Genomic DNA, 66,230 nt, shown 5'->3' on the forward strand with positions numbered 1-66,230 from the left:
ATCAAGAGAGGGTCTTTTAAAGATGGTAGAGACGCTGGTGCATTTGAAGGCAACAACTAGGAAATAATTAGCAGACATCAAAAGACTGAAGATTAGAGAGGAAGTGGAGATGATATTGGGGCCAATCCGCTGGAGAAGATAGTAGGGAATGGGGTCATGGCTGCATATAGGAGGCAAGGAGAAGGGCCACCTCTTTCTGTGAAACAAAAGTGAAGCTACAACTAAAGGATGTCAGCAGAGAAGGGGGAATTGTAGGGGGCGTCACAGAAGGTTTGAAGAGGAAAGAGAAGGTTTGAAACAGCAGCTGTGGAGAGAGAGTGAACTGATTAGGGCTGAATACATGGATCTGGGCCCGGTAGGCCTTGCTCAATCGATGCCTACTTGAGATGAGATAACATGAATTTATAGCGTACCCAGTCACTGTTTATCCGTAAAAAGAGAAAGAAGAACTAGTGATAAGTCAGGCTCCTTATACTTCTAAAATTAGGACCAGATGCTAGAAGGAAGCTTGTGACTCTTTCTTAAAGATCTTGACCCTGAAACTAACTAGGTCTGTGAACTCGAGCCAGTCCCTTGAGAGGCAATGTAGCATAGCGTTCAAAATCAGCAGGACCTGGTTTCTGATCCCACCATAGGCTGCTGACCTGGGATGGGGGGACCCTCAGTCTGTGTGGGGGGAATTTTCATGGCAGCACCCTCCTTGCTGCCTCCCAAGGTCAGTCCTGCCTTAGTCACTGAGACTTCCCCTTTTTCTGCTAAGTGATCAGCAGCATTCAGAGGTTTCCACACAGAAGGCGTGGGGATGTGCCTGGTCAAATACTTTGGTATGCCTGGCTTAGCAGGGCACTGAAGCTGCTCCAAAACCGTGGAACCTGCCATGATGAATGGAGCAGTCAGAATTAGTGTCTGGTGTCACGGAAAAAGTACCAGATTTGGAGTGAGAGGGCTTGCTTTTAAATGCCATCTCAATCATGGTGACCCTTCTGGGGTCTTTCCATTTGCCCTGACTGGAGCTGAACCTTTCTGTACCTGCCTTTTCTCCCCCACTTACTATGCAGTTAGCTTCTTGAAAGCAGGGACTGTCTCACTGTGTGTATCCCTACCTCTTAGCACTGGAATGCGAGATACACAGACCCCTTAGTATATGCCCTTAACTTAGTAAATGCTCATTCATTCATTCATTCATTTATACCTGGGTGAGCATGAGGAAATAACATGATCCTGTATGGCTTCTCTTTCTCCATCTGTGAAAAAAAGGAAGTTAAACTGGGTGATCTCTATGGTGCCCTCTAAACCCAACAAGGCCAAATCCAAGCAGTGGGCACTTGTCAATTAATCCATCAATATTTATTAGGCTACAACTCTGTGCCAGGTACTATAAGGCCCTGGAGACACAAAGGCAGAAATGAAGCCATTCCTACATTCGACTGGGGTAAATCTCCCCCTTTAACAATAATTAGATTACCTTAAGCTTAGTGAGACAACAGGGTTCCACATCATTCCCTCCTCTCTGGTTTTAAGGAGTTTTTATTTCAGATGGAAAAAGTAAATTTAATTTAGCTTTATTCTAGGTGAAAAGTTAAAAGTGATTGACACATAAAAAATGTAAACAGCATGAAATGGAAATTCATGGTTTTATATTGAATCTTCTTTTTATGTTGTGCTGTGTACATGATATTTTTTTCTTTTTGTATTTAAGTTCAAAATGAATACAAAATTTTAAAAAAAAGAATGATTGACACAGTCAGTTTCTCTGAGCTCCTTTCCTCCCTTAAATAGGGATATAAAAATAAATAAAAGGTAATTTTGTATGGGAAGACATGTAGAGGTGGAGGAAGTGAAGAAAGGCTTCATACAGAAGGCGATGCTTAAGGTGAGGTTTGAAGGAACCTAGGGATTCTAAGAAGCTTGAAGTGAGGAGGAAAGGCATTCCAGGCAAAAGGGACAGCCTGAGCAAAGGCACGGTGGGGGTAGAGAGTCAAGAACAGCAAAGGTAGTTTGGCTGGGTGGTAGTGTGACTGATTTTTCATTAGGTGAGTCAGAGCCAGGCTGTGAAAGGAGCATAAGATCATCACTTTAGACCAAGAAGGGACCTCAGACACTGAATCCCACCCTTCCCCCCACCCCAAACACACACACACAGGGGAACTAAGGCACTGAGAGGTTCAGTGATTTGCTTTGTGTCCCAGGTAAGATTTGAACCCTTGGCCTGACTCCAAGTCATGTCCTATCCATTGTGCCGCACAGCTTGGATTTTAAATGCCAAACTATGAAGCGCATATGTGGTGGTTGAGGTGACAGGAAGGGAAGCCCCACTGGAGCTTTTGTTGAGCATACCTGTGCTTTACGAAAATTAATTTTGCAGCTGGGTAGGGCATTAGAGAGGGGAGAAACTTGAGGCTGGGAGGCTAGTTAGGTTATTGCAGTAGACCGGGCTAGAAGCAATGAGGGCTGGAATTAGGCGCTGGTTGGGTGAATAGAGAGATGTGGAGATAGACTGGGCAAGATTTACAGACTGATTGAATATATGGGGTAAGGAAGAACGAGGGTCAGGAACAAGTGACATTTCAACCCCAGGTGACTGGAACAATGATAGTACCCTCAACAGAATTAGGGAACTTGAAAGAAGTGTGGGTTTAGGGGTGGGAGGACAATGTAGTGTAGGGGATAGAGTTTTGGACTTGGAGTCAGGAAGACTTGAGCTCAAATCCTGCCTTAGACAATGACTAATTTCAGTTTCCTAATCAATAAAAATTGGGATAATAATAGGATCAGCCTCAAGATCGCTTTGAGGATAAAATGAAACATTTGTAAAAGGCTTTGCAGTCCTTAAAGTTGTTGTTTTGGACATGTTGAGCTTGAGGTGCCAATAGGCAGGTGGTGATGTGGGACTGAAATTCAAGAGAATGGGGCCAGTTATTCAGATGGGAGAATCATCTTCATGGAGCTGCCATTGAAATCTATAAGTGAGAGCTGATGAGATCAACAAAAAAGAGAGTGTAGAGAAAAGAAAACCGTGGAGTAGCCCAAAGTTAGGGGACATGATATGGATAATGATCTAGGAAGGAGACTGAGGTAGTCACACTGTGGGAGGGGGAGAGAGAGAGGAGAGAAGGGAGAGAGGGGAGGGAGGGGGAGGGGAAGAGAGAGGAAGGGAGAGAGAGAGAGGAGAAGGTAGGAGAGAGAAGAGAAAGGAGATAGAGAGAGAGAAGAGAAATGGAGAGAAAGAGACAGAGGAGAGAGAGGATAGGAGAGAACGAAGGAAGAGAGAAAGAGAAAGAAGTGAGAAAGAAAGAGAGAGGCGAGAAAGAGAGGAAAGAGGAGAGGAAAGAGGTGGAAAGACAAAGAAGAGAGGAGAGTGGGAGAGAGGAGAGGAGAAAAAAGAGGGAGAGAGGGAGAGGCGGAGGGAGAGGGAGAGAGAGAAAGAGGTATCATAAAAACCTAGAGAGGAGAGAATGTCAAGGAGAGGCTAGTCAAGAAGGATGAGGGATTGAGGGGATTGAGAAAAGGCTGGTCAGATTTGGTCATTAAGAGTCATTTCTTACTTTGCAGAGAGCAGTTTTGGTTGAATGATGAGGTCTAGAAACCATTGGAGTTCGATAAATCAGGACCAGAGGTGTGGTCAAAGTATGTGAAACCTGCTACCCTTCATATTAAAAGGGAAGTAACAAGATTTAAATAGGTTGATGAATGAGTCTTTATTCTATCTGTCACTCATCTGAAGTTTTATTAATCCTAATGATAAAAAAAATCAGTGTCTGCTGTCAATCTGTCTCCTAAATATCTCCAGGCTCCTCAATTTTCGAGGATTCCGATTCCGATTTCATAAGACTATAACTTGACTGAAGGGCAAAACACAGATATTTTTCCAAAATCACACCTCTGAATTTTACTCATATACAGTGTCCCAAACCCATAAAATATAAGTTCCTTGAGGGCAGGGAATATTTTATTTTTATCTTGGTGTCCCCAGCACCTAACACATTAGGTCCTTACTAAATGCTTGCTAAATTGAATTGAGATGAATTCACAGAAGAAAGGTTAGAAAATGCCTGTCACAGATGTGCTTTTTTGGAATTGGGCAAGCTAGCGCTTGCTATGGATATCAGCTTCTTCCTCCATCAGAAAATAATAGAGCTGGACAGGATGGTCCATGGTATGCTTCCAGCTCTGATCTGTGATTCTACTAATTTAGAGCTGGAAAATGAGGCAGGCAGGGGGTAGGTGACTTGCAAAGGTCACGCAGTAAGTTTCTGTAGCAGGATTTGGACTCAGGACTTCCTGACTCTATGTCTCTCACTCTGTTAACTGTGCCATCTAGTTGCACACAAATGTGTGAGGATGGATGACTGGATGGATAGATAGAAAAAGTATTTATTAAACAGCTACAATATGTCAGGCATTGTGCTACAGTAGACTAGAGATAAAAATATACAAATGAGTCAGTTCTTGCTGTCAGGGAGCTTACACCCTAATGAGGAAGCCAGCATCTGTAGAGGAATGGCAGCCAGGGAGGGAGGTGTGATTTGGAGGATGAATGAGTGGAACCATAGGACAGTCCATCATCATCCCCTTTCCAGAAGCAACAGTAGTGTTGGTTTGTCTACTGTTCACAGAGCAAGAGGTGGAAAGGGGATGATGTACAGCAATGATCATTCAGGGCTGATTCAGGCGAATGGGTGGATGGGTGAGTGGGATGGGAAGCATGGTCTTTTAGTGGGCTAGATATAGTGAATCAGTTGAGTTTGCTCTCATTCACCGATCTTGATCAAAGTCTCAATCAATCAAACATTTATTAATTTAATTTAATAAATTAATTTTAATTTAATAAATTAATTTTAATTTAATAAATTAATTTATTAATTAGCATTTATTAAGCCCCTAATATATGCTCAGCACTATGTTAAGAACTGGGAGACACAAAGGAAAAAAGAAAAAAATAATCTCAGTCCTCAAGGAATTTACATCAAACTCCTCAAGGCAGAGTGCCAAGGTTGAGTAGATTAATTACAATCCCATGGACCAGATCACACCAGTGCTGTCCATGGAGTTTTCTTGGCAAAGATATTGGCGTGGTTTGCATTTCCTTCTCCACCTCATTTTCCAGGTGAAGAAACTGAGGCAAACAGCGTTAAATGACTTTCCCAGGGTCACACAGCTAGTAAGTGTCGGAGGCTAGATTCAAACTCAGGTCTTCCTGATTCCAGGCCAGTGTTCTAACCACTGAGTCACCAAGTTGCCTCTATTTATTTAATCTAGGAAGTTACTTTTGGGTATTTAGAAACTGCTAGGTGTTAGGTCCACTGCTGTATGTCCTGAGCACTGGACTCAGGGTCAGGAAGATCTGAGTGTGAATTCTGCCTAAGATACTTGCTAGTTTTTTAACTCTAGGCAAATCACTTACCCTCTGTCAGCCTCAGTTTTCTCATCTGTAAAAAAGGGAATAATAATAATAACACCTGGATGGGTAGGTGGCGAAGAGGATAGAGCACTGGCCCTGGAGTCAGGAAGACCTGAGTTCGAATCTGGCCTCAGACACTTGACACTTACTAGCTGTGTGACCCTAGGCAAGTCACTTAATCCCATTGACTAACCCCCCCCCCAAAAAAAAAAGAGCTGGAGAAGGAAACAGCAAACCACTTCAGTATCTTTGCCAAGAAAACCCCAAATGGGATCATGAAGAGTTAGACATGACTGAAAATGTCCAAACAAGAATAGAACTTATAACATTTAGAATTTGTTAGAAATCTCCACACATTCTTGCATTTAATCCTGATATCCCTGTAAGACAGATTCTACAGGTCACACAGGTCACAGACTTTGGGATGGAAAGGGCCTCAGAGGACATCTAGTCTAATTCCCTAATTTTGCAGATAAGAAGACCGAGGCCCACAGAATTTCAGTGACTCTCCCAGGGTCAGGAAGGAAATAAGAGCTGTAATTTGAACCTAGGTCCTCTGACTTCAAATCCACTTCACACTCCACTGTATTAGGTGTTATTATCTCTATTTTACTGATAAGGAAACTGAGGTACCAGAGGTGGAAAGACTTGTCCCTGGTTACATAACTAGTAGCTGTCACAGGCAGAATCTGAACCAGGTCTTCCTCACTGTAAGTCTAGAACTCTATCCACTTCACCAGGCAGCTTCCCCACTTAAACAAATAAAGGTCAAAATGACAATGTTTGGTGCATAGTATATGGATTCAGCAACCATTGTAGATAACTCAGATGCTTCCTCAGTTTCCTCATCTGTAAAACTGGGGTAATAATTGTACCTGCCTCCCAGGGTTGTTGTGAAACCAAATGAGATAATGTTTGTAAAGCACTTAGCACATTGCCTAGCACATAGTAGGAGATATTTAAATGCTTGTCTCCTTCCTTCTTTCCTTCCAAAAAAAAAAAAGTCCCTACTCCAAAGGAGTTTCCATTCTTATGGAGGAAGCATCATGTAAATCAGCAGGTACATACATGATACATATAGAGGACAGGGGAGGTCATGTAAGAAGGGAGGCGTGAACAGTTTGGGTGTAGCTCCAAGGCAGCTCTATCCATTAGCTCTTCTTTCCACCCTGAAATGTGCTGGCATCAGCAGTTCATGCCTCACCTCCATGCCCACTTTGGGGACTTCAGAACAATTTCATTATCCTAATTTGCTTCAAATTAGACTTCAAATTATCCTTTCTTAGCCCATTGCTGCCTGGTCCCATTGCTGGTTATAACCTTGATTTATTTGCAGCCTGGACCTTAGCCAAGAGTGACATGCTGCTTCCATAGGAAAGCATGGTTTACCTTATCCATCAAATAGGGATGGCTGTCAGTGACACCCAGTCCACCCTTTCATTTTCTAATGCCCAGTGGAGCCCATGATTGATGCTGACATGCTCCAGAGAGGACAACCTCTGGGCTGTAAGTATAAATCAGAGCGTATCACACCTGGAATCAACCTGGCTAGAAGACTGACCCCAGAGGCCACTCTGTGGGTCCAACTCAAACCTGAACAAGATCTCCTGTAAAACGAGGTAAAGAGAAAGGGGCCATACACCCTTGGCCTGAGGCCCTCTCCTAAGAAAGAGGGAACTGGGTGGTTCCCAAGGTAGTGTAAGCCAGCTCCGGTACTTAGGGAAGTTTCCCCTGACATCATGCCTCAGTTTGCCTTAATTTCCCCTCGTTGTTCCCAGTTCTCTGCCCTCTGGGATCATGGGGTTATAGAGTTTAGAGTCATCTAATTCAACCCCCTCATTTTACTGGTGAGGAAAGGGAAGCCCACAGAGATGGAGGGACTCGCCCTCTGTTACATAGATTGGAAATGGCACACATGAAGCCAGGTCTTCTGAACAGCTCTTCTTGATGGGGTGCTTGGGTGCTTGTGCTTGTACCTGGACCCCAATTTCTCCCTAGTCTCAGAAACACTGTCTCTGACAACCACTCCCCAGCCCAAGGACACTGTGCCTAGCAATTACTCATGCAGGGGCCCCAGCCTGACCCTTATCTCTCTCCCTGGTCCAGTTACACAAAGCTAGGTGAGAAAGTGCTGGACTGCTCAGGCCTCAGCCCTCAGCCCTCAGATCATGTCTCTGAAAGCCTCCCAATTCTTTAGTAAGTTCTTGTCTTGTGAGAAAGCTTTCCCTTGTTGCAGAGCATTCTCTCAACAAGACAAAGAAAGAGGGGTGCCTTGCCCACCCCAAGGAGTTTTGTCCTTGGCCAGCCCAAGGACTCTTCCTCCTGCCAGACTCCCAAGATCCATACCTCTGTCATCTCCCTCCTTGTCCAGTATACTCCCTGTACTTTCTCATCCACAGCTCCCAAAGACACCTGTACCTTTAGATTACCTCATCAGTGTCCCTGGCATTCCTTTCCCATTCCCTTTTCCATATAAACCTTAGCTCCATCCTCAGTCTCTTGCAGGTTCCTCAAGAATCCTTGCCTGCTGAAAAGTGTAACAATAAACTTTTTGCAACTTGACTTAAAGATTGCTTGAGTTTGTGAATTCATTCCAGATGGCCCTGTCTTGTACTTCGATCTTTGAGGGGTCTCACCCTCTCAGACCTCAACATTCTGAACAGCTCTTTGCACTCTGCCATAGACCCAAGCAGAACGTCTCCAGTAGCTTCATACATTTCAAAGATTTCCACATGTTACCTCTCTGATCCTCTCAACAACCCTGTAGTAGCTACTCCAGATTTCCTTCATTACCTTAATTTTACAGATGAGGAAACTGAGGCTCCAAACAGTCTTCCCGTGCAGGCTGCTAAAGGAGTAATTGGAGATGTAATAGAAGGATCTGGCATTGGGGTGGCTCAGCAGATAGAGCACTGGACTTAGAGTCAGGAAGACCTGAAGTCAAATCCACCCTCAAAACTTACTGGCTGTGGCATGCCACTAAACCTGTCTGCCTCAGTTTTCTCATAAGCAAAATGGGGAAAATAATAGCACCTCCCTTCCAGGGTTGGTGTGAGGATTAAATGAGATAATTTGCAAAGCATTCTGAAAACCTTAAAGTGCTACATAAATGCTAATTATGATTGTTAATTATTATTAGATCCAGACTGTGCTCTGCAGGACTTAAGGCTTTCAGCTCCGGAACTCTGTCCCCCTGAGCCCATGCTTCTCTGGTTAGTGAATGTCTTCCTTGTCCAACTGGGGCTAGGACGGCTCTGGCCATGCCCCTAATCAGTCCTTCCACGTGGGGCTTGTACTCCTCTCCAGCTGAAAAAAATGCATCAGCTTCCTTTATGGATAGATGGTAGGTAGAGTATTTGTTAAAAGCTTGTTGTGTGCTAGGCTCCTGAATGAAGGAATAAACTAATGAGTGAATGAAAAAAAGCATTTATTAAGTGCTTACTATGTGCAAAGCACTAAGTGTTGGGGATACAAAAAAAAAAAAAAGCCAGACAAGGAGCTCTCATTTTGATGGGAGAGACGACCATATGTAAGGTTTCAGCTTCACATCAGATGGAAAGGTTCCATTAGACCAGGCATGCAGCAGCAAAACAGATAGTGATGCCTTTTCTTTAATGTTATGTCCACTGATAAAACCAAGTCAGTTATGGTTCTACTCACCATTCGTGTGTCTTTCCAAATCCCAACGCCAAACCCTGACATAACTCCATTTTTGTATTATCTCCCCATTAGAATGTAAGCTTTGCCTTGGAGTCAGGAGGACCTGAGTTCAAATCCAGCCTCAGACACATAACACTCACTAGCTGTGTGACTCTGGGCAAGTCACTTAACCCCAACTGCCTCACCAAAAAAAGAAAAAAAAAAAAGAATGTAAGCTTCTTGAGGGCAGGGACTACGTCAATCCCCAGTACTTAGCATATTGCTTGGCACACAGTAAGCCTTTAATAATCTTTTTTTCTTTCATTCATTCTAAAGTTGGAAAAGGCCCTAAAGATTTTATCTGATCCAACCGTCTTCCTCTAAAGATGAGCCTGCATGGATTGATCACATTCCCTGACTCATCTAGTCCAAGTCTTACCCCCAAAGGATCCCCCCCACCACATATCAGAGAATCCCTGTGTTCAATATGGGTTGGACTCCATGGCCTGTGAGAGCCCTTATAATTCGGAGATTCTGGGCAGCTACTCCACCTATCCAGTCTTTTTGTTTATAAAACCAGGCCTTTAGTCTAGACCAGGGGTTCTTTTTTAAATTTATTTTGATTTATTAACAATCACTTCCATAAGCTTTTTTTATTAATTTATTTTGATTTATCAACAATCACTTCCATATGCTTTGGAGTTTAAAATATTTTTCCCCCTTCCTCCCCACCACCCTCCTCAAGACAGGGCACAATCTGATATAGGTTATACATATACATTCCTATTAAACATATTTTCACATTAGTGATGTTGTAAGTAAGAATTAGAACCAATAGGAGGAACCACCAGAAGGAGGAAACAAAACTCAACAGAAGAAAAAACAATAGCAAATAGTATGCTTCGATCTGCATTCAAATTCCATAGTTCTTTCTTTGGATGTGGATAGCATTTTCCATCATGAGGCCTTTGGAGATGTCTTAGATCCTTCTATTGCTGGGAAGGGTTAATTCTATCATAGTTAGTCATTGCACAACATGGCTGTTAGTGTGTACAACTTTCTCTTGGTTCTGGTCACTTCACTCAGCATCAGACCATACAAGTCTTTCCAGGTTTTTCTGAAGTCAGCCTGTTCATCATTTCTTATAGCACAATAGTATTTCATTACATTCATATACCACAACTTGCTCAGCCATTCCCCAACTGATAGGCATCCTTTCAATTTCCAATTCTTTGCTACCACAAAAAGAGCTGCTATGAATATTTTTGTACATGTGGGTTCTTTTCTCATTTGTATGATCTCTTTGGGATATAGCCCTAGAAGTGCTATTGCTGGGTCAAAGGGTATTCCATATGCTTTTGAGTTTTAAATTTTTCTCCTCCTCCCTTCCTACCTCCCTCCCCAAGACAGGCTAGCAATCTGATATAGGCTCTACAAATACATTCCTATTAAACATATTTTCACATTAGTGATGTTGTAAGAATTAGAACCAATAGGAGGAACCACCGAAAGAGGAAACAAAACACAACAGAAGAAAAAAAATAGCAAATAGTATGCTTTGATCTGCATTCAAACTCCATAGTTCTTTCTTTGGATGTGGATAGTATTTTCCATCATGTGGCCTTTGGAGATTAGACCAGGGGTTCTTACCCTGGAGCCCACCAACTATCAAGGGACCTAATGACAGGGGTGTCTGTGAACTTGGGTGGGAAAAATGCATCTTTATTTTCATTAACCTCTAAACAGAATTTAGCGTTTCCTTCAAATAAACACAAAAACATGATTCTGAGAAGGGCCTCATGGGCTTCACCAGGACCAAGGGGTCCAGGACACACAAGAAAACTAAAGATCTCTCTTCTTGGTGAACTCTGGACATCTCTCATTTTGTTTTGCCTTTCTTTGTATGGCCAGACTTAGTACATGGTAAAGCTTTAAAGTTTTTTTCACTCACTGATTTCAGGTCCTCAGATGCTGAGAGGTACCTGTAGGACTGGCTTCCCATCAGAGAAGAGACTAGAATTCCTGGTCCAGGAGCACTGCAGGGAGAGCTGGTGACTAGATCCAGAGATGGCAAGAATCTTAGGGGCCATCTAGCCCAACCTTCCTGTTTGACAGATAAGAAAACTGAGGCCCAGAAACATCCATTGACTTGCTCAGTCACACAGCTAGTGAAAAACAGAACAACGTCTTCATTTTCCAAATACGGCACATTTTTCCACTGCACCTGGTGTCCTCTGGTGACCCCAGATGGTGAAAATAACCGCTTCTCCCCCGCAGAAACCCAAATCTCCACGCATATTTGAAAATAATAATTCTTCGGCTGATCTGGCCGAGTTTGGGAAGGAAAAAGTTAGGCGTCCTCCTCCACCCCCTCACCATGGGAACCCCGGGGCCGCGTCCTGGTTACTAGGCGAGGAATAGCTCCTCCCCGTCCCCGCCACCCCTACCCCTTACAGAGGACCGCCGGACTGGCAGGGGCGTCCTCAGCCGGGGTTTCATTTCCCTTAGGCTTCCAAACACCCGCATCCTCCAGCCTTCCTTTCCAGCTGGGGAGGTGGGGCTGTCTCAGAATCCCCTCCTCCATCTGCGTGGAACCATTCGTCGGTATCACATCTCTCTAACCCCGGGACTCAGCCGGCCCGCCTTCCACTCCTGGTCAGTTGCCCGTTTAGTCAATTTAACTTTACTCCTCTCCCCCTAAGGTCCCACCCCTCCGGCCTGCCCTGATTGGTCACTCTTCAGACATCCCACTCCCCGCCCCCCCCAACTCGTGCTGTGTTGCAAGATTCTAAAGTCGGAGGAAGGAAGTTGTGTGTAATTGACTAGGAGGAAGGGGCTGTCACAAGTAGAGTCTGTCTCCGGGAAGCCCAGGTCCGTACGTAGGCCTGGGGAGCTCGGCGCACCGACAACTGGACAGCCATGGAAAAAAAGCCTTCTCCAGGGAAAGAGGAAGGAGAAGGAGGAGAGGAAGAGGAAGAAGAAGAGGAAGAGAGCGGTCCCGAAGGAGCCCTGGGGAAGAGCCCGTTCCAGCTGACAGCTGAGGATGTCTATGATATCTCCTACGTGGTGGGAAGGGACCTGATGGCCATCACAGGGGACTCCAGGGACGTGGCCACCAGGGTCACCCAGCTCCAGTTTAAAATCGTGCGGATCCTGGAGATGCTGGAGGCCCTGGTGAATGACTGCAATGTGACAGTGGAGGAGCTCAGGATGGAGAGGGACAGCCTTAGAAAAGAGGTGGAGGGGCTCAGGAGCGAGGGGCAGCCCCCAAACACGGAGGAGGTAGGTACATCCCACTGGATTCTCTTATTTATTGTTTGTTTATTTTGGGGAGGCAATCGGGGTTAAAGTGACTTGCCCAGGATCACACAGCTAGTAAGTGTCCGAGGCTGGATCTGAGCTCAGGTCTTCTTGACTCCAGGGCTGCTGCTCTATCCACTGTGCCACCTAGCTGCCCCTATATTATTGGCTTCAGCATGTACTGTGTTTGAGGCACAAGTAGGGCGACTGGCATGGTGATGGGAGACCAGATCAGACGATCTGTTAAAGAAGCTGAGCTGCTCAGCCTGGAGAAAACTTAGGATGGGCGAGTGGGCATAGGGCAGTCTATTAGCATCCGCTTTCCAGAAGCAACCCTAGTATTGATGTATCTACTGTTCATAGAGGGTAATGTACAGCAAGGATCGTGCTTCTTCTGAGACTTCTCAAGACACCCCCCCCCCCCAACACACACACACATTCCTTTCACTCCTCTTTGCTCAGCAGGGAGCATCTCCAGGACCCTGACCACGTTCAGTAGCCCCTACCTAAAATACAGTGTCCAGAACTGAGCTCAGCAACCCAGAGGTATTCTGATTGTATGTATGATCGTAGGTCTCATCAAGCCCTAGCCGGCTTCTGTCAAGAGACACCAAGGACTTTGAAGGGTATGCACATCTAAGCAGACTTCTAACTAGTCATTTTTATGTTCAGGGAGGGCAGGCCCAGACTTTCCTCCAACACTGCTAGGAAGGCCACGGAAGGGCTGGTAGGTAGGGAGCAAGTTCATGTAAGCTTTGGTGATTATTCTTTTATTAAAAAGTTTTATTAGGTCAAGGACTGTCTAACTTTTGTGTATGTATCCTCAATACCATGCATAGTGCCTGGCATATAGTGAACACTTAATAAATGCTTTTCCATTCATCCATTCATTGCTAATTAGGTGCTAAGCTCAGTTGTTTCCATGAGCTGAAGAACCTGCTATTAGCAGCCTCTTAATTTCAGAGCCCTGAGAGAAAGCCCTGATTGCCCCACCCTAGTTAAGTCTCTGTGGGGGAAGTCCTGAGATTGGGCAGTTTTTCTGGGTAGAGCTGTGTTAGCTATGTATCCAGCACAGTGATGGGACCTTAAATATCTACTTTCCCAGTTTCCTGTGTGGGCCAAGCTGAGCACCCCAATGATGCAGCAGATGAGATACATGTTCTATAATGTGCATCTGAGGCTGCCTGTCAGGCATCGGCAGGAAATTAGGGTCAGAGTGAGCAGCTCTGTTTATCTGAGCTTTCTGGTCAGCTCATTAAAGAGGCCCTCGGTCATCTTTGCCTAGAAGAGTCTTGAGGTGAAGCCTCTAGAGCCTGCATGGGCAGGCTTGTAATTCCTGAATGTACCTGAGCTAGACAGGTTAACCCAACGCCAGGCTGCTGGGCAGATTCCCAGAGCTCAGAGCTTGGCTCTTTAGTCCCCTGCCTCTCAAAGTTGAAAGACATTAGACTTATTTCTCAGACCCAAGGGGAAATGCTTTTCTTGGGGTTAGGGAAAAGGGTGTCAGGCTCTGCACTACGTCAGGATTTAGGGTCACAGACCCTCTTAGCTTCGGCAGATTTGTAAAACATACTACTAATTACATTTTTTACATGACACCTTGTTAAGGTACTGACTTGGAGAGGGTCCAAATCCCTCAGAGTTGGAAGGGACCTCAACAACCACCCATACCTGTTCCAGAATCCTCACTCAAACACACCTGACCAATGGTCATCTGCTTGAAGTCCCTTAAGGAAGGGGGACCCACTTCCTCCCCAACAGACAGCCTATTCCATTTTAGGGGAGCTCCAGTTCTTAGAAAGATTTTTCCTAGCATCAAACCTAAATTCACTATAGCACCTCTTTCTGCCCTCTGGAGCCAAGCAGAACACATCTAATCCATTTTACACAGGACAGACTTTCAGATACTTGAAGACAGCTATCCTGTCCCCCAGAATAACTCCAAATCTCCCCCATTAGAATATGAGCTCTTAGGATGCTTTCAGAAAAACCTGGAAAGACTTCCATGAGCTGATGCAAAGTGAAATGTACTGTGTTCAAAGTAACAGCAATATTGTAAGATGATCAACTGTGAATGACTTAGCTGTTCTCTATAATACAAAGATCCAAGACACCTCTGAAGAACTTAGGATGAAAAATGCTATCCACTCCCGGACAAAGAACTGATGGTGTCTGAATACAGATTGAAGCATGCTTTTTTTAAACTTTATTTTTATTGAGTTCTTTTGGTCTATGTTTTCTTTCACAACATGACTATAATGGAAATGTTTTGCATGACTGCATGTGTATAACCTATATCCAATTGCTCAATGGGGGTGGGTGGGGAGGGAGGAAGGGAGAGAATTTGGAACTCAAAGTTTTAAAAACGAATGTTAAAAATTGTTTTTACATGTAACTGGGGAAAAATAAAATACTAAATGAAAAAAAAGAATGTGAGCTCTTTGAAAATGGGGGCTGTCCAACTTTTCTATTTGTATCCCCAATAATTAGCACAGTGCTTTGCATACAGTAAGTGCTTAAGAAATTCTTCAATCATTCATTCCAAGTTAAACATGTTCAGTCTCTTCAACTGATCAATTTATGAGGATTTATTAAGTGTTTACTATGTTCTCTGCACCATGCTAGGTATTGTGAGTACTACATTGGTTCTTTCTCTGGATGTGGACAGCATTTTCCATCATGAGTCCTTTGGAATTGTCTTGGATGATTGTATTGCTGAGAGGAGCTAAGTCATTCATAGTTAATCATCACTCAATGTTGAAGTTATTGTGTACAATGTTCTCCTGGTTCTGCTTATTTCATTTAGCATGAGTTCCTATAAGTCCAGGTTTTTCTGAAATCTACCTGTTCATTTCTCTCTTTCTCTTTTTAACATTTTAATTTATTATTTATTTTTTAACATTCTTTTCTTTTTAAATTTTTAGTTCCAAATTATCTTCCTCCCTCCCAGATCCTCCCATAACTGCTAAGGAGACAAGCAAAAATGATATCTCATTATTTATTTTTTTATTTTAATTTTATTTTATTTTTAGACAATTGGGATTAAGTGACTTGCCCAGGGTCACACAGCTAGTAAGTGTGAAGTGTTTGGTCTGAGCTTGGATTTGAACTCAGGTCCTCCTGACTTCAGGGCCAGTGCCCTATCCACTGCCCCATCTAGCTGCCCCCTTTATTATTTCTTATAACACAATAGTATTCCATTACATTTACATACCACAGCTTATTCAGCTATTCCCCAATTGATGGGCATCTCCTCAATTTCCAATTCTTTGCCAGCACAAAAAGAGCGGCTATAAAGATTTTTGTGTATGTGGGGTAATAAGGCAGATTTTAATTGATCTTCTTATGGTGTAGACTTGAGGCCTTCACCATTCTGGTGGTCATCTTGTAGGTGGGTCTCCAGTGTCCTTGACTTTTGGAGCAGTGGGCAGAGAGATGGGCCTGGAGTCAGGAAGACACAAATTCAAATCCAGCCTCATACATTTACTAGCTGTGTGACCCTGGGCAAGTCACTTAACTCTGTTTGCCTCAGTTTTCTCAATTGTAAAATAAGGGATAAAAATATCAGTGACTTCACAGGGTTGTTGGGAGGAGCAAACGAGATAACTGTAAAGCACTTAGCACAAGTTCCTGGCATGCAGTAGGTGCTTAATAAATGCTCATTCCTGGGACAGCTAGGTGGTAAAGTGGATAGAGCTCTGGCCTTGGAGTCAGGAGGACCTGAGTTCAAATTCGGCCTCAGACACTTGACACTTACTAGCTGTGTGACCCTGGGCAAGTCACTTAACCCCAATTGCTCACCAAAAAAAAAGCAATAAATGAATGAATGAATGTTCCTTTCCCTTCATTCCTAACTCTAGTAAACTTAGGGTCTTGCCTAAGGTCCCATAAGTCAGGATTTGACTCAAGTCTGCTGAAGCCAAGTTCAGCTGTCTTGGCGCTATTCCATACTGCCTTCTTGCTTCCCTTGGAAGGGGAAGTTACATCTAAAAGAAAACATAATCGTTTAATCATAGCTAACATTTTCATAGCTCCTTAAGATTTCCAAAGTGTTTTACATGCTTGATCAGATTTGATCTTCCCAATAGCCTTGCTATGTAGCTTAGGATATTCTATCTTAATTTTTATTGATATTTCTGTTTTGATATCATTTACCTCTCCCAAGATCACCCTCTGCTAATAATGTGCTGGTAAATGTTTTACAATCAGCTTTTGTGGGAAAAAATGTATGCAGGACACACATTTAAATTTAATCTGTGGGGCAGCTAGGTGGCACGGTGGATAGAGCACCACCCTGGAAGTCAGGAGGACCTGAGTTCAAATCCAACTTCAGACACATCTTAGCTGTGTGACCTTGGCCCAGTCACTTAGCCCTGATTGCCTCCAAAAAGAAAAAAATTTAATCTCCTTTATTAACATTTTCTCCATCACCTTCTAATTCCAGATAATCCACAAAAACAATAAATCAAGCCCTGGTTTATAGCGTTTGCCATTTCTGAGGTATAAATGCTTACACTGAAAATTTAACAATCAGCATACCCTTTCCCTCCCAAAGAACCATCCCTTATAAAGTATCAAAAAGGGGGAAATTTTTCAGCAAAACTAATATATCAAAAATTTGTGACATTATGTTCTATGTTCTATATTCTTTGTCCTTCCACCTCAACAAAGAAGTAGGGAGGGGAGCCTTCTCAAGGCTCTTCTTTGGAGCCAAGCTTGTTCGTTGTAATTTTCCAGCATTCTGTGTCAATATTATCCCCATTTTATAGATGAGTAAACTGAGACTCCTAGATGTAAAATAACTTACCTGTCCAGAATGCATAGATAATATGTCTCATGACTCCAAGTCTAACAGTCTAGTCACTGTACTTTACTGCCTCTTTAGACCTTTCCTAGTTCTTAGAGAACATTTGTCCTGGGAGTTCATTGGACTTGTGGATTATTCAGGCTTTACTGACATGGACAAACATTTTTAGAATTAAGTTTTTTTGACAGATGAAGAAACTGAGGCAAACAAGGTGAAGTGGCTTGCCCAGGGTCTCACAACTAGTAAGCATCTGAGGCAAGATTTGAATTCAGGAAGATGACTTTTCCTGACTCCAGGCCCTGCACTCTGTGCACTATGGCGCCTCTTAGCAGTCCAGCAATTGTTATTAATCCCATTAGAATGTCATCTCCCTGAAGGCAGGAATTGTTTCGTTTCTGTGTTTATGTCCCCAGGGCCTAGCATCTTGGTGACTAATAAACGAGCTTACTAAATGCTTGTAGATTGGTCGATTCTACTCTATCAAATGCCGAGAATGTTTTGTTCTGGTATCAAAGCACAGCTAAAATAATGCTTTGAAGAGCTTTTGACTCTTCATTTCTATAAAGTTTGCAGATGTAGGGCTCCTAGGATCCCTCAAACCACAGAAAGAATGAAGATGTATTTCAGGCTTTCAAAAAAACGGGGTTCCTCCCTGCCTTCCCCTTCCTCCCCCTCTTCCCTTCTCCTTGCCCTCTCCCTCCTCCCCTTCGCCCCCCTTCTCCAGTAAGAGAAAGCCAGACCACCTGTTTCTTGTTTCACAGGTGAACCCAGGAACCAACAAAATTGTAGTGGATCTGACAGACCCCAACCGCCCCCGATTTACGATGCAGGAACTCCGGGACGTGCTGCATGAGAGGAACAAGCTAAAATCCCAGCTGCTGGTGGCTCAGGAAGAGCTCCAGTGCTACAAGAGGTAGGGGCAGCCCAGGGTGGGTGAGGTCAGGAGCCAAGGCTCAGCCTGTATCCAGGAATCCTTCCTCCTCCTGGAGTAGGAACTTCTCCCATACCCTTACACAGAGCTGGAACTAGGGTACTATAACTGGGGCTAAGCCTAAATTTAGAGGGGGTACTGATGGCAGCTTGAGTCTTTCAGCAGTATAGAAATAACTATAGCACCTAGTTAGCAAAAATTATTAGTTAAAATAGGAAACCGTGAGGTGCTAGCTCTGCCCCTGTCCCCTCCGTGCTCATCTCTAGCAGCTGTCTCTAAAGTGAGGGCCTCCCTGATTCTGCTCTTCTCTGACTCCACCCCAGAATGAATTGCAGGCACATTTAGTGCCACTAACCACAGACACAAGTATGTCTTAAAATATTTGAAGGGCTGTCATGTGGAAGGAAGAGGGATTCGATTTGATCTGCTCAGCTCCAGAACTCGTAACAAGCAGTTATTATAAGCATTTATTGAACCCTTACTGTGTGCCAGTCACTGTGCTAAGCATTGGAGATATAAATACAAGCAAAAAGGACGGTCCCTGCCCTCAAGGAGCTTACATTCTAGTAGAGGAAAACACCACACAAAAGGGGAGCTGAAAAGCTGGGGAGAAAAGGGGGAGAAGAAGGTCCCCATGGGAAAATATGGTATTGAAGTCCAGAAAGTCAGATGCCCGACTGGGAAGGGAGGCATGGGTGGCCAACCTGGGCCCTTCCCTAGGAAACAGTGAGTGGAAGTAAAGGAGAGGCAGATTCAGTGTCCGTGTCAGGAAAAACTTCCTAATGAAGTCAGGAAGGAGAACGTATGGCCTGGAGAGGTAATGAGTTTCCTGTTACTTGTTAGGGATGGAATGGAGGGGTTCCCTGTTTACGTACAGTATCCCTTCCATATTGAGACTTTCCCCATCGCTTTTTTCAGCGTATCACGGGTCAGCATAAGAAATTAAAAGGGAATTTTGGGGGGAGTTTTGTGGAAGCCAAAAATGGCATAAAGCCTATGGCCAAATACTTAACCCAAATTTGACAATAAGGTTCTGTAAACACCCCATAAAAGAAAAAGAAAAAAAATCAGACTTCTTCTCTTTTAAGAAGGGAGGGCCAAAAAATTTACACGGATTGTCCAAATCATGGTGGCACCATGCCCCCCAGCCTCCATGATGTGGAAGGGATAACTGTAATTTGGGCCAGATGACCGCTGAGGTGCCTTCCAACTCTCAGGTTCTGTGATTTCTTAAGGAACATTGAGGTAACAAGACCACAGTTCACAAATCTGGGGTTCATGTCATCAGAGAGAGAAGCCCGATTATTATTACAAGTCATGACAGAGAGAGGGCAGTTGATTGACAGCTGTTTTCCTCCGCCAGCTGAGCGAACCCTGAATACAAACACTCTCCTTTCAATAAATCTCATGTTGGAAACCAGAAAAATGGAGGGCAGTCAACTGAAGGGTCTTAGAGGTAGGGTGGGCGAGCAGAGCAAGGTGACTGTTTTAGGCAGGATGGGCATAGCGGGGAACTGTGTGGGCAGGACTGCCCATTTTCCACTAAATTAGCGGCTCATTTAAAGTCCCTGTGCATGGAGAGGAAAGATGCTGTACCCCTTCCCCTTTGCTTCCATAGCACCTAAAGGGTAGAGTGGGAGGGAAGGTGCATTTGTAGTCAGAGGGCATTGACTTGAATCCAAACTCTGCAGGAATTGGCTGTGTGACTTTGGACTAGTCAGTAACCTTTCTGCGTTTTCCTTATCTGTAAATGAAGGGGATCAGACTAGATGATCTTTAAAGTGCCTTCCAGCTTTACGTCTGTGACCGATGAGTCAATCAATTGTTTGTTCCGTCACTTTTCAGTTGTGTCCGACTCCAGTCGTGACCCCATTTGGGGTTGTCTTGGCAAAGATACTGGAGTAGTTTGCTACTTCCTTCTCCGGCTCATTTTGCAGATGAAGAAACTGAGGCAAACAAGGTTAAGTGACTTGCCCAGGGTCACCAGCTAGTAAGTGTCTGAGTGTGGATTTGAACTTAGGGAAGATGAGTTTTCTCGACTCTGTGCACTTTGGTGCCACCTAGCTTCATTGATTAAGGTACCGTGCTAAGTGCTGGGGATACAAAGAAAGCCAAAAACCAGTCCCTGCCCTCAAGGAAATACATTCTAACCGGGATGAAGATGCAGTACCTGGTAGCTAAAGACAATCTGAAATAATAATATCTAAAATTTCGTTGCTGCTTTAAGGTTTTTGATCCTTACAAGCACCCTGGGAGGTGGCTGGTAGTATCATCCCCATTTTAGAGATGGGGAGACCAAGGCTGGAGACACTTAGGTGTCTGAGCAGGGTCACACAGTTAATAGGTGTTTGAGGCAGGATTCAAACTCAGGCCTCCCTGACTCCCAGGCTCCCCCATCCCCTCTGTCCACCACACCACCGCCTCGCTGCTTACACAGGCCAAGGCATTAGCAGCTGGAAAGACTGGGAACGCTGGCAAGCTGGGGCCTTGAAGGACGTCAGGGCGCATGAAGGTAGAGCTGAGGAGGAAGAGTGTTCTAGTCCAAGGGGACAGCTGGTGGAGTGTTGTGCTTTAGGAACCACAAGGAAGTCTGTTTGACTAGAGACTGGGAGAGGAGTTAGAGGGGTCTGAGCTAAGGCAGTGACTGGGTGAGGGGAAAGGCATTGCAAAGGCAGAAATGATAAGGTTTGGCTACGGATTCGGACATGTAAAGTGAGAGAGAATGAGGAATTAAGGATAACATTAATATTTTAGGCTTGTGGGAGAGCTGGATGGCACAGTGGATAGAGCACTGGCCCTGGAGTCAGGAGGACCTGAGTTCAAATGTGGCCTCGGACACTAGCTGTGTGAACCTGGGCAAGTCACTTAACCCGATTACCTCAAAAAAAACAAACCTGATTTCATGCCTGGGTGACTCGTAGGATGGTGGTACCCTTAACAGTAATGGAAGAGTTTAGAAGGATGGGGGGGTAAGGGCTGGGAAGGGGTTAGTTTTTGGGGAAAGATAATGAGTTCTATTTTGGATATGTTGATAAGTAACGTGGAAATATGTTTACAGGATTGCACATGTATAACCTATATCAGATTGCTTGTTGTCTTAGGCAGTGGGTAGAGGAGGAAGAGAGGGAGAAAAATTTGGAACTCAAAATCTTTTAAAAATGAATATTAAAAACTATCTTTATGTGTAATTGGAAAAATAAAATACTATTTACATAACAAAACCCCTGGATTAACCAATTTTGGATGTGTTGAGATGTCCAAGAAGAGTTGAGGGGGGGAGTGACTGTAATCCAGCAGAGAGACCAGGGCTAGAGCTCGAGCTCTGGGAGTCATCTGAGTAGAGATGATAATGGAACCCATGAGAGTTGATAAGATCACCAAAGGAGGAAGCTTAAAGGGGGAAGAGCCCACAGAGCCTCAGGGAACACCCAACATCAGACCTAGACAAATCCAGTAGAAGTGTAAGAAAGAGCCACCCAAAGGAACAGGATGGGTCAGGCAGGTACAAGAACGTCACATAAACCAAGAGAGGAGAGAGTATCCAGATGGAAATGGTGGTCAGCGATGCCAAAGCTGTGGAGAGGTCATGGATGATTGAGGATGGAGGAAGGGCCGCTGGATTTGGCCATTACCAGGTCATTGGTAACTGGAGAGCGAAGTTTCAGTTGAATGGGTGAGACCATGAGCCAGATGGCAGAGCAGAAGCTTTAGCGGGCAGAGCAAGGGACAGGAGAAGAGGCAGAAGCAGTGACTATAGCTGGCTTTCTCAAGGAGTTTAGTTATGAAGGGGAGGAGAGATCTAGGAAAATAGCCATTGGGAATGGTCAAGTCAAGTGAAGAGCGTTTTAAGGATGGGGGAAACATGGGTATGTTTGTAGGTAGCAGGGAAGGAGCCAGTAGATGGGGAGAGGCTGAAGATAAGTGAGAGGGTGGGGATGATAGAGGGGCATTCTGTCGCAGAGGTTGTAAGGGGATGAGATCACTTGTGCATATACAGGGGTTTGCCTTGGTAAGGAGATGGGGCGCATCTTCACATGAGACAGGGTGAGGGAGGAGATAGTGGAGCAGGCATCTGAGGGATTTGAGATAAGGAAGGGGCCTCAATTGAAACCCTTGACTGACAAGGTGGGGGGAAGAGGTGCAAGGTGGGGGCAGTGGAGAAATCGACACAAAGTACTCTTGAAAAATTCGAGAAGAGAGTAGTTTCATCTGGGTCATTGAAGGCTTCAGACCTTCTTCACCTGAGCTGAGCTTTGAAGGGATGAAAAAGATACTAAAAGATGGAGATGAGGAAGGAACGGACAGACATGCAGAGGTAGGAGATGACATGTCAAGTTTGAAGATCAATTAGTTATTTAAGTTTGTTGTGTTTGGTGGGAATGGGGCTGTGTCTTCACAGACAGAGCAGGGCCAGGCCGAGTCAGTTAGCCGTATGATTCAGGCCCCAAATTCTTAGGGTTTTGGAGACAGAACCCTTGAGGCATGAGAGAGGGACGTTAACTTCCTTGTAGCTGTGAGAGAGTGATAAGGCAGGTGGCCAGGCCAGGCCTAAGAGGGCTGTCGGGAGCCTGGGCAAAGCTGAGGAGAGGGTGGAGAGTGTGGAAGGGGAGGAGAAAGAGACAGGAGGAATGTTTTCCTCTGCACCACCCACATTTTTAAGCTGGGTTTGGTTTGTTGAAGTGAGCATTCTTCGCAGAAAAGCGTCCTTAGTTCATGACTAGAGGTGGGGCTGGACAGTGGGCTTCGAACTGCCTTTGAAGTTGGGTTACTGAGTAATAACTGTTGAGCATGTATGTGGGTGTGTGGGCATATGTGCAAAGGCTACAAAGGACACATGGCTTACTGCCTTCACAAATCTATACTCGGTTCAACAAGCATTTTTTATTAATAACAAAAAGGTATGCAGAAGTGCTTTTGATCCTCGCAACAACTCTGTGAGATAGGTGTTATTATTATCCCCACTGTACAGATGAGGAAACTGAGGCAGGATAAATGGCATGCCCAGAGTCACAGCTCTAGTAAGTATCTGAGGCAGGATTTGAACTCGGGTCTTTCCAACTCTAGGTATAACACTGTCACCCAGCTGCCTCATTAGAGTTGAGAGACCAAATGAAAAGTCACCCATTTCTTTTCTCCCCTTCATCTAGCGGGCTCATCCCACTGAATAACAGTCAGTTGGCAAGAAGAGATCCACAAGCTCTCGTCACCAGCCCCTCGAGCTCAAAAGGAGGCAAACAGGAGAAAACTATCATCAGGAAGCTGTGAGTGCTGCTGCCCACCTGACCCCCGGGGCACTGTGGGGAAGCAGGGGGGCCAACCAGCAGAAAACAAGAAAGTGGCCGGCCTTTTTCCTGCTTGCACAGGGGAGCTTGGCAGGGACCGTCCACCCTGACAAGGCGTGTTTGTGCCCGGGAGACCTTTCCTGTTCCTCCAGATTCAGAGCTGAATCGGGGTAACAGATACTGCCCCACCGGGTGGGAGCCCCCTTCACCAGGCAGATCAGCGGCAGCTCATCTGTATCTTATAGGCTTAGAGAGAAGGGTGTGGGGGGCGGTGCTCTGAGCGCTCAGCGAGCTGCCCAGGTGGGGCCAAGGAAGGACTCAAACCCAGGTCTCTGTGATTTCATCCACCACAGCCCACAGCCTCACTTAAGAAAGAGCCCATTCCAAAGGGTCAGTTTATCAGCAATAGGATGGGAAGGCTTTCATAGTCTGAGCTGGGGGGTTGTCTGGGCGTCTTACACTTTTCTCTCTTATGACCCCCAATACAGACCTTTTTACTGTTCTTGGAGCACAACACTCCATCTGCTGACTCCAGGCTGCCCTCATATGTGGGACCTCTTTCCTTCCTCCCCCTGTCTCCTCCTGGCCCTGCCTGGCTTCCTTCAAGACTCTTGCTCAATCCTGCCTTTGGCTAGAAGCCTTTCCCTTAATGCTAATGCCTTCCTCTGAGCTTGCCTTTCCCTTACACTGACTGTCTCCTCCATTAGAAAGTGAGCCCCTTGAGGGCAGGAACAGTGCTCTGACCTTTCTTTGTATGGCCAACACTTAGCACAGTACTTGGAACATAGTAGGTATTTATTTAATCAATGTTTGGTGACTGACCAGTAGGGTTAAAAAGACATGTACAGCATCTGAAACACAGTAGGTGCTTAATAAATGCTGTTGATTGATGTATACAAATAAATATGATAAATGTTGTAACATACATAAAAAGAACATAAAATGGTATGAGAGAGTCAGAAGGAGAGGGAGGAGAGAGACAAAAGAGGGGAGAGAGAGAAAAGGTAGAGAAGAGAGGGAGGAGGGGGAGAGGAGAGGAGGGAAGAGAGGAAAAGACAGATAGAGGGAAAGAGGGAAAGAGAGACAGGAGGGCTGAGAGAAGAGGGAGAAGAGAGCAGAAAAATAGAGGAGAGAGATATGGGGGAGGGGAAGAGAGAAGGAGAGAGCAAAGAAAAGAGAAAAAGAAGAGAAGAGAGAGAGGGGAGGGAAGAAGGGTGAGGGAGAGGATGGGCACACAGAGAGGCAGGCAATGTGGTGTAGTGGTTTGAGAACTGGCCTCAGAGCCGAAAGACCTGGGTTCAGTTCCTATGTCTGACATCTTCTGGCTCTGGTAATCCTGGGGAAGTCACCTGCTCTCAGTCTAGAAGCTGAGGGTGCCAACCTTTTCTGGAGCATTTTATGCCCATGAGATGCCTGGTCCTGCCCCTGACTCTAAGAGAGCAGCTCAGGGAGGGAGCCCATTCAGCTTGGCAGACAGGGTAACCACATTCAGGGTGAAGGACCTGGGGGTAAAGGCCTGGAGAAAAGTCACCTTGACCTCCCAGTGAAGGAGAGAGGCCTGGGGCTCTTCTCAGGCTGGGGAGCATTTCTGGGAAACCGAGGCAGGGCACACTTGGCTCAGTATTGGGAGGCCCTTCTGCCCAGGCCCCTGCTTTGAGCATGGCCGCCCTGACACCCACTCTTCTGTCCCAGCTTCTCTTTCAGGTCAGGGAAGCGGACCTGATCCTGAGCCCCGAGGCCTGCGCGGTTGCCGTGGCCAGCATTGAAGACCTGGAATGCCTTTATTGTGCCATGTGTAGATAATCAGATTTACTGATTTATTTTCCCCTAAAAAAATGAGAAGGACATATACAATGTTTTTCCCTCTGCTTAATTTCCCCTTGGCTCTCAGTTAAGAGAGACTAGGTGGGAAGAAAGAACACTGGATTTTGAGTCAGAGGACCTGGGTTTGAATTTTACCTCAGTGACTGTGGACAAGGCAGTTCTCTCCCCTGGACCTCAGTTTCTCCAACTGTAGGGTGAGGGACTTAGGCTAAGTGATCCCTATGGTCCCTTTCCACTTTAAAGTCCTAAAAGCCCACACCCAGAAGGGTGGTCAGAGCAGTTAAAATTGTCCCGTTGAACCAGTGGGCGGCTTAGAATGATGGAACAGGAGTCAACTGTGGAATTAGAGAACTGGATTCTGATCCCACCTTGTAGAGTCCGAGGAGCTGGGTTGAAACCCCACCCTCTGACGCTTCTTCCCTGCTTGACCTTTGGGGGGCCACTTACCCTCCTTAGACCTCAGTTTCCTCACATGTCAAATGATGGGCCTGTACTCCAGTGCCCCTGGGCCTGTTTTGTCTCTAGAGATGTGCTGATGGTTTTTGGGTGCTCTGACCAAGTCTTCAGGGGTTCCATTGGGGGACAGATTAGTGACTCGATGACCTCACCCCAGAATTGACTGTTTGCTTCTACGTTTAATAGAGAAGTGAATTAAAATCAACAGATTCTTATTAAACTCCTAGAGCGTGCAGAGGCCTATGGTAGGCATTAGGGGAAAGAAAAACTGTAGAAAAGACAAATGGGCTGTGCTCTCATGGTGCCAGCAGTGAAAACTGTCAGCTAAAAGGAGAAGAGGAAAAGTCAGTATGAAAAGTTTATATAAATGTTTTCCTATGCATTTCACCGCTTGCAACCTCATAGGACTTCAGACTGGAAGGAGCCACAAAAGTCACCTTGTCTAACCCACTGATTTTTACAGATGAGGAGACTGAAACCCAAAATGTTGAACTGACTCCCCCAAGGTTACACAGGCAGTAGGTGTTAGAGCGAGGATTTGAACCCAGTACTTTGGACTTGAGAATCTGTGCTCTTTTCCTCTTCACCACCATGGTATTGACTGCTCTAATAACTTTCTTTGTAAGGTTTTGTACTGAGACAAATAAAATGACTTTTCTACCTTCTGTAACTCATTTTAAAGGTGGCATTTGTGTTGAGTCAGAGGGTGGAAAGAGGACGAGTAAGTGAGTATGGTAGCCTGTATGTCCAGCGGCATCAGGAGGGAGGGTCGCCTCTACCTGATACCCACATCCTGTGCAGATATCTCTCATCCAGGCCTGATACGGCTCTGCCACAATTTACCTCACTTTGTTGTTCAGTCATGACCCAGACCGGTGGATTGTAATGTCCGTGGAGCTTTCTAAGCAAAGATCCTGGGGTGGTTTGCCATTTCCTCCTCCAGTGGCAAGCAGAGATTAAGTGACTTGCCCAAGGTCACCTAACTAGTAAGTGTCCGAGGCCAGGTCTTCCTGACTCCAGGCCCAGCACTACACCCACCGAGCCACCCAGCTAGCCCACCTCACCTTAGCTGTGTCCTCTTCTCTATAAAGGGTGGGAGGAATAGCATGAGTCCGGCTCAGAGATAAAAGACCACAGCTTAGGTCACACCTCTGTTCTGTAATAGCTATGGAGCCCCAGGCAAGCTGGTGAAACTCTCCAAGCCCTCAGTTTCTTCATCTCTCAAATAGGCATAACCATATTTGTGCATAACTACCTCACCAGAAAAGTTGTAAGTGCTCTGAAAGTGATATTGTAGAAATGTGACATGTTACTATTATTGATAAATCCTCACAAAGGGGGACTTTTTTTTCTTTTTTATATTTTGCTCCAGAATCCTAAGGGCATACCCAGCCAGGGCTTGTATTCCCCTCGTCCTGTCCCCATATATGTTATACAAGTCTCATTTTAATGGGCAGAGGGTATGTTTAATAGGTTTTTTTTTCTACAAAAGTCTCCCTCTGGTGATGATGCCTCACTGTGGCATGGTGATGACTTTGTGTTTGTCGGAGGCTATGCCACGTCCTGTCAAGCCTAGTGTACAGGCCTGATGGTGGACTGACTGTGTGTTTGTCCCCCTTCTGGGTGGCCTTCTCATCCTGAGCCTTCCAACGCTGGAGTGTCCCTCCACAATGCTGACTACCCACCTCTTCGATTTGTGAGTTCCCTCCAGGGTCATTATTTTGGTGATGGGGCCTGGGGATGCCGAATGGTATCCCCCTTCCTGGTTGATACCTTCTCTACCTCTTCCCCTCCCCCACCCCTTTCAGCTCTCTTGTCTATATCCTATCTTCCCCATTAAAATGGAAGCTTCCTGAAGGTAGGGGCTATCTATATTTCTAGCTGTATCTGGATCCCAGCCCTTAGCACAGAGGAGCTTACTAAATGCCTGTGGCCTGCCGAACTGTCTTGAGGACTCGCTTAGCTGAGGTCAGAGAGGGTCATCCCCTGGGCAGACCAAAGCATGGTGAATTTTTTAACTTTTGAATACCGTCCGTCTGTTGCAGAGATTCTGAACCTGGGGAGTCTGTGAGCTTGTTTTTAAAAATATTTCAATCACTGTATTTCAATAAAATTGGTTTCCTTTGAAATCCTATGAATTTTATTTTGTGAACTGAAAAACATTTTTCTGAGAGCTCCTGAGCATTCCCTCAGCCTGGGTTCTCTGCCCTGAGGCCATAGCTCAGTCCTCAGTTTGTCCCTCAAAAAGTAGGCTGGAAATCACCATACTTGTCCTAACCCCTTGCATCCATCCATAATTTTGTCCCCCAGTTCTGAGATGGCTCCTTCCGTTTATACAAATTACTCTTTGATTGATCCTAGCATGTATACAGGCCACGTTCATATTTAATTCGGACTGATTTGATTGAAGTGTTCTCTCCAGTCAATGCACCAGAGCCAACCCCATCCTGACAGATGAAAGAGTTGTCCTTGGAGAATGCCGGGAAGTAAGAATTGATATAGCAATGCAAGGAGAAACAGGAGAATAATTTATGTGAGGACAACAACATTGTAATAGAAGAAAAACAACTCTGAAAGTCTTGGGAACTCAGATCAAAGGAAGAGGACCATGAGGAAGCATCTGCACCCGTCTCCTGATGCCATTCTTAGAGGGCCATGCCATGCTTTATAGCCTTCCTCTGTTATCTGCCCTTGCTTCCATATTATATATAAAAAAAAACTATTATTATTTTTTTAAAAATCTCATGTGCTTGGTGAATTGGAATTTGCTTTCTTTTTTTTGTTTTGAGAATTTTATTCTTGCATGCTTCCTCTTCTGTCAGTGCTGACTTCCCCTATGCCAATGTAGTCCATGGGATCCTATCTATGTTTTCTCTGAATCTTCTGAAATCTGCTCTCCCCAAATTTAGATTGTGTGCCAGACTATTCTGGACTTTCCTTTCTCCTATTGCAGATGGTGATCATTTCCCCACAAGTTCCCATAATTTCTACCCAGTTCCTCCTGTTCATGAGAATCTCATTCAGCATTCTACTCCTTCCCAACCTGATTGTTCCCATTTCATTCAATTACCCTCAAGGTAATTAATTCAGTAGAGATGATCTCACCCCACAAAGGTGATTCTAGAGCATTTTGTTAATTATTTCATTAGTGGGGGCAGCTAGGTGGTGCAGTGGATAGAGCACTGGCCCTGGAGTCAGGAGGACCTGAGTTCAAATCCAATCTCAGACATATAACACTCACTAGCTGTGTGACTGGGCAAGTCACTTAACGCTGATTGCCTCACCAAAAAAAAAAAAAAATCATTTGGGTTAGGAACGACTGATTGACTGATTGACTCCAGCACCCTTCCTCCCCACCCTCTTCTTCCTCCCTATGTCCTACCTCAGGGGACACATGCATTTCCCACTAGTATACATGTAACATCCAGAAAGCTAGGGGAAATCCCTAGCATGTCAGGTAGATCCCAATGAAGATTTCCAAGAGGACACGTACATGAGGTGGACAGGTACAAGACTTATACAGAATAAGAAGGTGGGGAGGAGTTGCAATTTGAGTCATTAGAAGCTGTACCCAGACCAGTGAGTTGAATGAAGGAATAACAAAAGCATTTATTAAGTACTTATTATGTACTAAGCACTATGCTAAGCACTGAGGATACAAACATACAATCAAGACAAGCCCCTACCCTCAAGGAGTTTATATTCTAATAATATTCTAACAGTATATTCTAGTAATAGGAGATAACACATCTAAGTGGCCAAGGAAGCCTGTTTTGGTTTAGGAAGCGTGATGAATGCATCCATAGAGCAACTGGTTGACAGATCCTTTACAGAAACAATAGCAGACCTGGACAAATCCAATAAAAGCATAAGTAAGAATGAAGTTAAGGATCTTAATAGAATTTTAGAAAAGTTAGATAGACCTCTGGCCACTAGGGAACGGGAATCAACAGGAGCGTACATAGTGCTTGGTCTTGCACTGTACCTTTAGAAGATTGATCATGTGCTAGAGCAGAAAGAATTCATAAAAATGCAGAAAAGCATAAATATTAAACACATTTTTTCCTGAACACAATGCAATAAAAATTGTAATCAATAAGAGGAATTTGAAGAAGGGATTCAGCCCCAAGTGGAGACTAAATATTAGAATCTTTAAAAAAAATGTATAGGTCAAAGAACAAGTTATATCAACAATAATTTAATTAGAGAAAATGACAATTAAGACACAACATATGAAAACTCTTGGGATGCAAAGCAGTCCTTAGTAGAAAATTTTTATCTGTAAACACTTTCATCAACAGAAGCTATTCCCAAAGCAAGTAGTAGAAAATGGGGGGAGGGGAGGGGAAAGGGGAAGGTACTACGTGTGGACGGCAAGACGTCAAACCCAGATGGCTGAAAGGGATGTGTAAATGGCTTGGCTCCTAATGGCTCCTAATTTACAAAGTCATTATGTACATTCTTAAATCAACAATTAAAAATCCTCTCACAACAAATATCCATAGTTCATCAAAACAAACCCCCAAATTGGCCATAGCCAAAAACACATGACTTCATTCTACATTTTAGGTTCATCATTGCAGTAGGTGAGTGACGTGACTAACGTACAATCCTCTGGACTCTGGCTGCACTAATCAAAGTTCTCAAGTCTTCCAAAGCTGTTCTCATCTGCACATTTATTAAAGTCTTCTCATGTTCATTTGTATTTTTTTCATTTCTTATAGCTTTCATGTATCATAATCTGCTGAATTATTCCAGAGTTATTGAGAATATCATACCCCAGCTTAAAAAACTTGGACACTTTCCTGTTATCTCTAAGATAAAATACAAACATCTCAGGCTGGCGGTTAACCTCATACAATCTAGCTTCTACCTGCCTTTTCAGAATTCCTTCCCTCCCAATCACTTTTGAGCTTTTTGAACTCAATGATATCTTTCATTTCACTTTAATTTCCAAATATATCCATATATTCTGAAATAAAGGGAAAAGGGCAATTTGTCAAAACTGACGAACACATCAACCAAATCTGGGGCTACGTGATATATGCAGTGTCCCACATTGAGAGCCCCCCACTTTTGCAAGAAAGAAAAGAGGTACTCTTTCTCACCCTCTTCTGGGGCTGTTTGGTCATTAAAATCACACTGCATTCAGCTTTATTTTTTTGTTCTGTCCACTTGCATTATTGTGCATATTGTCTCCCTGGTTCTCTTCGCTAAGTATCAGTATCAGCCCTCCCTCACTTGAATCCAATTCACTTGCATGTCACGGCATCAACTTCCTGATGTCACGGTCCTCTTTTAGAATGAAGGACAAACAACATCAGTTAACATATATCTTCCAATGATTTTCTGAACTCTTCATACTCATCGTTTCACATAGCGCAATAATATTACCAATCACTGACTTTTATTTATGCTTTTTTTTTTTTAAACATTAGAACCATTTCCCAGTATACCTTGCCCCACACTGCATCTTCCCTGGTAACAAAGAAAAAAAAAAATTGAACAAAATCCAGTCAACAAAGCAACCACCACTGGTAGTATATGCAACATCCTACCCTCAAGTCACTCCTCTACCAAAAGACTTTTTAAAATTGTCCATTGGGGGTTGGAAGTGGGGAGGAGGTATCAATGAGAGGAAAAATGCTCATTTTAAAAAATGTGCATTATGACTATGTAAATTAGGACAATTATTAACAACAAATCCCTGATAAATACCTAGAAAAAGAGATCATCTGGGCCACCCCTATCGTGGTACTTGGATATCTGAATGGATTTTTGGAAGTCCTGCCCTGCGGCATTTTCCTGATAATGAGTTCCTCTTTTCTCTGGAACAAGATTGATCATTGCAATTATTCTGTTTGGTAGTATTTTAATTGTTTTTATTCATATTATTGCAATCATTTGGTATATAGATCTCTGGCTTCAATATTCTTCCCTCTGTATCATTTCACCCAAATTTTCCCAAGTTTCTGAGTTCCTCGTGTCTGTCATTTCTAATACTGCAACAAATATTATAACATTCGACGGCAATTTGTTCGGTCATTTCCTAGTAGAGGGGTACCCTTGTTGCACCCAGTTCTTAGCTACCACAGAATGCCCTTATTATGAATAATTTTGTACATGACGCCTTTCTTTTATCAGTGATGTCCTTGAGTACATGCCCAAGAATGGTGCAGCTCCTTAAAGGAGTTATTATTAGGGGTAGCAGTAGGGTTAAGGATGTGACCAGGACCTGTGATTTTACTGGCAAAGGGAAATCCTGAATGAGGTTAGTCTTCTACAATGCAGGTTGGCCCCTTTTCTGCAGTTTATGGTCCTAAAGAGGCGCCTAGAGAATTGGGAAGCTAGCCAGATCACCCAGAGGCCAGACTCAAACTTAACTCTTCATGGATCCAAGGCCAACTGTCTATTCACTGCGTTGTGGAGCCTGTTATGACGATGATTGTCATACACTACTATGTCATCTGTCCTCACTGGGAGCTGGAGACTTGAAGAAAATAGTACTAGAATAAAAAGATAAGATTAGCACATTAACTACGCAGCCCGAGGCAAAAGTTCTCAGAGCCACCTGCGGTCTTTGGAAGGCACAAACATGTTTGTGTTTCAATAGGGAAGGACTAAGACTTTCTCGTACCGAGAAAGTAAAAATGGCTCCCTGCCTCCTCTAGGGTGACAATAAAGACAAGTGAAGGAGCCCTTATGAAAGCAGCAGCTGCTGCTGGGGCTGCTACAGGTCAGGGGCTCTGACGCAGGCCCTACACCTGGGCTGCAGACCCTGTGGGTTACAAGTGGGGCCAGAAATGGGGGAGACTGTGGCATCTCCTCCAAAGAGGAACCTCATCTGGGAATGAAAGAATGACCCCCTTTTTAAAAAAGCATTTCTTAGAAGTGCCTACTTTGTACCAAGATCAGTGTTAGGTGCTGGAGGTACAAATAAAGCAAGACACTCCCCTGTTCCCAGGGAGTTTGTATTAGTCACATATTGGCTGCAGTCTATGGCCAAGTCCAGACCCCCTTCCCCTTCACCAAAAATATAAAAAATGAGACAGAGAAACATGGGAAAACCATAAAACAGCAGAGTGAAAAAAAAAAACACCACAGGAATGTACACATCAACAATAATGTTAATAAAAAGAAAACTAAAAGCAATTGAATTCTGGGTAATTGTGGGGAAAAAAATAAAACTAACCCCAAACCAACCCCCCAAACCACTCTTAGTCCTGGTGAATAACAAAACAAATCGATCTCCTCTCAGTAGAGGAAGGGAACTCGAGGGCAGGGTGCTAGGAAAATACTATCCATTTTCATAGGTTCCTGGCTGGAATGGTCCTTGGAGATGATTTAAGAAAATGTGTCCTAAGATGCATGATTTAAATCTAAATCCTTCTGACGCCAGACTGAGCACTAGTTTAATGCCGTCTATGGACTGCTTTTATATAAGACTTTAGTAATATGAAGTGTGTAGGACAGGGGAGTATGGAACAGCCACAAATAACTGTGATGTAAAACTAAAAAGAAAAAGGCATAGAAAGGCATCATCAGGTTTGGAATCCAAGGACCATGTCTGAGAACCACCTTGGCTACTCACCTGCTATAGGTCATCTTCCTTTAACTTTCCTCACCTAAAAATGGGGAGGTGGTAGGATGGATGAAATGACAAACCAGATCTCTTCCTGCTCTAATTCTACAAGCTTAAAGGAATGAGCCACCAACTACCAATATTCTCTCTCCTCCTAGGCTCTAAAGCTTGCTAAGTTTGGTTAAAGAACCAGCAGGTGTAAGAAAACTTTCTAGACACCAAGTCAATTCTTTCTCAATATATACACCCCCCAAATTTCTATGAAAACTAGAGGAAAAAAAATTATCAGACTTCGGAGTTTCAGTCATTCCTACCCATGGTCTTATAAGAGTTGGAAAAACAAAACAAAATATAGGAGGCAGTTGGCAATAAATATTTTTAATTTTTTATCCTTTTTTTTGTTTTGTTTTTTACAGAGACAAATACTCTTCAAGTCTGCTTTTAAAATTCAAGGCTAAACCACAAACAGGTACAACCAAGACATATAAGCTCACATTGACACACGCCCATCTGATTGATTCTCCAACTCCCTGATGACCAGGAAGGTGAGGGGAAGACTTTCTTAGGTAGCACCATGACAAACCCCAGGGGAACAGAAAGGAGGAGGGGAGAGCCCTGTATGCACCCTCCCCGTTTCAGGTTTCCCTGCAGCCGGGGGGGATAATGCCAAGGTCATCACTCACTTACTCCAGTCCCCTGGCTGTTGACTGAAATGATTGATCAGCTCCGTTTTGTGAGAGGGATAAGCCACCTCTCGTCCATTTTGGCTGAAGCCAAAAATCCCATCTCCTCTTTTGGCCCTGAGCTTCTTGCCCCTTGCTCGAATGCCTAAGATATTTGTGACCATCAGAGGCTGGGCTCCTACTTTTCTCTTTCAAAGAGACTTCTGTTTTAGTTCATAGCTGTATATTCAGGAAAACCACCAGGTTGCCTGATATAATGTGGAAGCAAATCTTGCTGATTCTACCCAGCAAATTAAAAACAAACAAACCCAAAATAAAAAAACAAAACCAAAAACAAACAAAAAAAAAACCCAACAAACAAAAAACCAGGTATGTAGGGTGATGGAGAAGAGAAAGGTGGGAAGATTTCTGGTCCCGCTAGAGAACTGTTTTCAAACAGAATAAAGTACCATCTTGAATTTCTTCTACAAGAACTCAGCCACTTGACTCACTTAATAACTTATATACATCTAAGTAGTTATTGTTGAATAAATTCAGTGTTCACATTTCTAGACAGAATTAAGCCCTGGTATAGGAAGCCCTGCTCTGGGAGGGGAAATGGGGATGAAATTCAGAGACTTCCTCCTGCCCATGTCAGGTTGGGTGAGCAGCTGGTAGATGGGGGGGATGGGTACTGGTACCCCGAATGGGGCAGCCTGAGAGAAGAGCAGTGATGAGTAGTGATGAGTGTTGGTGGTGGTGTGGGGACAGGAAACTTTCAAAAGCAAAAGGTTGGGAAGGGGAAGGGACTGGCCTGTTATGAAACATTAAAAATATATATTATATATATATATATATATGTACACCTGTCAAGTCATTATTAGGACAAGAAGTTGGAGAACAGGAGAGAAGTTAGGCATGTTCTGTCCTGACCTGCTCCCTAAAGCGGGATGTGGAAAGTCACTGCTATGTAGCTGGAGGCAGTGGGACTGCTTAAGTCCACAATTCAGATTTTCATCTCCCTATAAAACCTGCACCAAGTCTTTGACTGCATGCACGGGAAGCCCAGATTTGTCTGTTTGCAAAAACGTACAAAATAACTAGAAATAGAAAAGGTTTTGGTAACCTAAGGCCATCTGCGCAAGCCTGCCGGGGAGGGAACCTGCGGCAGATTTTTTTTTAAATACTACAGTGAAAAGGCATTTTAATAGATTTAAAAACATCAGAAGTAATCCACTAAGGTTAGGTGTAAAAAACCCCCCCAAAAAAACTAATTCCCTTAGAGGGGACTTTGTCCAGTGAAGCACAGATCAGTGTTTGAGCCACGGGTGGGCTTCCAGGGAAGCTTTGCTGCGGTCGCCATAGTCATACAGCAGCTCTTCGCCAGCTTTGATGTCCCTCGAGGCGATGAGGATGAGGTGAGGCACACCATCAATGTCGTGGAGTTTGGTTTGGCAGTTACCACACTTGCTGTGATTGATCAGTCTCCCGAGACGATCTGTTTCTCGAGTGGCATCCACACTGGCATGGCAGTGAGGGCAAGGGGAAAGAGGAAAGAATAGAGATTAAATTTAAATGATTTTTCAAAAGGGAGGGTTTTTTTTTTTCAGCCAAGTAAGAATCCTTCCTCACTCTTAACACAGGCTCGGAAAACATGTGGGATTTGTTTTAGAAACAACCAAAAAAAAAAGATTGCCCCGGGTAGGTCCAGCGGGCTCCAGCAGAATTTCTCCTTGAGGTGGCCCTGTTGAAAGGCAAGGTCAATTGGCTAAGCTGTTGCTATTCAACTAGTCCAAAGCCTGTTGTTCCACGGGTGAGATGAGATCTGTCTGGAACAGTCTGCGTCCTAAAGAAAAGAGAAAGGGCACCTCTACCTCATCACTCCACAAGGAGGAGTCTTCACCTGGGACGAAGATGCAGCTGGCGGCTGTCTGGTGCCTCGGTCTGCCCGGTCGTCGGCCTAATAGGAAATGACCTGAGGTGCTCCAAGGACTGACTTACCAGTAGGTTTTGCTCAGGTACTGAAAATAGTACATGTAGCAGCCTGTTGAAGGGTCCTGAGCGTAGAGAGCCTCTCGCTTCTTGGCGTCCGTGATCTCAATGAGGTCCCCGTGATACTCTACCACAAACTCTCCTCTTGTAAACTGTTTGGTGGCAATCACTCCTCTGCCTTTACCATCAATGATATCGATCTGGTGGGGAGCGATGAGAAAAAGGGGACATTGTCAAGGAAGTTAAAAGGCCTGTTCTTCCACAGGAAAAAACCAGAAGCACCAAAGACATAAGACAATGGGGGGTATTTTGAGGGGGGGCAGTGTGAGGCAATCAGGGTTAAGTGACTTGTCCAAGGTCACACGGCTTGTAAGTGTCAAGTGTCTGAAGCCAGATTTGAACTTAGGTTCTACTGACTCCAAGGCTGGAGCTGGAGCTGTGCCACCCAGCTGCTCCTTACGGCTGGTATTTCGAATGAGCATTTTGACGTGTGCTCAATCTGTAGATAAGGCTGAGTGTTACTGAGAGTCCTACTATGCAGCTGGTGTTGGGGGATGAGGCTGACCGCTCTCCTAGGCAAAGGGGCTCCCTAACAATGTTCTCCTCTGGGTTTACGTGTCTCATCATCCTGCATGTTAATCTGATGAAAGGCAACCCATAGGGATCTATGTCCAGTCTTATATTTGGTTTCCAAACAATCAATTTAATAAGGACAAGACAGGGGATAACGGTGGTCATATGTGACCAGAGTCCTTACTCTGTACAGCCTGGGAGTTTTAGTGGACTGCAAGCTTACAGCTAACACCACCAAGGAAGGCAGAGTGCTGGGGCCAGGGATATGGGAGTCCTAGGTCTGCAGACCACATCTAGAATATGATGTGCAGTTTTAGGAAGGACATGCCGCAAACATAAGCTGGAGAGTACTTGGGGAAAGATAATCAAGCATGAAGAAGGGTCTAGAAATCACGCCATCCTCAGACTAGCTTGTTCACCCAGGAGAAGAGATGGAACACGAGAGCTGTATTCAAGTAGCTGAGGGGCTGCCTCCTAAAAGAGCGTGTTCCCCTGTGCTCTAGAGACAGAAATGTTGCATATAAGTATTTAGTAAGCCTTCAGGTGATGAATTCGACGAGCAAAGGACGGAGGTCTCTATGAAAATGACTCCCACATCTTTGCATGCATCACTGATGGCCTACTGAATGTTTCTTTTTTTTTTTTTTTAATTTTTTTTTTATCCCTTGGGTTGTAGGTTGCCAACCGCTGTCCCAGGGAGGGATGCAAATAGTTACGGATAAATGAATACAATATAATTTGAGGAGGCAAATTCTCAAGGTGGAAATAAGGGAAGGAATTCATGTTATGCATGAAAGATAGCCTGAGCACATATGCAGAGATGCAGAAGGAAGTCTGAGTTTAGAGACTAGCTAGTAGTAGTTCAGTTTGGTTGAAATGAAGGGGAGTAGTATAAATAAGCCTGGAAAGGGAGATTAGAGCCAGGTTGTTGAGGACTTTAAACGCTAGGCTGAGGAGTTTATATTTTATCTTATAGGCAACAGAGAGGGAGGTAGCGAATATTTTTTGAGCAGGGCAGTGACAAGATTATTGCCTATACCTACTCTTTCCAAGGGGAACTTATTTTGGCAACTGTAATTTATAAATTGGAGTGAAACTGGAAGTGGGATACTAATTTGGAGGTTATTGTAATAGTCCAGGCAAGAAGCGATGAGACCTTGAATTAAAATGATATCCTTGAGTGTGGAGAGAAGGGAATGTATGCGAGAGATAGTATATAGGTCCAGTAGCTTTGGCAACTAACTGATAGGATTTGTCTGGGGAAAGAGAGAGAAGAGTCAAGGATGACTGTGAAGTTTTGTACAAAATGGTGGAGCCTCAACAGATATAGGAAAGTTTGGAGGTAAGTTTAGGGAAAAATAAGGTATTCCATTTTGGACTGAGTTTGAGATGCTTAAAGGGACATCAGATAAAAATGCCTCACAGAGTTTGTGATTTAGGACTGACCTTCAGGAGAGAGATTAGTGTTGGATATGGGAGCCTTCCATCTAATGTTGGTGATTGAATCCATGGCAGCTGATGAGATTATCAAGGAAAGGCATACAAAGAAGGAAAGAAGGTCCAAGACAGAGTCTTGGAAGATACCCAGAGTCAGTAGGTAGGAGATAGAGGATGTTTTAGCAAAGGAGACTGAGAAAGGAGCAATGAGATAGATAGGAGGAAAACCATCCAGGAGAGAGGGTGATTGAAAGCGTCAGAAGCTGCCAAGAGGTCAAGAGGCTGAGGACTGAGAAAAGGCCGTTAGATTTAGTAGTAAAATCCTTGGTAACCTTGGAGAGAGCAATTTCCTACTGAATGTTTCTAATGAGCTGTTCCAAAGGCTTGTCCAAAACAGAACTTACTCCGTTTCCCACCGAACTCTGTTTTCTCAGTGTCTCTATTTCCGTCCAGGGCACCTTCCCTGCCATCACCCAACTCTGAAACCTTTGAGCCATCCCTGACTCTTCTCTCTCCTTCACACCCTCATATGTAAAGAGCTGCCAGCCAAGTCTTGGTGGCTTGTCCTCATCTGCCCCCTCCTCTCCAATCACACAGCCTACCCCCCATCGCCTCTTAACTGGACTGTCAATCATCTCCCACATGTCTCCAGTCCCTCCGGGGACCCCTACGGCACAGGCCCCCTACTCTAAAAGCACAGTGACTTTCTCTCTGAACACACTCACAGGCCATCCAAAGCCCTCCACTGGCTGCTCCAGGCACTGCCAGGCCCACAGCACATTTCTTGCCTTCATGCACTCTGGCTCCCTGGCCAATGTCCTGCCAACAGACAACTCTCCCTTCTCTCCTTCCCTCTGTACAGTCTGTTCCCGATGCCTGGGATGAAGTCCCTTCTTAGCTTCCCTAGCAGAAGACCTAGATTCTCTAGAGCCACCTCCTGCCTGAGGCCTCTCCTCACCCTCCCAGTTATTGGTGCCTCCCCTCCTCCAGGAACAAACCTCTGTCTGCATTTAGTTTCCATTCAATTATCTGGGCACACGTTGTATTTCCCCAACAGAATATCAACCTTTCGTGGCCCGAGGACTTGACACAGAGGCAACAATTCCATTAGTGAAGGGAATTCCGGATGAGAAAACTCCCTCTCCTGATGGAGGCTGGCGCCTTTTCTGCGGCCTTTCAGCACTGCCCTAGAGCCCTAGAAAGTCAAGTGACCTGCCCAAGGTCAGTGTGCACTGAGGTGACACTTGAACCTCGATCAGCAAGCATTAATATGGCACTTTTGATGCACCGAGCAAAGACAAAAACCCCCTCTGCCCCAAAGAGCTGCTGTTCCTGCCTTGGAGACCAGCTCTCCATCCCCCAAGACAGGCTCCTTCTTTCTTATCCTGAGAACTCAGTAAGTGCTTGATGAATGAATGAAAGTGGCCAAGGGGCCCATTGAGGCTTCACGTAAGGAACACAGAGACTGTCTGGGGAGGTGAGAACTTTTTAAAAAATCTCAACACTGATCATTTCATTGGCTCAGGGGAACTTCCAGGGTATAACTCTCTCTGCTCACGTGAAGCTGCGCCTAATCTGCAAGTCAAGGGTTCAAGAGAGGTGTCTGGGGGACAAAGGGGAAATGACTTATCCACAGTCACACAAGAGCTGTGAAGAATAGCTCACATGTCTATGATACTTCACAAAGTGTTTTGCATCCATTGTCTTATTTGGGTCTCACAGACCTGTGGAGGAAGGTCCTCTGATTATGCCAATACAGAAAAGAAACTGGGGCTATGGAAGGCTAAGTGACTTGTCCAGGGCTATACAGCTACTAAGCATCTAGGGCAGGATTTGCACTCGGGTCTTTTGGCTCCAGGCCTAGTCCTCTCCCCCCTGCCCCTCAATGGATGTCTCCAAGGGTAAGAATAATAACTACAGTGGTCAGGATAACTTTCGGGCCCGGGCTACACCTAGTGGTCTCTGACGTTCCTTCCCGTTCTAAGATTCTGCCATAGTCTGTGCAAGCCTACGGGAGCTTCTCAGCCTGGGGAAGCTTGAGCACGACGGGCCAGGGCCTTGCTCTGAGGAAGACACAGGGATGGCCCCCATTCACTTTCCTCACCTTGGTCCCCAAAGAGGTTCCTCTGCATTCTGAGCAACCTGCTTATCGGCAGCTTAGAGTTCACCTCGGACACACTATATTTACACCCAGGAAGCCCAAGAGCTGGGGTGGAAACTTGATGGTTCTAACGAAGCCCTGGGTACTGTCCCCACCTTAGCCAGTCAGTCGACGAGTATTTATTAACCAGTTTATTCTATGTCAGTCACTGTGGTCAGTGCTTGGGATACCAAGAAAGGCAATACCCCCCCACTAAAAACCCAACCAAACATGCAAAAAGTGCATGGGTTCCTGCCCACAAGGAGCTCACAGTCTAAGAGGGGAGACGTCTGTAAACACTCGCGTACACAGAAGAACATACGCGGCGTTCCGTACAATCAGAAGTAATCTCAGAGGGGGGGCACTAAGGTGAGATGGAGGGGGATGCAGGTGGGAGGGGGATCTGAACTGGATCTTAAAGGAATCCAGGAGGGGAGGCCTGAGAGTAGGCCAGGGAGAAGGCCCGGTGAGAGGAGATAGGGCACTATGTGCTGAAGTGGTCAGCAAGAAAGAGAGCGTCACCAGGTGGAAGAAAAGGCAGCCGGGGATGGTGGGAGGGGACCAGAGCACGAAGGGCAGGACTTTCTATGGGATCTTGGCAGGAACGGAAAGCAGCTGGGAGTTACCCACTGACCAAGATGCTAGAATTTGTCACTGCTTCTTTCTTGACCACCCACTGGGCCAACATCCTCAGTGACAATTAGAGAATTCTGCGGGTGTGACCTCCACAGGAGGTGTTTTCCTACAGGATCCATTCAGATATTTAGATCCCAGTGCTATGTCCTGGTCTGGGGGTCTTCCTTAGGGAAAAACTTTTGGTAGCTGGTCCCCAGATGGTCCGTGACTGCCACAGATAACAGGAGAGGTGCCCAGACAGTGTGCCCTGCAGTGAAACCCGGCAGCCCACCCTGGGCATCTTTTATCTCCCAGTGGTTAATGTCCACCTTACCTTCATACCTTCTTCCTTCCCGCTTTCAATTAATTCGTCTAGTTTTCTCTTTTCTTCTGACTAGACAGAGACAGAAGGAAAACCATGTGAGTACCCTCTGGCCACTCCCTAGTTTAATGTGAAAAGAAGCCAGAGTTTCCTGAGCTGAGCCCATAGTATAAAGGATTCTTCCCGGAAGGGGAAGGGGAAAGGACACAAGCATTTATTAAGCACCCACTGCGTGCCAGGCACCATGGTAAACAAGTTACAAATATCTCATTTGAGCCTCACAACAACTCTGGGAGGCAGGTACTATTATTACCCCCATTTTACAGTGGAGGAAACTGAGGCAGATAGAGGTCAAGTGACTTATCCAAGGTCATGCTGCCAGTAAGTGTCTGAGGCTGGATTTAAATTCAGGCATTCCTGATTTTAGGCCTGGTGCTCTATCCACTGGGCCACCAACCTGCCTCTGTAGCAGCACATGGATCTGAAGCTAGAAGGATCCTTAGGAAGCACTTCATTCAACCCTCTCATTTCTTCATAGGGGAATCTTGGGTCCATGGGTACAAAGTGTTCCAGGTCACCCAGGCAGCGAAGGCACAGGGCTCTGGACCCCGTCAAGTCAGCACTTGCTCTAGGCACCTCCTGGACCACATGGCTCCTCCCTCCCACGATGCCTCTGATGGCGACAACAGGGACGGTTTGGGGAAGGCCAGGGCTGTGTACCTGGATTCCCCCTTCAAGAGGAAGGGATGACCCCAGACATGCCTGCCATCCCCCAATGCCTTCTCCCAGGAGTCTGTCAGAGCTCTCGGCGGTGTGATTACCGAGGTTTTTAGACTGAGTTACTTTCTAGGTGTCAGCCCATGGCTGACTCAGCTTCTACTCAGCACTTCCTATGGGCGAGGCCCTGGGAACACTGCACCCATTCTTTAAAAATCATACTTCAGGAAGGTGGCCTGATGGAGAAATCAATGGGGCTCCAATTCTGCTTCGGACACCCTCTAACTGCGGGCCGCTGGGCAGGTCCGGCCCCCAGCTTCCTCCTCCACAAAATGGGAATCCTCCTGTTCCATGGGGCCACGCCTCTGAAGCCCTAAGTGCAGGGATCGGGGAGCCTTCTGGGCTCTCAGACATACAATCAGGGCTAGTATCCTCCTCTCCCTCCCTTCATCATTTACAAGAGTCAGCTTTCCTCTCTGGAGGGAGGTCAAAGGTTCCCAACCTGTCCAGGCCACTCCACAGCTGGCTGTCATTTCCATAAAGATCCGAGCTTTAAAATCTCCTTCCAGGCTGGAGAACTTGCCTTCACCCATCATGCTACAGAGAAAGGCCCTACTGCCAGCCTGGAGCATTCTGGATTTGGGGAAAAGGTCCCTTCAGGGAAGGAGGAAAGGTGGGAAGCACAGATTGGCTCCCAGGAACAGAGAAGAGTCCAGTTTGCCTAGAGCACAGGGCAGCCTCAGTGGTTTCCTACATGGCATCAATACAGTTTCAGTTTCTTCACCTGGCACTGAAAGCTTGCTACAGTCTGGCTCCATTTCACCCGACTCCCCTCCTAGTGCTCTGTGCTCTGGCCCAGGGGTCATCACCTTTCCTTTGTCCCTTCACTTCACTCTGGTGAAGGCCCTTCTCTGGGTGCTTTTAAATGCATACAACAAAACACACAGGATTACAATAGCAACCAATTATACTGAAATCCTGTTATCAAAATACGAAGGAAAAAAAGCCCCGACCCAACGCCCCTTCACAGACCCCACATTACGAACGCCTGCCCTCGCCAAACTGGACTATTCTCTGGCCCTCAGCATAGACAGCGCCTTCCTTTCCTGGGCTCCATGCCTACAGTGCCCTCCCTCCCCTTCTTTGCTTACTAGATTCCTATCCATCCTTTAGCGTCCAGTCAAGATGCTAGCTTTTGCAGGAAGTCTTCCAAGCTCCCTTCCGGCTGATTAGGACTGAACCTGTAACACCAGATGTGTACTCCTGGGCCTCAGGCTAACTGGGTTTGAGCAGCCTCCCCTTATTAGGCAGGAGGCCTACAGTCTTGGTCCTTAGAGAACTCATCCAAATTGTGCCCTGCGCTAAGTAGGCACTAAACATCTGCTGTGTTGGTCCCACTGCTTAGACCAATGCCTAGCACATATTAGTGAGAGGATGTTGGAAAGGCTGGTTGCTGGAGCCAGATCAAGGACATCACAGAATGTTTGTTCCTGTTCCCATTTTAGAGACCCGGCCTGTGGGTCACAGGGACCTGCCCACCCCACTGGGGGCTTCAAGCAGAGGCTGGATTCTCGCTCCTCAGGGATAGGATGGAGGGTATTGTTGGCCAGGTACCGATGGGACAACATGACTGGCGAGGTGCCTTCTATCCCTGAGACCTGGTGAAATCTGGTGCTAATAGGAAAACTCCTCTATGAAAAATCAGTGATGGAAGTTGGCAGGGAGGCAAGTTTGCCTTGGGCTAGCTGATATGACTTTGGAGCTCCGAGCTACGGGGGCTCCCCGTATGCCCAGACTAGGTAGGCCCTGAGCGGCTTTGGGCTGTCCTCCCAGCCCCAGAAGGAGGCCCCACATCTGCACGCCCACCCACCTGCCTACCTGTAGCTCGGCTTTGCTTTTGCGGGAGCTCCGTCTCACGGGATAATAGTCAGTGACTTTGCGATTCTGTTGAGTTTTTCCCTGAGCTCTGTGGGGAGGAAGAAGATATGGGGGTCAGTACACAACTCCAAGCTGGCAGCCCAACTGGCAAAAGTCATCTGAATCGCAGAAAGCAGATGCAAACACTTCGTGAAAATGAGGTCACTCCAGGAGCCAAGATGGCAGAGTAAGAAGTAAGTTGCTCTTACCCTCCCTTAACCTCTGAAAGCCCAGAAAATATCTCCCCAGGAAAAACCCTGGAACAGCTGAACCAGAAGAAAGACAGGGTGCAGCAGTCCGGGAGGCCAGGCAGCTTGAGGTATTAACGAGAAAGGCCCCTCTTGCCCTGGGGGAAGGGGAACAGTATAGAACGGGAGGGGTCCCAGCAAGCTAGTGGAAAGCCCCACCTCAGCATACCAGGAGATCTTGAAACCCAGGTGGTGGAGCAGGCAAACATCAACACTAGGACCCGAGTGCCTCAGTAAGGGCTGGGGAACTGGTGGAAACCAGCTCGGAAAACCACCAGGTGCCTTGGCATTCTACAGTAACCAGCTCTCCTCATGCCTCAGCAAAACTAAGGGAAGCAGCACTCCAAGGGGCCCCAGGCGGATGAACATCCTGCAAAATCTATCTTAAAGGAGTTGAAAAAAGTGAAGGGAAGGAAAGGCCTGGGTGAGCAGGCAACCTCCAGGGGCTAGACTATCCAATCCTACCCCTAGAGTTCCAGTGTTGCTGATTCCAGCCCAACACCAGGAAAGCTGCCAGAACCCTACAGCCTCCAGCTGCCAGCACTGGAGGCCCCAGCACACAAAGCCAGTGACCAGGCCCCGGGCTCCCAACACAAGAAGCTTGGGTCAGTGCCCTCTGCTCCCCAGCAGGAGAGCTCAATCCCTTTAAAGGCCAGGAAATAAGCAAATACCATGAGCAAAAAGAAACGTATGACAGATCCTTATTATGGGGACAGTGAAGATCAAGGCAAAAATTCTGAAGAGGACAATATTCTCAACAAACTCATATCTAGAACCTCAAAAGGGAATATGAACTAGTCTGAAGCCCCAAAAGCCTTCTTAGAAGAGCTCAAGAAGGATTTCAAAAGTCAAATGAAAGAAGTAGAAGAAAAACTTAGAAAAGAAATGAGACGTATGCAAGAGTGAGTCAATAGATTGGAAAAGGAAGGACAAAAATTAATTGTAGAAAACAAGTCCTTAAAAAATACAATTGGCCAAAAAGGGAAGGAGGTACAAAATCCAATAGAAGAAAACAAATTTGTTAAAAATTAGAATTGGGCAAATGGAAGCTAATGACTCTACGAGAGGGCAAGAATTAGTCAAACAGAAACAAAAGAATGAAAAAATAGATGAAAACCTCATCTAAAATACCTCACTGGTAAAACAACTGACCTGGAAAATTGATCCAGGAGAGACAATGTAAAAATTATTGGGTTACCTGAAAATCACGATGAAAAAAAGAGCCTGGACAGTATCTTTCAGGAAATCATCAAGGAAAACTGCCCTGAGGTCCCAGAACCAGAGGGTAAAATAGCCATAGAAAGAATCCACTGATCACGTCCTGAAAGAGATCCCAAATTCAAAACACCAAGGAATGTAGTAGCCAAATGCCAAAATTACCAGGTCAAAGAGAAAATACTGCAAGCAGCCAGAAAGAAACAATTTAAGTATCATGGAACCACAGTCAGGATTACACAGGACCTTGCAGCTTCTACATTAAAAGACCATAGGGCATGGAATACGATATTCTGTAAGGCAAAGGAGCTTAGATTACAACCAAGGATCAACTACCCATTGAAAATAAGCATAATCTTTCAGAGGAGGAGATGGATATTCAACAAAATAGGGGAATTCCAAACCTTCCTGATAAAAAGACGAGAGCTCAACAGAAAATTTAATCTTCAAATACAAGACTCAAGAGAGACATAAAAAGGTAAAAGGGACAGGAAAAAAACAGCAACGTGTTATTAATAAGGGCAAACTGTTTATATCTCTATAAGGGAAGATGACATTTGTTAACTGTTGAGAACTCTAAGTTGACTTTGATGTAATGAGAAAAAAAAAATCTAATCAAGTGGGATAAATGGATCCAAGTAAGTGAATTAATCTGATCTAAGAAAATGTACTGAGAGAAAAGGAAAGGAGGACTGCAGACAAGGGTAAATTACATTACAGGAAAAGGCACCAAAACCTGTTACAGCCAAGGGAAAGAAGGGAGGGAGATGAGCATTGTTTGAACCTTACTCTCATCAGATTTGGCTGAAGAAGGGAATCACATAATCAGTTAGGTATAGAACTCTAACTTGCCCTATAGGAAGTAGGAGGGAAAAGGGGAAAGAAAAGGGAGGGGAGATAGAAGGGAGGGAAGAAGTGTAAGGGTAAAGGGGAAGAAAAGGGAGGGGGCTAATAGAAGGGAGGTGGGACTGAGGGAGGCAGTGGTCAAAAGAAAATGAGGTCACAAAGTGGTAACCTGCTTATCAGAGTGGCAGGGGAGCGCAGCTCATGCTAAGTACTGGACTTGTGAGTCAGGAAGCCAGGGTTCAAATCCCACCTCCACACTTTACACCAATGGGTAAGTAAACCTCTTTGAGCCTCAGTGTCTTAATCTGTAAAATGAAGATGACATTTATAGTGCCTACCTCACAGAGTTGTTGTGAGATGGTGTTTGAAGAGTTTTGTGCATCTTAATGTTTACGTAAATGTGAGCTAACTAGATCCTTCTCTCTCTCTCTCTCTCTCTCTTCTTTTTTGGAGACTGGGTCTTCCCCAGGCTGGAAGGGCACTCCCAGGCCCCATCTCCTTCCTGAGCAGCAGAGGTTCTGAACCTCCTTAGGTAGTCTGACGGGTTATGGTCTCAGGGGCTCATCATGGTAGTGTCCACCTTAGCACAGACACCCCACTGCTTTAGTCCCGTGGCACCTCAGAGCCACTCAGGCTGCCTGGAGCAGGGATGACAGGTGGGGGCCATCACACCTGGCAGCTAGTATCCTTCCTTCAAAAAAAAAAGTTGGATTGATGTGCTTTGTTTTTGCATCAAAAATATTTACTCTCACTTTTGTGAGAGGTCTCTTGTAACGAAATCAAAGTTAAGTAAAACCAATGATATAGTGACTTCATCTGAAAATGCAGCAGCAGCCACATCTGCAGCATTCCTTTACCTCTCAATTTTAAAAAAAGCAAAATCCCTTTTCTCTCCCTTCCAGTCCCCACCCCAGCAGAAAAAACAAAACCAAAGCCAAACACATTTCTTGCAATAAATATGCATAATTCTACTGCTGGCCAACAGAGATCGTCTTATTTTATCTACATGTATTCCCAATGCTTGGCGTGTAGGAAAGGTTTAATAAATGCTTTCGCATTCACTGAATTCACTGGAGGGCCCTATACTCCAACTACACTGGACTCCAGGAAATGTCTTCCTTTTGTACCTGTATCCCTAGTACTGAGGCACCCGGCACACAGCAGGTATGACCCTTATATCTACTATGGAGGCGCCTCCTCAATGCTTGCAGACCAATTGCACATGCCATCCCCCCGGTGTGGGGAATGGTGTGCCCCTACGTCTCTGTCTGCTGAGTGGAATCCTGCTCTGGCAAAGCTTCTGCTCCCTGTACGAGCACTTCTAGATCTTGGTTCTCCTTTTCACGCGCTCTGTTCTAGAGCAAACCTGGAACACTGCCGGTGCCGTCTGCACATACATGCCTTCCTAATAAGAGCCTCAGCACCCATCCACGCAGCGCATTAGGGCCGCACCCAAGTTATCTTCTTACACTCATTCCCCCTCTGGTGACACTGGCTTCCTTGGTGGTTATCTCCAGACTCCACATACTTGTACTGGCTGTGTCCCACACCTGGAATGCTCTCCCTCCTCATATCCTCCTCCTGGCTTCCTTCCAATCTCAGCCAAAATCTCACCTTCTCCCAGAAGCCTTTTTGAGCTCTCTCCCAGGCACCCTGGGCCCTAGTGGCTTCCCTCTGTGGATCACCTCTTGCTCACCCTGTCTGCATCTTGTTGGCATGTAGTCGGCCCATTAGCCTGTGGGCCCCCCGACAGCAGAGACTGTGTTTTGTCTTTCTTTGTACCCCCAGCACTTAGCATAGTGCCTGGTATACAGTAGGAACTTAATAAATGCCTGCTGACTGACTTATCTCACAACCCTGTAAGGTAGGTGCCATGAGACTGAGGTCAAGAGCTGGCAAGTGATTTGCCTAGGGTCCCCCAGGTCTTTATGTGCATGCCTGGAACAAAGACTCCCTCCAGGAAGTCCTCCCTGACTCCCCACCCTCCTCACATCTTGTCATGTTCTAACTTGAAGCACAGTTATCTGAATGTGTCTCACCGCCTACAAAGTTGTGGTGTCTCAGAGGGCAGGGGATGAATTCACCTCTGGATTCCAAGCTTCCTGGATAGCGTCCTGCACCCAGCAGGTAATCCATCACTCGGGCATCAGGCTCCTCATGTGAAACCTCCATGCCAGGGTCCCCCCCACCCCCTTGGCTTTCGGTAAATGTTCTGACACCACCGGCCAAGAGGAAATAAATGGAAGAGTTTGCCGTGCAGAGGCCCACGAGAAATAAGAGAAGAAAACATCACCCCTCTGCCCAGCTGCTGGGGCTGAGAAGCCCTGCCCGGTCCAGCAATCTCAGATCCTGGTGCCAAGCAAAGGATCACAGATCCTCCTCCCCCCCCAGCTGCTAAGGACCAACTGCAGGCCAGCCAAAAGTACCAGGGATTACAGGTGGAAAACCAACGGCTGCCACAAAGGTGATGCAGTCAAGAGAGCTGTAGTTCTAGAGTCCAAGGGCCTGGATACAAATTCTGTCTGCTCTATGTCTTCCTATGTGACCTTGGCCAAGGTTCTTCAACTTTCTGGGCCACTCTTCTTCCTCCGCAAACTGAGCAAGCTGGCCTAGATCAAGGGTTCCCAGCCTGAGCCACGGAGAGGCCTGGGGTGGGGGGTGCTGCCAAATTACTGCAGCACCAGGCACTGCTACCATGGGTTCCCTAACCAGATGCCGATGAGCACAACCACTATCATATCGAAGGCCTAGGAAAACTTCTGATCATCAGAAAGGGCTGTTGCCCTGGGAAAGGTGGGGAACAGGCGGAGCAGGAGATCCCTCCAGGCCCTGGCTGCCCCCGCCACCTATGACCTGCACGGACATCTGCACCTCAAGGAGTCACGTTTTTAGCCAGTGATCCTCTGGGAGAGCGATTTGCTGAGGGCCCCACGAGCTCCGGGTCTTCCCAAGGGAGGAGACATCACTTACTTTCTCCTGGAGGCCTGCTTGGTTTTAGGGGGTTTCTTCGGGGCGTGCTTTGCACCGGCAGCATCAGCAGCATTGGCGGGCAGCGCCATGGCTTTGGGGTTTCCTGCAGCTGTGGATTTGTGGTTTGGAAGGGGCTCCACAGAATCCCTCCTCAGCTCTTTGCCTTTCTGCTCTTCTGATTTCATAGTGCTCGCCGGTGCGTTGCCGCCAATCCTTTTCTCTGTAAAGGAAGGGAGGATAAAGACACCGACTTAGCCCCAGTGTGCTTCTGGAGAACCTTTCACCTCAGCCCACTGCTTCAGACTAACTTTCAAAAGGGCGGAAGGGAAGGAGGACACCTGTCCCCCATGGCAACCACATAAACCCACCAGAGTGAGCCACAAGAGACCTACAAGGTCTGCACCAATGCAGAAGAGGGGACTGTGCCAGTCATGGCACAGCTCAAGTTGTGGACAGCCGGCATGGGCATCAGACCAATAGCCATGGATGGTAGGGGGCTGCTCTTCAGCAAACTACCATCTCACAATCACAGATGTCTCTGGCCTTCGCCCAGGGAGCATGTACCTGGGTCAGATCATTACCTCCATCTTACAGGTGAGGAAACAGAAGCTTAGATAAGCCAAGTTACTTGCTCAGAATCACATAGTTCAGAAATTACTAAGCCAGGACTGGAACCCAGGGCCCTGTCCTATACACACACTACAGATGCCTAATACCAGTTTGAGGGCTGTGGCTTTGAGAACAAAGCTCAGGGCCTCAGATGGTGGAGTACAGAAAACAGGGTGGGGGGAGAAGACAGGGACGGGACACAGGGCATGGGGACAACAAGAACTGCCCCCTCCCCTTTGCCACAGCTGAAGAGCATGTCTAACTGCAGACAATAGGATGTCTCCAATTTATAAACAAGCTCTGGGTCAAAAGCTCACTTACAAGCCAGGTCTTTTGGAAGGTTAAACATGTTTTTCCTATAAAAGTAACGTTTAGATGGTCATTTGGAGACCCCACCCTCAACAATCTCTCCTTCAAGTACCTCCACTACCCCATAACACTAACTTTACCATTCCTGTTCCATTATGAGTCAACTAGGCTTTTGTGAACAGGTCTGTGAACCTGACCACAGTCTGTAATGTTGTTCCTATGGGGAAAAGAAAAGGGAATGTGGCAGGGGAGGCCCTTCAGCTGTCCTGGGGAACGTGGGCAAGTTACTTTCCCCTCTCAGGACGTTACTCCTCCCCTGCAGTTTCTTCCCCTGTAAAATGAATTCTGTAGACCAGACCAATGGCTCTCAACCTTTTGGTCTCAGGACCCCTTTACACTCTTTAAAACTGAGGACGCCTGCTTCAAGGAGCTTTCGTTGATATGGGTTATATCTCTTAAAATCTACAGTGTTAGACATTAAGACACCTAAGTATTATTAGGAAAATAGTTCTGACCTGCCAGATGCCCTCAAAGGGTTTCGGTGACCTTACCCAGCTCTGACAGCCTGTATTCTAAACTGGCTCTCAGCTGTGCCACTCTGGGGTCTTGGGGCTCCTAGACCCAGGGTTGTCACTCTCTGTTCTAAGGCCCTCCCAGCTCTGCCATTCTGGGGTCTTTGGGCTCCTAGGCCCAGTCTGGTCACTCTCTGTTCTAAGGCCCTCCCAGCTCTGCCATTCTGGGGTCTTTGGGCTCCTAGGCCCAGTCTGGTCACTCTCTGTTCTAATACCCTCCCAGCTCTGCCATTCTGGGGTCTCTGGGCTCCTAGGCCCAGTCTGATCACTCTCTGTTCTAAGGCCTCCCAGCTCTGCCTTTTTGCGGTCTATAAGCCCCTCCCAGCTCTGACATTCTGTGAAACTGGTAACAAACTTTGTTCTAGTAGCTACTTTCCCGTGTGGTTGTTACTTCTGTGTTACTGACATGATAGCTAACATTCCAGACCAAAGACTTATTAGTTTTGGATGATGCTGGCCTGAAGCTATTCTCAGAACCGAGTAGCACTGGTCCTAAGAACCAACTCACTGTCATGGCAGTTGTTTGAATTATAACTGAGGAGCAATAAATGGAAATGCCTGGATTCCTGGGCGGGGGGAATCCCCCCACATGGAAAACTCATTATCAACATTCTCGTTGAGCCCTTACAACCCGGAAGGAAGAAAACTTCTGCGTTCTTAACCATAAGTTAACCAAGCTTGGAGTGTGTCTACCCTTTAGATAATTTAAACTGCGCTGAAGTTGGAGTGTTTGTTAATCCTTCAGAGCGCCAAGAAGCTCTGGATTTGGGAGTCAGTCTGAACTTTGCCTCTGCTACTTGCGGACAATCTCTGGAGTCCCCAGTTTGCTCCTTTGTAAAATAAGGGGTTTGGATTAGATCCCCAAGATCACCGTCTACGGTGATGGCCACTGACTGGGCATCTCCTAGGAAGAAGGAGACAGGGCGACTCCCTCTCTAAGAGGCAGGTCTCTATCCAAGCCCTAGGCCCGATTTCTATCGATACAGACACGTGTGTATGTGTCAAGAATCTTTGTAAAGGACTAAGGTTTCTGGGAGGACTCTACCTTGCTTTTGGGGCTCAGACCATACGTCCAAACCCTGACACAATTGCACACCTATTTCTCTGACTTGGAACCACTACTTCCACACTTTTGGACTCGACAGCCCTTTAAACTGCATGTCGGCCCCATCGTGTTGCAGAATTCCAAGAATGAAAAGGGAGGTCATAGAAAACCGCAGAACTCTGGTGGCCACTTAATCCCTCTGACCAAAGCTTGGATGCTAATCCTATGATGACCCCTAACAAGGACTCCTCTGGCCTCCTCCCAGTGATGGGGAGCTCACTACATTATGAGGCAGCCCATTCAAATACTGATTCTTCAGAAGCTCTCCTCACAAATCAACCGATGGGTACGAGTTTGGTTGTCTCGAGACAATAAGCCTAATCCTTCTTCCTACAAAACAGCTCTTCAAGTATGTCTAATTCTCATGTGGCCTTGTTTGAATCTTCTCATCATCCTGCTTATTTCTCCTGGACATGCTCCAGAAGCCATCTGTCAATGTCTCTCCTAAAACACAGCACCCAGGCTTGATCCCGATACTCTGGCTGCGGTCCAACCAGGCTAGAGATCATCACGTCCCTGTTCTGGACACCAGGCCTTCATCAACACTACTCAAGATCCCACACAGTGCCACCCAAATCAGTCGACTGAAGTTTATCAAAACAGAACGGCCTGTTGTAAAGGCTATTAAAAGGCAGGTGGCCCATTACATCATCGACATGGAACTGCAGGGTGGCAGACAGACCAGTCTCAGGACTGGGGAGTGAGTGCCAGTAAGAGCTTCCTCATAACTGCAGCTGGTGTGATGTCCAGCTGGGTAGCAGGCCAGGAACACCCTCAGAGTCTTACCCTCTCCTTTCTTGTGCAATTCGGTTAAGGCTTTCCCCTGGCATTTGACGTCATGATGTACAACAGAGTTTTCCTCCTGGAGGGGAGGCCGAGTTCCAGAGGATCTGTGGGGGCTCATGTAGGAATAGATCTTTGACTGGCCCATAAATACATTCTCCTAAAAAGACATAAATCCATAGTCAAAAAGCAAACCCCAGTGATCAGAGTCAGGAACATCTGGGATACTTCACAAAAGCCAACATTCCTCTCAAGGGGTTTGGGGGAGGGGGAGCATGGCATGCCACAGTAAGCATCCCCGAGTCAGAAAGGCCTCAATTCTTTCCGTTTCTAGCTGTTCCGAATCACCCAGTTTCAGCTCATATACACTCTTTGAAGACTTTCAAGTACCTGGACTAAGTGTGACGGATTAAAGGTATTTCTGAACAGCAGAATAGCAAGGCCTGCATGGACTTCAAAGTTTTAATTGGTAGGAGAATTCTTTCCATTTACAGAGACAACAGCTGCTTCCCAGATCCTTAATATTTATTTAATAAATATTTTTCCATATTTAATAATATTTTTCCATAGTTGCTGTGATTGAAAAAATTCATTCCTTAGTGGTCAGCCCTCTGGTGATAAAATTTCTCCCCTATTCTCCAGGCTGGTCCATAGGTGATGGGCTACTTCACGTGTGGGTCTCACTAAAGACCCATTCACTCCAGCTTAGCTGAGACTTGATAGGGCCAGCCTTCTACTGGTACGAGTTTTAGGCCTCGGGGACCTGACGTCAATCACTTCCAAGTCTTAGGGGAAGACTGAAGTGAAGGAAAGTCTTTGTAGATGGTCCTAAAAAGAACAGGCTGCTGAGCACAGTACCTGGACCAAACACTCGGGGGTCATCACACATCATACATCTGCCAGAAACAAAGAGGAAGCTCCCAGACTGGAGAACCAGCTTGGGCTGTTTACCTGGGAGCTGGGCATGGACTCTCTGGGCCTGATTTCCATGGTACTGAGAAAGGCCTTGATGAACAAGGCCATTGATCTGGTCCAGCTGGTGAGTCAATATTTACTGAGAGCCCCTGGAGTGGTAAGCATTGCCCAAAATAAACTCCCCAAGTTAAGCAGCTCTGACCAACTAACAAATCTTTACGCTGGGAGGGCGAAGCTGACCATTGCGGGGAAAATTTCTTGAAGCCAACCTTAGGAGGCGGACTTGAGAACTTGTGAAACACGGGCACCCCATTCTCTGCCATCATAGAGAAAACAGGGGTGGGGTGAAGCTGAGGAGGCTGGGCAGAATCTACTGCTGGAGGAGCTGAGGAATACTAGAAGCAAAGCAAAAAATTCCAGTGTGCAGAAATTTTCAGTGTGTAAGGAGTTAAGTCAGAACGATGAAAGATAAGAATACTTTTCTAGGCCATGAACAATAGGAGGAATTTATATGGATGATAATAGGGCAATGATTGCCAGGCAGGAAGTCAATCTGGGCCTTTTAAAAAGGGACATTTTATACTTCTGCCTCTTCGAAGCAGCTTTTTCTCTTGGTGGGGGGGAGGGGAGATAAGTAGGAAGAGAGTATGGGGGCAGGGGAGAGTGACACAAAGACGTCCTTAACTTTTACCTTCGAAATGCTAAAGGCAAGTGACAGAGGGTTAGGAGTCACCAGCCCAGGAGCTTAGCTCTTCCGGGAGGAAGAGAAAGAACAAGTTTGACCGTAAAACAGGTTCCCCTGTCCGCAGACCTCTTTCAGCTAACGATCGGCTCCCCCACCCCCCACCCAGGGCCAACGAGCAGAAGGGGATCCAGAGTTGGTCTTTCTGGGTGCTGCCGTGGGCTTACCAGCACAGAGTGGGATTGTTCAGAAAGAACTAGGCAGCCCCTTCGGCCGGCCAATAAACAGCAACCACAGACCCCACGAGAAACTCCCGGAGGGGCTGGAGGCTTCCTGGAGGGGGTGCGGGGAGCAGGGGATGAAAGGTCAGCCTGGATAGGGTAGCCGGCTCGGCACGTCCTAGCGGAGGGCGGGGAGCAGGGGCGGGGGCGCCCACGTGGTCACCGCGGGCCCAGCTGGGAGCCGGGGGCGCCGGCTCCCCCGGCCTGGGGCAGCGGGGCGTTGTTCCGAGTGGACTTTCTAGCGGGGTGGGGGTGGGGGTGCCATCCTGCGCAGGCGTACGGAGACGGGCCGAGTTCCCCCGGGTCTGGGCGGCTGCCCTCCGTTAACCCCTTCGTGCCTGCAGACCGTCCCCCATTAACTCCTGGCAGACCCCCTCCGGCGCTGGACCCCCCCCAGTTAACCCTTTCTTGGCCGCAGTCCCGGGGCTCGGCTTACCCCGTTGGTCCTGGGCCGCGCCGGGCCCCTTCTGTCCACAGTCTCCGGGCCGGGGGAGGGGGCCGCCGCTCCTCCAGCTGGAGTCGCCGCCGCCTCCTCCGCGCGCGTTTTGGACATCTTCTTGCCTGGGGAGAGGGACGGCTCAGGTTCAGGGCGAGGCGGGGCGGGCTGCGGGGCCAAGCGGGCCCGGCGCGGCGCCTCCCACCGCAGCCATGTTTAAAGGGCCCCGGTGACACCCCGCCAGCGAGCAAGCGAGTGAGCAAGCGAGGGGCCGAGACGGAGCCACCGAAACCGGCCGGCCGCCGTGGACGAGGACGGGCGCGGAGCCGTGCGCCCGGCGCACCGCGAGCCCGCCCCCTGGGCATGCCGCGTGGCGCCCCCGCGGGCCCACGCGCGCCTGCCGCGGCGCACCGCCCCAGCCCTCCGGGGACCGGGCCCCCGGCACGCGCCGACCCCCGGCACCCCGCCCCCCCCAGCTCTGTCCCCTCCCCAAGCCTGGCCTGGGCTGCCCACCTCCTCCCGCTAAGCTGGGCCCTTGGGCGGGCACCCGGGAGGAAACCCTTCCACCCATCCATCCTCCTCCACACCCATCCCACCCAAGGGGGTGGGGAGAGGCAAGGGGGGGAGGGGTCTTTGGAAAGAGCGCGGCCGAACTAACCGGGGTTCTAGACTCAGCTATGCGGGACCCTGGGTAAGTCGTTAACACTCCCCGGGCCTCAGTTTCATCATCTCCGAAATGAGGAGGTTGAACTAGCCGATCTCGGAGGGATCCTTCCAGCTCTGACATTCCAGGGTATTCTTTTGCGGCCTGGAGCAGAGCGGAGAATCGGGGACCCGACCCCAGCCTGGCTCTAGCCTGTGCTATTAGGGCAGGGAAAAGCAGCATCAGCTCCTCCCAATCTAGCCCATGAAGGGGGGGTGAGGGGGGGAGGCAGCTAAATACCTTTGGATCATTCTTAAACTAACCTTTCCAAAGGAGAAATGAGATTAGCAAAGGAAGGAGGAGAGAGGGAAAGAGGTAAGTATTTGTTGACAGTACAAATGTCAACAGCAGGATAAGTTGCAAACCAGGTACCACCAGCGAAAAGACAAGACCACTACCGTATGGCAAAACCGTATGGCAGTTTTCCTCAGACCCTAGGCTCCTAGGACCCTCAGGAAAGGCCAAGAGAATGGCGGTGAGGGAAAAGGCAACAAACACACACAACTACTGGGGGAACTTTTTCCCCGATCGGGGGCTTTCCCCAGCAGTCCTTCCTCACTAACTTTTACTGAATCCACAGGCTGAGAGAGGAAAAGGAGACTCAAGGCTTGGCTTAGAGACCCACTGCTCTAGGGAAAAGGGGTGGCTGTCCTTGTTGTTCCGTTGTGTCCCACTCTTCCAGACCTCGTTTGGGGTTTCCTTGGCAGCGATACTGGAGTGGTTTGCCATCTCCTTCTCCATCTCATTTTACAGACGAGGAACTGAGGCGAAAAGTGTTAAGTGACTTGCCCAGGGTCACACAGCTAGTAAGCGTCTGAGGTCGGATTTGAACGCAGAAAGATGAATCTTCCTTATTCCAAGTCCACTGCGCCACCTAGCTGTTTCAGGCTGTTATTATCTCCCATGTTTTCAATTAGGGAACTGAGACATCAGCAGGTTCTCGAGACCACATATGGCCTTTCAGGTCCTTGGGTGCAGCCTTTTGACTGAGTCCAGGATTTACAGAACAAATTCTTTTATTAAGGGGATTTGTTCTGTTAAGTCTGGATTCAGTCAGAGGGCCTAGCAGGCCACATGTGCCCCCTTGCTGGGGTCAAAAGACTCACCCAAGATCACAAAGGAGCACCTCCAGTTATTTAATTAGTAGCATGTTTTTTGATAGCTACAGTTGAAAAATTCAAGTATTCTTTTGGTCACCATCAGCCTATCTAGCAAGGGATGGACATGCTGTGCCTCAGTGATAGGAGGTTAATGGTACAGGGCAAAGGAGCCACAATGGCATATATGATGCTGGGCACACAGGTTCTCCCCCCCTTCCCATCTTTCGTCACTTTGTATCCAGCACCCAGTGTGCAATTTCCAAACTAAGTATCACCGTGGGTGGCTAGCGGATAGAGCGAAGCCTGTCTCAAGAGTCAGAAGAATTGACACAGTGGCAGTGTGACTCTGGGCAGGTCCCTTTAATCTGTCAGTTTCTAGGCAACTTTCTAAGACCACATATGGTAGAGCAGGTGAGGATCTGCATTGGTAGAGGGGGTTTCCTACCCTCATGCAATCACAAGTTGGTCCAAGCCACCAAGTGGGATTATTTATCTATTTCCTACAGAGCTTCTTTTCCCCAATGGACTTTTTCATACAGTGTCTCCTCCTCCTACCACAACACAGTGCACAGAGAAGGCACTTACATTAATAAATATTTGTTGAATTAACATATAAGAATTTTGTACTGAAGTTGGCCACAGTATGAATGTAAACAGTGGAGGTCAGACTTAGAGCCTCTCCTGGGGACCTGCTTAAAAAATAACTTTGATCCTGTGAAATTAAAAAGAACAAGCTTGTTGTGAAAGACATATAAGAAGACACTTCCCCTCCCCCACTTTGCAAAAGTGAGAAGTCTATGGGAATTTTTTCTCTTTCCTCTTTTTTTTTAATTTTAATTCTTTGGTAAAAGGGATGGCTCTCTGGAAGAGGAAGCAGGAGGAATACAAAGGAAATTCTAAGCAATGTAAAATAAGATATCAATCAAATCTATTTTAAAAAACCCTACATAGTGACTTCACTCTAAGAAGCAGGAATCAATTTTAGTATCATTAGAAAAATTCATGAGATCACAGGTCCTAGAAGACCTCAGAAATCTCCATGATCAGTAATAATAATTTATATTGTAATCCCAGTTCAAGACTGGTACATTTGTAGAAGATTCTCATTGGTGGAAAGAATGAAGTTAATGACTTTCATGGTTTTTCATTTACAGTCTGCATTTACAGAGCACTTTACTCAAAATAACCTTGTGAAGTCAATAGTCCTAAAATTGTTCCCATTTTATAGAGGAAGAAATAGGGCTCTAAATTTATTAAGCACTTACTATGTACTGGACACTGTGCTAAGTAAGCCCCTTACAAATATTATTTCATTTATTCCTCAAAAAAAAAAACCAAAAAACCTGGGAGGGCATACTATTATTTATTCCCATTTTACAGATGAAGAAACTGAGACAGACAGATTAAATGACTTGCCCAGTATCACACAGCTGATACCAGATATAAATTCAGGTCTTTGTAACTCCAGGCCTAGCCCTCAATCCTCAGAGCCACTTAGCTGATCACAGAGGTGTAGTGAGTAGCCCATGGTTACAGAGAGTATCACAACCAGAAAAGAGGCCAGTCTCCCTTCTACCTGGTCCAGTGTGCCTCAGATTAGATCTTGGTAAGGAAATGAGGTGAGAATTATTCTAATTCTTGTATTAAGAGTGAGAGTCAGCACTATATGATACACATACAGTATAGACAAGTTAACCGTGAGAACACATACTTAGCATCTTTTTGAATACTTACAGACATTTGTAAATGGCAAGGTGACTTTTTTGTGTAATTAAATTAATTTCAATTATTCATTTGACCCTCCAGTGCTAAAATAAAAAGGGATAGTGATACATGAAGGTCTAAGCAGACTAAACCTTTTAAATGACAAATATACTTTGAAATACTCAACATTTGAGGATATTTTAACCATAATTTTCTCTTGAGTATTTTGTCATAAAGTTCTATAATTTCAAATATTTTATGCCTCATTTTTCCATCTTCAAAGTGGGCTTGTCTCACTTGAATATATCCTTCTAAGGGAAATCTGGGAGAATAACAAAGCCGAAATACATTTAAATAACAAATTGTATGTCTATCTTGCGCCTTAACATTTACAAAGCACCCTTCACACAACATTACTCTATGAAGCAGAGGAATCAAATGTTATTTTTCCAATTTTATGAGAAAGAAAACAGCTTCCTGGCAGCTACATGACTTAGACAGTCTCAAATGCCACAAGAAAATGCTGAGATTTGACTGGCGGTCTCCTCCCTCCAAGACCTAAGCTCTTTCCATGAGACTGTACCGCCTCCTGGGGAGCAGGACGGGTATGGCTTGCTCCTGAGTATTTACTTCAAGAGGGGTCACAGATTTAGAGCTGGAAGGGACCTCAGGGGTCATCCAGTCCAGTCTGTGCATTTTACAGATGCGGAAACTGAGGCACAGGGCGATTACGTAACTTTCCACGTAGGTAGTAAGCAACAGAGTTGAGATTCAAACCGAGGGCCTCAGAGCCCCAGTCCAGAGCTCTTTCCACTGTACTATGAGTACCACAGGACTATAAATTATTAAACTAACCGTAACATGGTGTTTTGGAATATTTAGAAGAATGCCACAACTGAACAGCTTGAGAACGTGTCCACTACCAACTGTCTCAGATGCCACAAGTCTGCCTTCAGTTGTAGTTTGCTTCCTGATGTGAGTTCAATGTCATAGCAACACAAACAGTACTAACGAAGTCACTCCTTAGGACTCCAGTAAGCTGCCATAATAATTTGTCAATCCTCCCATCACAATGCTCTGCACAGAGTAGGTGGGAAACACTCTTTTGAGTTGGATTGAATCCCACTCCCATTCTTGACCTGGCTGTGTTGGTTACTAGCCGTATGACCTTGGACAGCTCATACCATTCATTCATTTATTTTTTTCAACAAGTTTATGAGTAGGGGGTGGACTACAGAGGCAGGGCATGTAGCACTGAATTGTACTCCCCTGGACCTCAGTTTTTTTTTTTTGTTTGTTTTTTGGTTGTTCATTAGTTTCAGTCATATATGAATATTTTTGACTCCATTTGGGGTTTTCTTGGCAGACATACTGGAGTGGCTTGACATTTCCTTATCCATCTCATTTTACAGATAAGGAAACAGAGGCAAACAGGGTTAAGTGACTTGCCCAGGGTCACACAGCTAATCAGTGCTGAGGCAGGATTTGAATGCAGGAAAATGAGTCTTCCCAACTTCAGGCCCTGCACTATAGTCACCTGGCTGCTTACAGTTACCTCAGTTTACCTTTCTCTAAAATGAGTGATTTGGTATAAATGATCTCTTAAAATCCCTTTCAACTCTAAAACATTTATGACACAAAAGGCTGGAGAAATCCTACATTGTCTCTAATAAAAAGGAACTTACTTCACACGTATGTATATAAAATATTCCCAACAACTCCATCCAACTCAGAACTGTGCTCCAACTGACCTCCTGGACTGAGCTGGGCGTTTTCTTGCGAGAAAAGTGGAAGGGGGGAAGGATAGAGGCTCTAAGTTTTGTGGTGGAAACAGCATTTGCCTTTGAAATGGGGAGTCTAGGAATTCCCTCCCTCGCCTGAGAGCCTGCCCATCTGGGTCAAACAAGTCACCTTCCTCTCTTTCAGGGTCAGTTTCCTCTGTCAAAAGGAGGGAGGGCTATAACTAAAAAACTCTCTCAGGTCCCTCCCTACTTCTGAAGCTAAGGCCATGAGCACTCTCCTCCAGCCTCAGTCTCCTCCTTGTACAATGGGGATAACAACACTTCCCACCCTCAACTCTAAAGGTAATTGTCAGAAAAGCACTCCAAAAACGTGAATTATTATTCCCACCAAATGCCCCTGCCCCAAAACTCAACCCCGGCCCCCCAGGTGGGGGAAGGGGACACAGTTCTCTTTCCTGGACACGAAGGATACTGTAACAGGAAAGAAACTTTTGAGAGGGGGCCTATGGAAGCCGACCCCCCCCCCCCGCTTCAGGCGCGGGGAAGAGACAACGTGGGGTGGGGTGAGGGAACTTTGTTCTGCAAGAGCGACCACGAGAAGCCTCCCCCTCCTCTCCACCCCCAGGCCCCACTCCCGACGCCCCAGACGCCGGACCAGCCGGCCGGACACCTGGGAAGCTACCTCTGGCCATGGCCCCGAGACTCGACGGCACCGCTGGGATCTCCCGGGAAACCGAAGCTTTCCGGAAAAAAAAAAGTTTGCAACAACACTGTAGCCAACTGCTCCGCGAAAGCGAAACATAAACTGCTCCCAATTGGAGCCTGGGGCTGTCTCTCCGCAAAGGTTGCACTCTGATAGGCTGCAGCCGGAGGAAAATCCCTCCCCCAGCCTCCCCGGGGACCGCACTTTCTTACAAACGCTTCCTTGCTTCAGATCCCAGTTGAAGGGGGGGGGGTTTAAATTTACCTTCTCCGCGCGCTGACTGGCCGGAGAGGAGGGAAGCGCGAGCTGCGATTGGAAGAACTTAGGCTCCGCCTACCCCCGTGACAAGTTGCTCGCAGTGGGGATGTTTATAGAAGCTCTGCAGCAGCAGCAGACCCGGACGGCGCTGGAGTGAGTGCGGTTGAGAGCTCGTTAGCGCTGGGTCGTCTCCGCCTCCGCCTCCGCCGCGGGGCGAGCGAATGAGCGCGGAAGCTCTTGCGGGGTCTTTGCACTTCTGGCCGGAGGCTGCCCTTTGACCCATTGACCCTCGGCTCGTCTATTTTCGTGATCCGAAGCTTGGCTCGTTTTTTTGTTGTTCTTCTAGGATCGTGCGCAAGGTAAGCACGCATTAATTACAATACCTGAGCACCACAGGATTGAGCGCCTGTTGTTGTGGGCAGTATTTGGGGCAGTTCCTCCCCCCACCCACCCCTCTCACTGGAGACTTCAATTGAAAATTGGACCGAATGAGTAGATCTAGAGGGAATCACCCAGAGCGAAACGTAGAAGTTGTATGGAGGCGGATTTGGGGTACGTGTAAGGAGAAGTCACTAGGCATTAACGCTTGCCCCAAAAGTGGATCGGAGCTTGCCTCCGGGCTGCCCCACATCACTGTTGGGGGTCAGAGATCTAGAGCAGGAAGAGGCTTCCGAGGCCGTTTTACGGATGTTGAAACTGAGGCACAGGACGATCATGTGACTTGTTCAAGTTTTATTAAGCCAGGTAATGCCAACGGTGGGATTTGAACCCAAGTCTTCCGCCCCTAGAACACTCAGTACCTTTCTTCTTAATATGTTGGCGAGGGGATTCTTTTTCATGGGTGATTTGGTTTCTGCCACCCATTAGGTTCCTTCCAGAAACTCCAAAGGCTTCCTATTAACTCCAGAATAAAATTACATACTCAGGTATTTAAATCCCTTTACGCCTCTTCCTAACTTTCAGGTCTTATACGTTAGTCTCCTCCACCACCCTGTCTCGCCCAGGCGCCGAGGAAGGCTCCCGTGGCTGCCCCCAAAGCCCCAGAATTCTCTCCTTTCTCACCTCTCTTTGAAATCCCCTGGCACTCGGCTCAACAAACCCTACCTTCTCATAACTTTTCCTGATTCTCTTCCACCCCACATACTACCAACTCCACAAACTATCTTTATTTGGGACACCTTATAACTCTATATGTCTAATAGCCTCTGACACATACTGGCTATGTCACTTTGGGCAAGTCCCTTACCCTCTCTGTGCTCTACATTTGACGCATGCCAGTGCTGGTCTGCATTGGCAGAGGGTCTAAAGTCCTGGAGGCCAGGGGCTGTCTCAGTTTTCTTTGTGTCTGCAGCCCGGTGCCCAGCTTCTAAAGCTGGTTTGGTTTTGCTTGCTCTGAGTTTCTGTAAGTTTGGGATAGGAAGGAAAGAAAGGAACAAGTAAGTGCTAGTTAGTATTAAATGCCTTCCGTATGCTGGGCACTAAGTGCTTTATAAGTGTTATCTCATGATCCTCACAACAACCCTGCAAAGTAGGTACTATTAGCATCCTCATTTTACAGTTGAGGAAACTGAGGCACACTACATGTCCCTGGTCACACAGGTAGGAGATGTCTGAGGCTGGATTTGAACTCTGGGCCTTCCTGACTCCAGGCCCTGTGCACTGTGGCACCCTCTTGCTGCGGCAGTGGATGGAATAAGTAGCCATCCTGATGCGTGGGAGCCTCAGAAGTCCCTCTGTCCTGGGGTTGTCTTTCTTGGGATGATGTTTCAGTCTAAACTTGTCAGTTCCTTGGCAGCTGGGGCACCTCCTTGTGCTCTACATTCAGGAGGTGTTACAATGTGGCTGTGGGTTCTGCTCACTTTCCACAGCGAGCTGGGGGATGGGCAGGAAGGCCAGAGGGGAATCTCAGTGTCTTCCTCTGTAAACCGAGAGGCTTGGACTTGAAGGCTTCCTTCGCTGTCTTCCAGTTTGGGGGTGCCGTACCAGCTGAGAGTTCAAGCCTTCTTTCATGTCTTGTCCTGTGGCTATTGGAATAGCTGCCAAAGTCATCTCCCTGTCTTGAGTTTCTTCCCCCTCAAATAATGACAAAGATTTGGCTGGAAAGGTTTGCAAAGTACTCATACAGTATGTTCCCTCCCATATTTGATGCTGATACAACAACCCTGTGAGTTCATGCCTCTTGGCATTATTATCCCCATTGGACAGATGAGAAAACTGAGGCTCAGAGGTGAAATGACTTGCCCTTAATCACATAATCCTCTCTTGCCAAGTCCAGAGCTTTTTCCCACAAAATCCCTCCAGATTCATTCTGCACCCTGCTGTCATGCTATCTTGCCTGTGACCCCATCTGTTCCTAGGCTCGCTGTTCCCCAGGCCAGTGACTGTCTCTCCTCTTGTTAGAACAAGAGTTCTAACAAGTTGGTATCTAGTTGGTATCTGCTCACAGAAGGCACTCATTTGTTGTCTCAGTTAAACCCCTCATTACCTGAAGCCTTGGCCTTGGAAGTGGGGGCCAGCACCCAGGGATCTGTAGGATCTGTGGAGTGGGAAGACTGGTCTGGCTCCCACACAACCATGTCTGTGGCACTCTACTGAGCCTCCCTTCTCTGTGCTAGAAGAGAGGGGTGTCTGCTCCTCAGTGCACTTGTGATCTCAACTCAGAAATACCATTGGGGAAAATTCTACCCCCACCTTTGGTGGGGGGTGGGGAGGAGCAGGGAAGAAGCTGCAGCAACAGCAGCCCTCTGGATGCTCCTGTTCCATCTATTCATTACTTCCAGTTTCTCTTGTCTCTATCTCGTCTGTACGTAATTGCTTGCATGTTGTCTCCCCCTTTAGACAGTGAACTCCTTGAGGGCAGAGCCTGTCTTTATATGTCCAGCGCTTAGCACAGTGTCTGGCGCACAGTAGGAGCTTAATAAATGCTGGTTGACCACTTGACAAATAAGGTCCTTGAGGACAGGAACTATTTTTTTTTAGTATCTCCAGTGCTTAGCACAGTGCCTGGTATCACAGTAGGAGCTTTTTTGGGGGGGTGCTTTTCTTTTTTGGGGGGGGAGGCAATCACCCTGGGTGACTTGCCCAGGGTCACACAGCTAGTAAGGCTCAAGTGTCTAAGGCTGGATTTGAACTCAGGTCCTCCTGACTCCAAAGCTGGAACTCTATCTACTTCGCCACCTAGCTGCCCCTACAGTAGGAGCTTCATAAATGCTTATAGACCAACTCCTGCCTGACTTAGAAGACTCCTGAATGGGAGCATTTTAGGTACTTGGACCCTGCCAGGCTGGGGTCCAGTTCTGCCCTAGTGGGGAGAGTAAGAAGTGCATTCTGTGTGTAGCATCCTAACAAGTACATTGCCTCTCTTGACAGACTCATCTGCTAAGTTCTCCATTGGAAGGAAAGGACAGTCTTAACAGGACAGAATATATCCTAGTTCTCAGAGCCACTTCCTGACTTAGGACTGGAATGGAGACTTTCTTATTCCTTTCCCTTTCTCTCTTTGGTGCCCTCAGAGGGGGGAGCACAGAAGAAAAAGATTTCCCTGAGATATATCACCAGAACGATTTCTGATGCCCGGGCTGGCATTCCCTTTGAGGAGACACTGTCCATGCCAAGTGGCCACAAGGACTTGTGGACCTGCCTTATCTCATGCAGCTACACTTTTTGAGTAGATGCTGGCAGTGATTGTCTGCCCTCAGGGCAGGGAAGTGATTCTAACCAATGAGCCTACTGTGTGTCAGTAGGGATACACAAACAAATCTGGCTACAGCTTGGTGGAGTGGATGGAGCAGAGCTGGGTTCCTGTCTGCCTCAGACCATTAGCAGCTGTGTGACCCTGGGCAAAGCATTTCTATGTGCCTCACTGTCTTCATCTGTAAAATGAGAGTGTCAGATCCAAGGACCTCAGAGGCCCATTACAGCTGTAGACTTGGGGTCTGTGGGTGTGGGGGAGAAACACCAATGGCTAGAGGACATCAGGAAAGGCCTCTCTGTCGGGATCCTAACTCTGCAGCGAGAAGGGGCCTTGGAGGTCATCCTGCCCAACTCCTGAATTTGACAGGTGAGGAAACTGAGGCCCAGGGAGGTTGCAAATTACCCAAGGCCACACAGGTAGTGTACTGGAGCAGGGAGCTTGAGCCATTCATTTATTTCAGTGACAGAAGAAAAGCAAATGAGGAGTGTTCAGAGTCTCTGACCTTGGTGCCCCAGCCCTAAAATCAGAGGATAATCACTCACTCTGTAATTTAAAGCTGTAAGAATTTTGGAAGGAGCAGATAAGCTACCCGGATGACCCGGGAGGAGGAGTAACTGGAATAAAAAGAACAATGAAATGCCTCTTGGAGATGGTTCTCAGTCTTCTGAAGTAGTTTCTGAACTGTTACTTAGGGCGATTCTGTCCATAAAAATGTTACTTCTTAGAAAAATCTTATTGCAAACTGTTGATGATTAAGACTGTTCTTAAAAGGAATAAAGGACAGAACTCCAGCTCCCCTCAGCCAGTGAACTCCCTTGCCCAGTCTGTTTTGGGTTCAGCTGCAAGACAGCCCTCCATCCTTCTTCCAAACACTGAAACCTAGAGAGGGCGGGGTTTTTTGTTGTTGTTGCCGCCACGTTGCAGGGTACAGACAAGTTCTGAGAAGACTGCCATTGTTTTCCATTTCAAGGAACAAATCAGTCTGTCTGTGAATGATCAGAAATTGTATGTTCTTTAAATGGATCCTGCTTTTGAAATCACTTGGGAGAAACAGCATGGCTTGGTAGTTAAAGAGTTGGGTAGGGGGAGGCACTATAGTCATCGGAAAGGCCTCATGTAGGTAGTAGTGTTTGAGCTTAACTTTGAAGTAACCTAAAAAAGACCAGTGGAAAAATGCTTTCCTAGCTTGAAAGAGCTGGAAGAAGATCCTGCACACCTACTCTGTGCCATGTGGCACAACGGGCCCTAAAATGAGAACCTTCTCTGCCCTCGGGGGAGATGGGATGATGCACAAATAAAAGCAGAATTTTGGGGGGAGAGAGAGAGACGAGACCCATCCGAGGAGAAGGGGAGGAAGTACTTTGGAAGACTTTGAGGAGCGGGGGGAAGTCGAGACTCTGAGAGTGCCTAGGGTGAGGTGAGGAGGGAGAACATCGAGATCTGCGGAGGAGACAGCATGTGCTCAGACAATGAATGGAATGGCTAGCTTGGGAGCCGGCCAGAGGTTAGGCTGGACTAGAACGCGGAGTGCAGAAGAGTAACTAATGGGAGATAAGGGTGTATAGGCCGAGCTGACGGGGCTGGAGGGCCTTGAAACATCAGCTGAGGCCCCTCTGGGGTTGGAGCCCTTGGGATGTGACCACAGGCTCTGACGGCAGAGCATTCACCTGGGCCCACCACACCTCGGTTTCCTGGCTCTCTGCTGTTGCCCGTGTAATAACAACTACCATAATAATAATAGTTGTAGCTAGTGTTTCC

The 66,230-nt window shown here is 46.5% G+C and overlaps 2 protein-coding genes across 4 annotated transcripts; one reads left to right on the forward strand and one right to left on the reverse strand.

The window, feature by feature from the left end:
• Positions 1–11,813: 11,813 nt before the first annotated feature.
• Positions 11,814–26,314, forward strand: RILPL2 (Rab interacting lysosomal protein like 2). The gene is made up of 4 exons (XM_027853585.1): positions 11,814–12,322; positions 17,909–18,060; positions 23,226–23,339; positions 25,053–26,314. Exons 1-4 carry the CDS (start codon positions 11,960–11,962, stop codon positions 25,081–25,083), a joined length of 660 nt encoding a protein of 219 aa, XP_027709386.1. The 5' UTR covers positions 11,814–11,959; the 3' UTR covers positions 25,084–26,314.
• Positions 26,315–33,584: 7,270 nt separating this feature from the next.
• On the reverse strand, positions 33,585–60,588 carry KMT5A (lysine methyltransferase 5A). Of its 3 annotated transcripts, none has more exons than XM_027853561.1 (8): positions 60,500–60,588; positions 54,569–54,693; positions 52,258–52,414; positions 48,877–49,096; positions 43,559–43,646; positions 40,976–41,035; positions 35,886–36,076; positions 33,585–35,405 (listed from the first exon to the last, which is right to left on the reverse strand). In XM_027853561.1, the coding sequence occupies exons 1-8, from the start codon at positions 60,507–60,509 to the stop codon at positions 35,195–35,197; spliced, it is 1,062 nt and encodes a 353-aa protein (XP_027709362.1). In that variant the 5' UTR covers positions 60,510–60,588; the 3' UTR covers positions 33,585–35,194. The 3 variants fall into 3 exon arrangements, with proteins under 3 accessions (XP_027709362.1, XP_027709363.1, XP_027709364.1); XM_027853562.1 differs by lacking the exon at positions 60,500–60,588 and adding an exon at positions 55,227–55,448; XM_027853563.1 differs by lacking the exons at positions 54,569–54,693; positions 60,500–60,588 and adding an exon at positions 54,079–54,227.
• Positions 60,589–66,230: the final 5,642 nt, after the last annotated feature.

This window comes from Vombatus ursinus, unplaced genomic scaffold (assembly GCF_900497805.2).
Source record: "Vombatus ursinus unplaced genomic scaffold, bare-nosed wombat genome assembly UNPS02009994.1, whole genome shotgun sequence".
Classification (NCBI taxonomy): Eukaryota; Metazoa; Chordata; class Mammalia; order Diprotodontia; family Vombatidae; genus Vombatus; species Vombatus ursinus.

What these genes read in the sequence shown, in the direction of transcription:
- RILPL2 (XM_027853585.1), top strand. Translation starts at nt 11,960, where the DNA reads ATGGAAAAAAAGCCTTCTCCAGGGAAAGAGGAAGGAGAAGGAGGAGAG. An exon ending in AGCCCCCAAACACGGAGGAG is followed by an intron (nt 12,323 to 17,908) that starts GTAGGTACATCC and finishes CTTGTTTCACAG; the next exon opens with GTGAACCCAGGAACCAACAA. An exon ending in AAAACTATCATCAGGAAGCT is followed by an intron (nt 23,340 to 25,052) that starts GTGAGTGCTGCT and finishes CTTCTGTCCCAG; the next exon opens with CTTCTCTTTCAGGTCAGGGA.
- KMT5A (XM_027853561.1), bottom strand. An exon ending in AAGCAGGCCTCCAGGAGAAA is followed by an intron (nt 43,647 to 48,876) that starts GTAAGTGATGTC and finishes TCCTCCCCACAG; the next exon opens with AGCTCAGGGAAAAACTCAAC. An exon ending in GGAAGGAAGAAGGTATGAAG is followed by an intron (nt 36,077 to 40,975) that starts GTAAGGTGGACA and finishes GCTCCCCACCAG; the next exon opens with ATCGATATCATTGATGGTAA.